The sequence below is a fragment of the Capsicum annuum genome, chromosome 5 (assembly GCF_002878395.1).
Source record: "Capsicum annuum cultivar UCD-10X-F1 chromosome 5, UCD10Xv1.1, whole genome shotgun sequence".
NCBI lineage: Eukaryota > Viridiplantae > Streptophyta > Magnoliopsida > Solanales > Solanaceae > Capsicum > Capsicum annuum.
The window spans coordinates 209,276,494-209,348,582 of NC_061115.1; the positions used below are offsets into that span (position 1 = coordinate 209,276,494).

At 33.4% G+C, this 72,089-nt stretch overlaps 1 protein-coding gene across 1 annotated transcript; it reads left to right on the top strand.

The window, feature by feature from the left end:
- The first annotated feature begins 38,423 nt into the window (after positions 1-38,423).
- Positions 38,424-45,806, top strand: LOC107872091 (protein KINESIN LIGHT CHAIN-RELATED 2-like). Its single transcript, XM_047412253.1, has 4 exons — positions 38,424-38,648; positions 44,748-45,242; positions 45,327-45,460; positions 45,584-45,806. Exons 1-4 carry the CDS (start codon positions 38,424-38,426, stop codon positions 45,804-45,806), a joined length of 1,077 nt encoding a protein of 358 aa, XP_047268209.1.
- Positions 45,807-72,089: the final 26,283 nt, after the last annotated feature.

Here is a 72,089-nt window from a genome sequence, read left to right on the forward strand (position 1 = left end):
CTAAAAATATGGATTCTGTGTCGGGTTCGTCAGAAATTACCTGAGTTGGTCAATTCATGAGACTGAACCCACCTATGTTCACTGGAACGAAGGTTGAGGAGGACCCCTAAGGGTTCATTAATGAGTTGGAGAAGATTTTCAGAGTTATGCATCTGAATGAGGTTGAAGGGGTTGAGTTAACAGCCTATCAGTTGAAGGATGTGGCTAATTAGTGGTATAATAAATGAGAGTATTTGAAGGGTAATGATACTAAGCCTTCGGTGTGGGGTGATTTTGTGAAAGCCTTTTTGGATCGATTCTTTCCTCAAAAATTGAAGGAATTGAAGACAAAAGAATTTATGGACTTGAAACAAGGGAAAATGAGTGTCAAGGAGTACACATTAAAGTTCAATCAATTATCCTGCTATGCCCCAAAATTGGTAGGTAACATGAGAGCTCGTATGATGAAGTTTGCATCTGATCTTTCGGATGATCTGGTGTTGGAATGCAAGAAGGCAATGTTGAATAGAGATATGGATTTCTCCAGTTTATCCGTTCATATAAAACAAGTTGAAGAGCAAAAGAAGAGGTTGACAGAGGCAAGGGAGAAAGACAGGCAGGCCAAGAGGTCCAGATCTATAGACCAGAATAATAGTCAGCACCAAGGTGGTAATAATTGGGGTAACAGGTGGTCAAAGAAGAAGTTTTGGAGTCATGCTCAGTTTCCAGCCAACGCCCCAGTGCCCGGCCCCCCAGTTGATCAGCAGTCCTTTAACCCTCAGTCTAACAGTGGTTGGAAAATACAGGGTACCCAGTCCCATGGCAATGTGGCTCAGTCATATCAGCTTTTTTCGCAATATGGGAACAACAGTAAACATCACCCAGGGAGGTGTCAACTGGGTAGGTTGGTGTGTTATACTTGTGGTCAGTCAGTCCATTTTCAAAAAGATTTTCCTTCCGCCAAAGGTAACTTAGGTGGTGCCAGGTCCTTAGCCAATTCTTCAGTGCCGCCGCCACCTTCCAAGGGTACTACTTCAGCTACCGGGGGTGATCATAATTAGTTGTATGCTTTTTCTAATCGCCAGGAGGCAGAGGCTTCACCAGATGTAGTCACGGGTACGTTATAAATTTTCTCCTGTGATGTGTATGTGTTACTTGATCTCGGGTCTACCTTGTCTTATGTGACCCCATATGTGGCAGTCCATTTTGGTTTGAGCCTGAAGTTATTCCAGAACCTTTATCTTTCTCCACCCCTGTTGGTGACTCGATTACGGCTAAGAGGGAATATAAAAATTATGATATTATTTTGGGAATGGATTGGCTCCACTCATGCTACGCCACCCTAGACCCTGAAAAGTTACTTTCTCTTTTCCGAATGAACCAGTGATAGAGTGGGAGGGGTATTTTTTAGCACCTAAGAGGAAATTCATATCTTATCTCAGAGCCCATAAGCTTATTTCTAAGGTTTGTTTGTATCATCTGATTTGGGTAAAAGATTTTAATACTGAAAGTCCTTCTCTCCAGTCTGTCCCCGTAGTTAATGAATTTCCTGAAGTCTTTCCCGATGATCTCCCAGGGATACCACCTGATAGAGAGATAGATTTTGGCATTGACTTATTGTCGGACACTCATCTTATTTCTATCCCGTCATACAGAATGGCTCATGCAGAATTGAAAGAATTGAAAGATCCGTTAAAAGATCTTGTTGACAAGGGCTTTATCCATCCTAGTGTTTCTCCGTAGGGTGCACCTATACTATTCATGCGTAAGAAAATAGGCTCCCTCCGTATGTATATAGACTACCGTCAGCTGAATAAGTTCACTGTTAAAAATAAATACCCTCTTCCCAAAATTAATGATTTGTTTGACCAACTCCAAGGTGCAAAATATTTCTCTAAAATAGACCTTCATTTGGGTTATCATCAGTTGAAGGTTAGGGAGGCTGACATTCCCAAAACAACTTTTCGAACCCGATATGGCCATTATGAATTCTTAGTCATGTCCTTCAGATTAACTAACGCCCCTGCAATTTTCATGGACCTTATGAATAGGGTGTTCCATCAGTTTTTAGACCTGTTCGTCATAGTTTTCATCGACGACATCTTAGTTTACTCTAAGAATGAGGAAGATAATGCCAGTCACCTCCAAAACGTCCTTCAAACCCTCAAAGATCATAAGTTGTATGCAAAATTTTCCAAGTATAAATTCTGGCTTAGAGTTATTGCTTTTTTTGGTCACATTATTTCTAGAGAAGGAATTATGGTTGATCCCTAAAAGGTTGAGGCAGTGAGAAAATGGCCCAAACCCATGACTCCAACTGATATCTGAAGCTTCTTGGGTTTGGCAGGGTACTACAGAAGGTTCGTAGAAAGTTTTTCCTCCATAGCTGCTACACTTACCAAGTTGACACAAAAAAAGGTGAAGTTTGTGTAGTCTGACTCACATGAAAGTAGTTTTGAGAAACTAAAAAATAAGTTGACTACCACGCCTGCTTTAACTCTTCCCAAAGGTACACAGGATTTCGTTATTTACTATGATGTGTCCAGGGTGGGACTTAGGTGTGTACTTATACAGCAGGGTAAGGTGGTAGCTTATGCATCTAGGCAGTTAAAGGTGCACGAGCGAAATTACCCCACCCATTACTTAGAGTTGGCAGCAGTGGTGTTCGTACTTAAGATATGGCGCCATTATTTGTATGGTGTACATGTTGATATATTTACTGACCACAAAAGTATACAGTATGTTTTCTCGTAGAAAGAACTAAATCTCAAACAAAGCTGATGGTTAGAATTATTGAAAGACTATGATATGAGCCTACACTATCATCCGAGCAAGGCAAACATAGTGGATGACGCCTATAATAGGTTGTCAAAGGGCAGTCTTTCTCATGTTGAGAAAGGAAAAAGGAAAATGGTGAAAGATATTCACCGGCTTACAAATCTAGGAGTTCAACTTCTAAATTTCGAAGATGGGGGAGTAATTGTTCATGAGATAGCTAAATCTTCCCTATATTCTGAAGTGAAGGAAAAGCAAGCCGAAGACCCCATCTTGTTGCAAATTAAGAAAGATGTGGGTCAACATAAGGTGATGGCTTTTGAAATTAGAGGTGATGGAATTTTAAGATATCAGGGTAGGCTATGTGTACCGAATGTGGATGGTTTAAGAGAGATAATTCTTGACCAGGCTCACACTTTGAGGTATGTTGTTCACCCAGGCTCTACAAAATATGTCATGATCTTAAGACAATTCATTGGTGGAATAATATGAAACATGATGTTGCTAATTTTGTTTCTAAGTGTTTGAATTGTCAACAAGTCAAAGTGGAACATTTGAGACTAGGTGATACTTCCCAAAAGATAGCCTTGCCTATGTGTAAATAGGAGATGATTAATATGGATTTTATCATAGGGCTTCCGAGGTCCCGAAATCAATTTGTCTATTTGGGAAATTGTAGATCGGATGACCAAGTCAGCTCACTTTCTACCTGTAAGGACTAATTATTTGGGGGGTGATTATGCCAAGCTGTACATTGAGAAAATAATTTGCTTTTATGGGGCACCAGTATCCATTCTATCAGATCGAGGTACGCAATTCTCTTCACAGTTTGGTCAGTCTTTTCAGAGGGGTTTAGGTACCCAAGTGAACCTGAGTACTGCCTTCCACCCTCAGGCTGATGGGCAAGCTGAGCACACCATTCAGACCCTTGAGGATATATTGAGGGTCTGTCTAATTGACTTCAAAGGTAGTTGGGTGGATCCATTTTCCATTGATAGAGTTTACCTATAACAATTGCTACCATTCCAGTATTCAGATGGTTCCTTTTGAAGCACTTTATGGGAGGAAATGTAGATCACCAATTAGGTCGTATGAAGTGGGTGAAACCCGATTGTTTGGGCCTGATCTTGTTCATCAGGTAATGAAGAAGGTGAAGATCATTAGAAAGTGACTTAAAACAGCTCAGATTCATCAGAAATCCTATGTCGATGTTAGAAGAAGAGAGTTGGAATTTGAGATTGGCGATTGGGTATTTCTTAAAGTCTCCCCTGTTAAGGGGGTCATGCATTTCATAAGGAAAGAGAAGCTTAGCCCCCGTTACATAGGATCGTATCAGATTGTGAAGAGGATTGGTGGGGTTGCCTGTGAGTTAGGTTTGCACACAAGCCTGGCTTTTGTTCATCCAGTATTCCATGTGTCCATGTTGAAGAAATGCATTGGAGATCATTCCCTAGTGTTGCCTGTAGAGGAGATCAATTTGAAAGAATCCTTGTCATATGAAAAGGAACCCATTTCCATTTTGGATCTCCAAGTTCAAAAGTTGAGAAGCAAGGAAATAGTTTCGGTTAAGGTGATGTGGAGGAATCAAAAAGCCGAGGAAGCTACTTTGGAGTCAGAAGATGATATGCGTGAGAGGTACCCGACTCTTTTTGAAGTCATGGATGATGATTTAGAAGGTACAAATCCTATGCTACTCTTTTTCTTCCATTTAGTTCCTGAAATGGTGTTTGTTGTGTCCTAAGTCACCATTCGGGGATGAATGATCCCAAGAGAGGGATAATGTACCAACTCACATTTCGGGCTAGAATATAAACCGTCATTCCTATGCATAATAGTTCCAAAAGCCAATAAATCCTATGCAAATTTAGTGTGTTAGTAAATATGTAGTGTGAAAATCTAGTTGGGCATGAATTGAGTCCCTTAACTCAAAGGCAAGTTGAAAGCCTTCCTATCGATTGAGTTTTAGTGAGCGTCTAAACTTGGGTCAACTTCCATAGACCATAACTTTTTGAATATATCGAATTAGGGGGTCTACTATATATCAAATGAAATATCTTCGAGTCTTATTTCCAACTCTACCAGTCTCTCCTTAATCCGATATGGGAGTAGAAAGTTATACTCATTTTAATTCGAAGTATCTATCTGCCAAAATGTGATGACGAGGCTGACGACCTATCAACTAGGTGATGGCCCATCAGCCCTGGTCATCCGCCTAGGGCATAAAGTGGTAAAATCCATCCCAAAAGTGACGACCTAGGTGACGGCCTATCACCTGAGTGACAGACCATCAACCTTAGTCATCAACTGATGAAGTTCTGCGACTTTTTTGGTTTCTTTAGGGGTATTTTGATCTTTTCCTCACTTTAAAAACCTTTCCCAAGAATTTAATTACTCTCTAAATGTTATTAATCAATCATTATCAATTATACAACATCAAAATTATCTCTTCACTCTCAAATACAATATCAAACTAGGGTTTCCTCCAATAACAAGAAATCAAGAAAAATCAATTCATAAGTCCAAGATTTCAAGGGACAAATCAAGATTCGAGTTCTACTCTTTAAAATAAGTAATCTAAGGTACGTAGGGTTTTTCTAAACGACATGGGCATGATGAAATTGTTTCAATAACATTTAAACATTGAGAAATAATGAATTTACAAAAGGATATTGAAATTTCAACTACAACTATGCATTTTGAATCTTTCTTGATAATAAAGTTTTGATCTTTAGGCCTCCCCCCCTTAAACTCGATTATTGTTCATATATATATATATGTGTGTGTGTGTATGTGTGTGTGTGTATGCATATGGTTTGACGTTTGAAACTTGAATTGAGAGCATGAATATTTATAATCTCTCTCTTGTTATAAATCCCCTTGTGTTCAGATGTTATGAATTGTTCAATTTCATATTGAGAAATATGTACAAACGTGTTTACTATCATTAAGACTTGGTTTTGATTATGAATTGAAAAGAGAGGGTTTTACATTTTGATAAATGTTGAAGACATATAATGAAGGAATTACATGGTTTGTTACAAAATACTTGACCTCCGCATGTTTGTTGAAAAGAGAGAATCTCTTCATAGTTTGAAACTTATTTTGAAATAAGAACTCTCTTACATTGTTAAATATTTTTTGTGGTCAACTGAATCGATTGGATCGAAGAAACTAATCCATATTGTTATATGGCTTAGACATACGATTTGCAAGTCTTGTTATGACAATACCAAAACAGATAATGCCATGATAATAGAACAGAACAAAATACAGAATTTCCTTTAGATTTTTAGATTTTGTAGTTTAGAATGATGCATGTTTAGAAAGAATTAAACGTGGCTTCAAGAGAGTTAGGTGGTTACTTGAAGAAGGCATGAGCCATAAAACTCATTACTCAAAACCGTGTTTTACCGATACGGGTTATGATGTCCCCAAAGAGGGATTATATGCTTGTTTAGTGCCCTGTGGCATATTAGAATTAAAAACTCCAACTCTTGCAGCAAACTTGGGTTGGGGGCTTGGCCACCGAGTCAAGGGCGGATTCCATATAGCCCGTGGGATTGTAGAATTATAGGGTGTACCACCTAGCTTAGAAGTAAAACAAAGAAAGGAAATGCATCTACAGAATTGTTTTAAGATCTTTGAAATTGCCCATGTATTTTAAAGTATTTCATGCGTAACATTTTATGAAATGGTCTCACTTGTTTTATATGTATAAGTACATTATTTTGGATTGCTCTGCGTACCAGTACATCTATATTGACCCCCTATATTTTAGGATCTAAGGGTCAGTTCAGGGGTCCTGCTAAGCCGTAGATTTGTCAGACAGAGGTGTGCAGTTGGTGAGCCTCCCTTAATTTAGAAGGCCTATTTTTAGAACATTGTTATTTCATTTTGGTCTTTGGGTCCAACTGAGGGCCTTGTCCCAGATCTCAGATAGGTGTTATTTTTCAGTTAGTAGAGATTTCGCAAACTGATGTTGGATGTTGTTAGAGGGTTATGTATTTCATTTTGAACCATTCAGTTGAATTATCCTATTGACCATGATTCCGTATTATGATTTTTTAGAATTTCTTATTATTGTATGAACATTGTGCATGATCACCAGATAGACAGGGGCGCCCGGATCTTCATAGTTCGGGATGCCCATTGTGGCTAGGGCCTCGGTTCAGGTTGTGACAATATCAAAGATTTGGGTTCATTTGAGGTGGGGATAAAAATTGATAAAAGTGACTATCGTTGTGATTAGTGATTTATTTTGGAATAATCGTTAATTTTATCGGACTTGATAATATCATGATAGACCGAAATGGATAGGCTAACGTAGGTTGGGTAGGCAAATTTAGGGATTGTGAATTTTTGTTTTCTTGAATGGTTTGAATGATTTTGTTTATCGCAATGAAAGAAATGTATTCATTTAGTCGGGGAATGCCCCAAGGCCATTTGTATTTATTCACTGAGGAATGCCCCGACGTATTATGTTAGCGGAAGATGATCATGATCAGGGCCCGAGGCATCGGGTAAAGTATAGTTAGGATAGTTTAGGTTTCATTTTAGTATTTTCATGTTTGGTCTATAATAAATTGTACTGGACATTACATTTTTTGAATTTTTGGTTATTTATTCTTCTCGTTGCGTGTTTTGTGTGGTTTATACTTTCATAGTGTCTACTAGACGATATACTCCATGAAGCAACGGTGATTGAATCACGGGACCGAGAGATGCCTAACACCTTCCCCTCGGTCAATAGAATTCCTTAATCGGAATCTCTGTTAGCAAACCAATTTTTTAAAAGAGTCAAAATAGCTTTGAAAAAGATTTTCAAAGGTTACTTGGCACACCGAGTTTATGTCAAGTGGCGACTCTGAATTTGAATGTAAAAATAATCTTTTTCGAAATAAATTTTTATTTTTTTCACTTAGTTATAAAAACCCTTTCATCTTAAAATCAATTTGTTTGGTTAAAGAAAGGGGGTGTGACAGTTCTGGCGACTCTGCTGGAAATTTTTCAAAATTTGAGCTTATTTTGTAGTTTCATCTGCTTAGTTTGAAATTATAAGTGTATAGACATTTTATTTGTGTTATTATTGTATAATTGTTGGATGTGTTCCTGCAACGTGTATACAATTTTCTCTTATGTGCTACTGCTTTATACCTGGCATCATATGCATTATCCCAAGTCAATTCTTCTGCAACAAGTCCCAGCGTACACGTCGTGTATACAAACTCTAGTTGAGTCACCCTTATTTTAAGAGGGGAGGCCGTCGGACGTATGGAGTGGGTGGAAAGATCTCACAGCCACTATCGACCATACGCTCCCTCAAACAGCCTTGTTAGTGGACCCCAGCCTAGGTCAGCCTTTAGGTCATGCTTATCTACATCATATTGAGACCTAGCGGGACCCACTTGGTCCTTTATAGGAGACACCTTAAAGCATCCCTATGTGATAAATGTTGCATCTTTGAGGGTGACATGGTCATTTGACGGATTGATTTGGGGAAAGCATGTGCTAGAATTAAACAAAGTGTGCAGGCAAGGAAATGTTGAAAAAAAATAAAGAAAAGAAAAAAGAGTTTCGTAGTTTTAGAGTTCTTTATGACTTGTTTTTCACAATCCAAAAATCAAAAAGATTTTTTTTACCTTTTGCCCTCATTTTCTCAAAAAAAAAAAACATCAAAAGATTTCCCTTTGTCTCCTTTAGCAAGCATTTATAATTTGAAATTTCAAAAAGATTTTTTTTAATAGGAGTTTTTTATAAAAAAAAATAATAATTAAAAAGATGGTAGAAGTTTTGTACATTTCATATAACGAAAATACCAAAAAGATTTTTCCTTCATAGTTGTTGGTGTCATTTTTGTGTGACGTGTCAAATTGAAAACTCAAAAAATATTTTATTGATGTTTTTCATCATCTGTCTTTGGTCGTGTCTCTCAACTTAGGGTTCAGTTTGTTATTTAATCCTTAATTGTCCAATCTGGACGAACTACGTACACCTGATTCTCCTCTCTCGGATGTGAGATACGTAGGTAACCCTTCTAAGGATCGGAGATCTTATTTAAAATATCCAAAAAAAAATTCTTCATTCTTCATTTAGAGTAGGAATTTCATATACATCTTTAAAAGAAAACTACAAAAAAAAAAAAAAATCATTAACAACTTGATGTTTCAAGTTCGTGTGAAATTCAAAATTGAAAACCCAAAAATATTTTCTTTGGTAATCAATGGTTTCATTTTATATAGAGATTTTAAAGCTGAAAATTTCAAAAAGATTTTTGTCAATTTTTTTGACAATTTGTTATTTTCTTTCTTCTTAAAATTTCAAGAAAAAGAAAAGAAAAAGAGTTTGATCGGTTGTGCCAAAACTTCATGAACTACACACACCTGATTCTCCTCTCTCGGGAGTGAGATACGTAGGTGCCCTTCTTGGGTTCGATTATTTTTTCAAAATAAAAAAAAAAGAAAAAGATTTTCAGAAAGTGTTGAATTCTAACGCATTTGTTATCTTTAATTCAGTTAGTTTAAGGTGGTTGGTTTGTGGCATTTTGGCTGGTACTACATATTGCACCAAGTCGAAGAGAAAGTTATGGCCAGCAAGCATACCGAGGTTGTTGTCACTAATCAGATAGAGAGTTTGAGGAATGAGAATTTAGGATCTAATGAAGAGATTCGGAAATTAAGGCCACAAATGATAGAAATGCATCAAGCTTGGGCTAACAAGTTGCTTCCTCCTCCAGTTTTCACTGATAATTTGGAATATCTGTCTAGCTTGCCCCCCGTGTCATATGCATAATTTCCCATTGTTGTTGACATGACACAACATGCATCAGGATCTACTCCTGTGCAACACTATCCAAACACTACCAATATTCATTTCCTCACTCCTCAACACAAAACTACCACATGCTCGGCTCCACCTACTGTTCATGTTTTTGAAACACCAACCCCACCTGAAGCTCCTAATTTTGATGTTCATCCATCAGTTGTGCCTCGCTACTCTATGAGAGAGCTTGTATTGAATATTTCTGGTGATCAACATTATGCTCCCGAGCCTACATTTAAGTCGACTGGTCCTTATGGCTATACTCAACCTCCTGAATTTCGTCCTAACACTGAGAAGCCTATTGTGACAGAAGAACAGGAGGGATGACACAAAAATTGAAGAGTTTAGAACAAGCCATGAGAAACTTGCAGGGGTTTGGGGGTTATAAAAGTGTATCATATAATGATTTGTGCATGTTCCCAGATGTTAATCTCCCTCTAGGTTTTAAAATATCGAAGTTTAAGAAGTACAACCACCATGGTGACCCAGTGGCACATTTGAGGTTATTATAACCATCTAAGGGGCGCCGAAGGGAAGGAAGAATTACTCATGGCTTATTTCGGTGAGAGTCTTTCGAGTCTAGCTTCGAAATGGTTTGTTGATCAAGACATCGACATGTGGAATAGTTGGGATGACCTAGCTACTGAATTCGTGCAACAATATCAATACAATGTGGAGTTGATTCCTGGTGAGAAATCCCTAACTAATATGAAGAAGAAGAAGAAGAAGAAGAAGACCAAAAGTTTCATGGAGTATGCGATTAGATGGCGTAAATAAGCCGCTAGGGTGAAAATGCCAATAAAAGAAAGAAAGATAGTGGAGGTGTTTATTCAGGCCCAGGATAAAACATATTATCAACACTTGTTATCTGCATTAGGCAAGCCATTTATTGAGGTCCTCAAAATAGGGGAGATGGTAGAAGATGGAGTTAAGATTGGTCGCATTATGAGTTTTGCAACATTAAAAGCAACTACTCAAGCAACTCAAAAGGATTCGAAAAATGCTGGAGGGAAGAAGAATGAGGAAGATGTAGCTGCAATTATAGTTGGACAATGGGCACGATCAAGAAGACCATGTCGTCATTACCCTCAAGCTCAAACCCAAGTTCATGCCCAAGCTATACAGAATCACTCCCAAAATCCATTATACTCCATTCCCCCACCTCCATATCTAGTGTATAATGCAGAACCATATGTTTAACCCCCATCTTACCCACAATGGCACGCACTAACACCTCAGAGTCATCTTCCAACTCCACAAACATACCAAAGCCCTTCTAGGCTTAATTTTCAATCCAAGCAAAATAATGAAATGAGAAAGAAGTCGAGGGATAGCTTCACACCAATTGAAGAGTCGTATGCTAGTTTATTTCAAAGATTGGTACAGTAGGGCATGATCACTCCTCTCCTTAGGTATATTCTTGACCCGCATTCAATAAGTTTTGATCCTAATATACGATGTGCATATCATTCTGATGTTCAGGATCATAGTATTGAAGATTGTCGTGCTTTGAAAAGAGAAATAAAAAAGATGATTCAAGATAAATCGATTATGGTGCAGAACATTGACGGTGTTGGAAGCTCTAGTCATGCTGATATGCAAACCAGTGGCTAAGATGTTAGGCTCAGCAATTGAGAAGTCACTCATCTACCTACTAGGAAGAGGTCTGGTAGTTTGTTTTTTTTTTTCTGTTATCTGAATTATTTCAAGGTTGTAGTTCGGGATCTATCTTGTTTTGTCCCTTTGTCATTTATGTTCAAATATTGTGTCATCCTTTGTTTACCCCATTTGAGCTTGTGTCCTATTTTCTTTCATACCCCTCTTTTGGAATCAAGATAGAAGCAAAGCTTAAAAGAAAAGTGTCGAGCAAAAGAATAGAATAAAAAAAGTTTCAAAAAAAGAGAGTAAAATGTGTCAAAAAGAAAGAAAAGAGAAGAGTGTTAAGAAAAAATAGAGTCAAAAAAGGTCCCAAAGAAAAGAAGAGTCAATAAAAGAGAAAAATAAATAAAAAGAAATCAGAATCAAGCAAAAGAATAAGTTGCCGGAACTATGGGTAACCTGATTCTCATCTCTCGGGAGTGAGATACGTAGGCTGCCCTACCCTGGGCATGGTCCAACTAAATAAATAATTTAGAATTACCCAGTCAAAAAAAACTGTGGCATGAGTTAATCCTCATTGTTTGAGTCTCTTCCAAAAGTTGTAATTCCTACCTCACTTCAAATGTTGTTTGGGCCTTATGTCATCCCTTCTTTCTAACCTATCCAAAATATAAGTTACAACCAAAGAAGGACCTTCAGATTAATATTTGAGAATGATAAGGTTGAGCATGCAATGCATACGATAATGCATTTTAGGAACTACTTGTCTTCCTTGATATAAGAAATCAGGAGAGAAATAAAAATGAGGGAGTCTTATCAGTGAAAACCCTCATAGACACCATAAGGCAATGTTCAGCTTAAAGAAAGAAAATGCAAAAGGTTTGTTGGTAAAAACCCTTCAAGGCATCACTAGCCAAATGAGGTCTCTGAATGCAATTGACCCAAGAAAATAACTCAGTTTCAGGGTCATTAACTCAACAACAATTGGTGAAAGTTGGATGGAGAGATCAGGCATCTTAATCCAAAATGCATGTCATAATCATTAGAGTTGACGGTCACTTTCAGATAAATTTTTCTTTTCTTTTCTCTATTTCAATGGGGACATTCATTGCTACACAGGTTTGATGATCAAAACTGTGGTAAAAAACTATCATCCTATATCCCTCGACCATACTTTCTTGCCCAGGTATTTCAGTTTTCAATTATTAGGTGATGAACTTCCTAAATTGAACACTCACTCCTAGAAGTTGCACTTTCTAGTTGAGTCCTTCCACTTAACCCTTAGGAGACACGTTTCCTTATTAGGGTAGTTCAAGTTTTGTCTTGCTAGGTGATATACTTCCTAACTTAAGCCTTTATTCCTAGGATATGCACTTTCTAGTCGAGTCCTTCCATGCAACTCGTAGGATATGCACCTCCTTATCTGAGTAATTCAGGTTTCATTTATTAGGTGATGCACTTCCTAAATTGAACCTTCGCTCCTAGAAGTCGCATTTTCTAGTTGATTCATTCCACTTAACCCTTAGGAGACACACTTCCTTTGTGGGTATTCAAGTTTCTCTTGTTAGGTAGTTCACTTCCTAACTTAAACCTTTACTCCTAGAAAATATACTTTTAGTTGATTAGTTAACCCCTAGGAGATGCATTTCCTTGGGTGATTCTAGTAACATTTGTAAGGAGACACATTTCTTTGTCTGGGTAATTTAAGTGGCATTTGCAAAGAGACGCATTTCCTTGTTTGGGTAATTCAAGTGGCATTTGTAAGGAGACGCATTTTCTTATTTGGGTAATTCAAGTGACATTTGTAAGGAGACGCATTTCCTTGTCTGGGTAATTTAAGTAGCATTTGTAAGAAGACATATTTCCTTATCTGGGTAATTCAAGTGATATTTGTAAAGAGACGCACTTCCTTGATTGAGTAATTCGAATTTTACTTGTTAGGTGATGCACTTCCCAACTTAAGTCTTGACTCCTATAAGATTTACCTTCTAGTCGAGTCATTCCCCTTGACTTATAGAAGATGTACTTTCTAGTCGATTCATTCTGTTTGACTCCTAGAAAATGCACTTTCTAGTTCAGTCATTGCACTTAACCCTTAGGATACGCACTTCTTTGTCAGTTTTCATTTGTCAGGTAGCACACTTCCTAACTTAAACCTTTATCTCTAGAAGATGCACTTTCTAGTCAGAATTCCTCACTTTAATTCTTAGGAGACGCACTTCCTAGTCTTGGTCATTTAATTTTACTCTTAAGAGATGCATTTCTTGGTCAGAGTCTTGATTCATCATTGCAACATGCAAGTATTTATGATTTGATTTGACATTTACAAAAGTCCTCTGATGATAAACTGGGGTAAAAATTTAATTCCTGTTGTTTGGAACTTTACTTTTCTGGCAAATGGAATCTCTTTTTACAATAATCTTTGTTTGGAATAATTTTCTTTCTGGTTTTGATGTCATTTCAGGAGCCCTCCTGGAGAACAAAGTGAAGAAATGGAAAGTCAAGCAATAAGGTGAAGATGTTGAGAGTCAAGTAACAAGGTGAAGAAATTGAAAGTCAAGCTACAAGTTGAAGATTGCAAGTCAGGAGCTCGCCTGAAGAATAGGGTGATGAAATAGCAAGTCAAAAGTCAAGGGAAGCTGCATAATAAGACTTTTGTAATTTTATTTATGTTTTTAACTTGTAATTTTTATTTTTGATGTAATAATAGAGTTGCGGACTGAAACCTCGACGGGACCTCACTCGACTCTCCAACTTGGTTCTTCTTCTTCCTTTTGTTTCTTTCTTTGAATAATGGTCGGATCAAAATTCTATCTCGTTATCTACTTTTTTTGTACGAAAACACTTTGTGTTTACATGAAAAGAGGGGTAATATCACGTAATTGATGTAAACACGTAATTTTGTCCCTTTCCAATATCAATTTTTACTCATTTACCTTACCTTATCGCGTACCCCCACCTCATTCCATAATTCTTTCACAAAACACAAAAACAACAAAATTCCTAACAACTATGACACCTCACCCTAACAAATTAACCACCCACCCAATATTAACAACTTAAAATATCTAAAAACTTATTAAAAATATGATTGATTATCTAAATTTTATTTGTATCACATAAATTGAGACAAAAAACTAATATATATTGAGCCCGTGCTCGATATCTAGTATAATAATAAACGGTTGGAAAATGAAGATAATAAATGTATAGTAATTTTACTTTGAGCTACTTAAATAAAAAGAATGATAATTACACTGTAAATTACAGAACAGAAGTGAGATGTGATTTAGTTAATAAATTATGATATAATATATAAAATGCTACAATAATGAGAATGAAATATTGGGATCCACATATTGAAGCTTGAATCCGTCATAGTTCTCAATCATTAACATCATCATCATCATCATCATCATCATCATCATTATTTGTTTCTCTTATCTAGCTAAAATTTTAGCACTCTCTAAGGGGTCATCAATTTAGCAGTATAACAATAAAATAAAATTACCACCCACCTTCACTAGTTAGTAAACGAAAAATATTTATAACGAAAGTGTCTGATCAAATTTATTATAAGCGGATCAAACTAGCTCGAAAATATGTTTTAAATTATATACGCATGTGATAAACATTTTCAACAAAATGCTTATAAGCTTAGTACTAGTTTTTATAAGTATTCAAAAATAGTAAAAGTCGTTGTTGGTCACTCTAACTTATGAATTTTCACTTTATAATTATGAAAAAATTAGTCTTCCTCAAAGAAAAAAAAAACTCGTAATTATTTCTTCACTCTATTTTCATCATTCATCTTAATTATTTATGTAAAAGTGTCCTTTTCTAAAATGATGGTAAGAATCATAAAAAATTTTCATTCCCATGCATTAGCTAGTTTTCAATATTGTATTGAGAATTGAAAATAAATAATGTATTGATAGAATTTTAAATATAGGATAAAAAGGGCAAAATGTCTAAAAATTAACTAGTTTATAGTGTGAACATAACTTTTTTCTATTATGGCCAAATTTGGGCCAAATTTTTGTGGCCAAAAAGATTTTTCCTTTATATAATTCATATGGGTCTTAATTGGTAAAATAAATTGTGTTAAGTAAATATAAAAAATAAAAAAGAGGAGAATTATATGGCTCTTGTATGAAAAACATGAACGGTAAAAATACAATTTTTTTCTTTATAATTTCATAAAAATCCACGCAAAATCTTGATCATTATTTGAGATAAAAATTACACCAAATTTATGTATAGATCCTATTTTTATTAATAGATATTTCATTCGTTTAAATTTATGATTTCTTTTTAAAATTTTAAAAAAGACATATTTTTGTATTTAGTACAATAATATTTCTCATGAAATATCACAAATGAGATTTGAGAAAGGTAGACTGTATGCAGACTTTATCAGAGGGGGTGCTTCATCTTTTTTATTTTATTAATAATTTAATTATAAAATAATATATAATATTTACTCCCAATTAATAATTTATAACAATATAAATTTTCAGGTTATAAAATACTATATTTTATCTCAATTCAAAATTATTTATTTATTTAAATATATACCGAATCAAAACTTTCACATAAACTAAAATATATAAAATATGTGTAAAATTGACACATAGACAATATGCTTGTTTATTCAATTTTATAATTAAAATGCAATGAAACTCTATCTATCAATATTTGTAAGGATCTTCTTGGTTATAAAATACTAAAATGTGAGTATCTTTTTTTTTTTCAGAATAATCTTTTTCATTTATGTTTAAAATTCAATGTTTGACTTTAAGAACAGTTTTAAGTTTGTTTTCCAATAGAATTTACACTTTTATGCATAAAAATGTTAAATAATTATTTTTCTACTAATCTAAAATATTGAAATATTATTTTATATATTTATGTAAAAGTTTTGACTCGGTACATATTTAAAAAAATAAAGAATTTTGAATTGAGATAAAATATAGTATTTTATAACCCGAAAATTTGTGTTGTTATAAATTATTAATTGGGAGTAAAAATTATATATTATTTTATAATTAAATTATTAATAAAATAAAAAAAATGAAGCACCCCCTCTGATAAAGTTTGCATATACTCTACCTTTCTCAAATCTCATTTTGTGATATTTCATGAGAAATGTTATTGTTCTAAATACAAAAATATGTCTTTTTTGAATTTTAAAAAGAAATCATAAATTCAAATGAATGAAATATCTATTAATAAAAATAGGATCAATACATAAATTTGGTGTAATTTTTATCTCAAATTATGATCAAAAGTTTACGTGAACTTTTATGAAATCATAAAGAAAAAAAAGTATATTTTTACCGTACATATTTTTGCATACAAGAGCCATATAATTCTCCTTTTCTTAATATTTTATATTTATTTAACACAATTTATTTTACCAATTAAGACCCATATGAATTATATAAATATATTTTCTCTCTCTTATTCATTGCTTTCATTACAATATTAAAAAGATAGGAGCCCATCATTGTAAAATTTTCCTCATAAGTTGTAGTTGAACCAAGTCCTGAAACTACTGCTTCTGGCTCATGGCTCTTGGTCAATACGAACCTTGATGGTAATGGTCAAGCCCTTTTTTGGAAGGTCAATTATCTAGAAAATATAATTTTCTAACAGAATTTCACCCATTCACCAAAACAAAATTGTACCAGAAGTAATGCATAACATTTAGAAAGAAAAAAGGTCAAATGACTCATATGAAATACAAAGTTAGTTTTTACCTAACTAATTGCTTTGGATTTAAACTTTCCTATTGGGTTTTTATGAGATATACTTTCATTTTTATGCTTGTTTAAGTAAAATCTTGTTTTTATTCGTAGCAATTATCTTTAAAATATAATTTTGTAACATGATCTTTATCCATTCACCAAAAAACTATGCTAGAGGTAATGTATTAATTTAGAAAGAAAAAAGGGCAAAAAATGAAGCATTGTCCACTATGACATATATTGTTATTTAGTTATGTATACATGTTTTTTCTTATAATAATGGTATCCAAATTAATTTGTGCGCATTTAAATCATTTTATTAGTATAATTTACTTTCCATCAATATATAATTCAATATTGTATTCAATAAAACTTAGTTAAGTAAGAAGAATTCACCAAAATTTCTATCATTTTTATGTATATACTAGTGAAATAGATCGCTCTTCGTGCGATTTTTCATAAAATCAATAACTTTAGGTTGATTGGAAATAAAATAGATGAAAATTTTCATGTACGTTCATATGCTAAATATTTTTTTTATAATCCATTAAATCATTAGATATAAAACTTATATGAATATTATTGTTTATTGACATATATTTAAAAGAGACAATAGAAAGAGAAATATGGGTGCATGTATGACTAAAAATTATCATAATGTGTTCATTAAAATTGTCCTAAATAATTTAAGGTAAGCATTCATGATTATCATTTATACTTAATCATGTATAAATATACTTATAATACTCTACAATTTATACAATCCTTAACTTCAGTAATTGTAGTACAAAATAAAGTTAGATATCAAACAACAAAAATAAAAATAACATATTCAATGTAATTCTATAAATCTTCTATATATTTGTATTCAATGCAATCATATATAGAATTTATATAAATACACATGGAAAAATGAAATAAAACAAGCATAAAAGAATAAAAGAAATTAGTAGAATAAAGAAGCAAGAAATAATGTCTTTAACGCTAATTATGGCTCCTCTTGTTAGGTTTGATTCCTTTTAAATTTTATTGCCTTTTTCATTTTATGTTTTTTACTATTGTACTCCTACCCTGTTGATCTTTCTTCTTCCCTTATGTTTACGGAATAATAAGAATCACAAAATAAATTTTCCTTTATTCTTCTCGTAATTAGATATGAATTTCGAAAATAGATTGATTACTTCTCCAAATAATTCTTCTTGCCTTTTGACATTTTCAACACTTTTCCTATAAATTTCATCACTATTCCTATTGTAATACCTTCTTCAAAAACCTTCTATCTTGAGAGAAATGTTTGTCGTCCCACAATATATTTTTTCATCTACTATCTGGTATTCATATATTGAAGCCCCTCCAATTTGGATTCGCGTTGAATAGGGCCAATTTGAATTCGCGTTGAAGAGGGCCAATTTGTTATTCATATCTGGTATTCATATATTGGAGCCCCTCCAATTTAGATTCGTGTTGATAAAATTGATCATTTTGAAAAATATTTTATTCGACCTTTTTTACTTGTTCAATATATTAATAACACATATTGTTATTTAATTAAAATAAAGAAAATTTAATTTTTGTCAGTTTGACCATTATCACTATCTAACTAACCACATTCCAAACTTATGATTGGAGTAATAGCTTCAAATTAAAATTTCCAAAAGATAAATGATAAAAGCAATGTGGAACTGCAATGTGACTGAACTAGGAGGGAATGATGGCCACAACAAGATGAAAAAAAAAAAAAAGATATTCTTGCAAAGCATCTAATGAATTAAATTAGTATTGAATAAAATTATTAAATATCAACTGTTACTATTGTAGATGGATTTGCCTAACTTGAAGAAGTCAAAGACACATTTGAGATACACAATTAATTTTACTAAACTAATCACTTTGAGTCCATAGAATATCTTTTTTATCCTTTTTATCCTCTTTCTTTCTCTCTCTCTATATATATACTAGTTTAGGTGTATGGTCTTTGCACATATATATAATTAATTAATAATAAATAAATATCAAAAGAACAAATTATTGTGTGTACATTATATTATTAAGTTAAAAATTTTAAAAATCAATACTAATTTTAAGACAAAAAATGTGAAGAACATGATAATTCATCATACATTTTCTAATGTCTCTTTTAATTATTATAGATGTCACACCCCTTTTTCGCTCGAGGCTTCGAGTCGAAGAGTTTTTCCAATTAAAGTGACAGTTTCAAATAGGGATTAATTTATTATAGAGTCGCCACTTGGAATTAAGTTATGGTGTTCCAAGTCACCTTTTTGAATCCCTAATCAAAAGGAAATGACTCTTTATTATGGTCTGCGAAAACAGAAGATTGGGTAAGAAATTCTGTTGACCGAGGAAAAGGTGTGAGGCACCCCTCGAATCCCGTGGTTCTAGCACGGTCGCTTTATTTATTTATACTTAACTAAAATTATTTTATAAATTGTGTTAAGGCCTAAAATTGCTCATTTTAATATCTAAAATTATTTAAAACTCTTGTATTAAATGAATTGGTGAAAATTGATTTTAGAAAAATATTTGTCAAGGTGCATTATTGTATCCTTGAATATGTCTCAAAAAGATGCGTACGCCGCATTCTTAATCGAAACAAAAAAAACTTTAAAACGTACCTATAACTTGCCTAACATTAAAAAAAATATATATTAATTTATCTATTCAAATTGCTATTTAACCTTAATAATATATTAAAATAATATTCAATTAAAATATTTTATTAATTTAATAAACAGTTGTCAGGCTTATTAATAACAACGGATAAAAATAAAAATAATAATAATAAAAGAATAAAAATATCCTAAAATTAATCATATTATATTAATCTTTTATCCTTATTATAATTCCCAAATATAATCTTTTAAATTACTAGAAAGCCCAAATTACAAATTATATGACAACTCAACACAAAATTCTTGACGTATAATTTAAAAGTAGATCCACAAAGAAAAATATATTTCTAAATAAAAATACAAACATGAACACGGTTTAAAGTCATTTTTTCTTTAAAAAGATTAAGGCTAGAATATAATGAATCCCACTAAACTTTCAATTTGTCATGAATGACATAACACGTGAGTCATAACAATTCCTTTATATATCTTTCATTTTTTAATTTATTTAGATTTATATTAAATTATTTTTAATATAAGGTTAGTGCCAGTTTGGGTCGGTAGGGTAGGGCATTACTTGGTGGATGTATTATTCTTGTTATGATACCTTGTTGCATGTTGTGTTACGATTGCTTACTATTCTTTGTTCACTATTCCCTATACGCGGTGTATTTATTGCCTTGCCATCTTGTTCCATGCCTTTTGTACGGATTTCATTACTATTTCTTATCTTGAGCGGGGGTCTATCGGAAACAGCCTTGCTACTTCTCCGAAGGTAGTGGTATGGACTACGTACATCATACCCTCCGACCTCACGATATGGGAATACACTGGGTTTGTTGTTGTTGTATATTAAATCATTTTTAAATTAATTTATTTAAGCACTATATAGGATGATAATTCTTATAAATTAATCATGATTACAGATATAAAGTAAATGAGTTTTAGTTTTATCTTTGAGAGAAAGAAAACAACAAAACAGTGACTGGCTTTTCTAACAGCTATTATCATCGATGTGAGGGGAGGGACTAGAGGTTTGTCTTCCGACGACTAATCTCGGCGGAGCAGCGGTGATGGGGATGAGTGGGGAAGGGAACGGTGCGGTGGAGGAGGGGTTTCGCCGGTCAGATTTGGCCGTTTTTCCGGCATAGGGGCGGCTGCCATGGGTTTTCGCCAGAAATTGAAGAAAATCCGGCCAGATCAGGCCGTGTTGGTGGTTGCCGGCGGTGATTTTGCCATTAATATCGTCAACAATGATTATGTTATTTTTCCGGCGAAATTTCATCGGGAAATCAAAACAATAAACAATTGTTTTCCATTTATTTCTTACTGTTTTCAATCTCGCTTCATTTTTATTCTACTGATTTTTAATTAATTTCTAAGTTGTGTACGGATCTGTAAGTACAGTGTATGATTGAACTGTGATTATTTTAATCAGCATGACGTGATTGTGACTATGAAAATTTCTCAGTATACAGATATATTGATATTCAGTATCTTAATTGCATATCATATAGTATAACATCAATTTACACAATTATTCAACTACACATACTACATAATGTAAAAAAATTACTTGAATATTTTCATTCATATTTTTCTACAATAAACTTACAACATAAATGAAATAAGATTAAAATAAAATCTAAATATTAACTTTAATTGAATACAAAAGCAAGATGTTATCACCGGATCCTTGAACGGAAATACGAAACTCGAATCATAATCTTTTCTCTTATTTGCTTTTTTTTCTCTTTTTACTCTTACTGATATTCACTCTGTTTTCTCTAAAACAAAAAATTACTGTCAAAGTGTCTGATAGTGAATGTACGTTCTCCTTTCCTTTCCTGATGTTGAAGAGTCTTTTATAGACGAGATTCTTGGGGAGAACAGTTGGAAATCAGATAAGGGAGGGAGGTTGGGTAGTTTAGGATAAGAAGGAAGTTTTCAAATTAAATTTTTTTTTTTAGGATAATGATCTTCCTTTTATTTTAATAAATAAATAAATTATATATAAAATAAATAATAATAATAATAATAAAATATTAACTAATTAATTTTTATTTTAAAACTTAAGATAATATAATAGAAGTATAACTAACTTAAAAATAAAATATAATTAACAAAAAAAAAATTACTAACTTATTTATTAAAATTTAAATTAAAAAAAATATATTATTTTATTTTTTTGAATTTTTTCATATTATTTAAAAGTAACAAATAATAATATCCCCAAATATAAATTTATTTATTTGTTTATTTTCCTCTAAAATTTATAAGAAAAATAAAATAAGAGTTTAATAAATATCGAATAAATATAAATAAGTAATACCGAAAAAATAGGTTAAAATCCGGGGAGGGTCAAAAATCACGTGTCTACAATAGACATGTGAAATATATTAAAATACACTTTAATCTTGTAGTTTTAAATATACTGTATGAAAATTTAGAAATAGAGTATTTTAAAAAAATATATTGAAATGAACTAAAAAAAGGTAAGATAAACAATTGGATTAGTGTATTTTTTCGTATGCTAAAGAAATAAAATATTTGTGTGCTAGAGTATGTATGTAGAAGATATTTCTTTGTGTAATTTCTTTTACACTGACCACTAATTGAGCCAACAAATACTCCTTTTTAGTGTTTTTTTATGTTTCATGCCTTATAGAGTTTTAAAACAGTACTATTCCTTTAGGTACACATTTGTAGTGCTTTCTAGCTAATTAAGATTTAATAACCTTTTTTAGTTGCTTTCAAAGTTCTAAATATTTTTTCAAAAGAATCCAATTAAAAAATAAGATTAAATCACAATTAGTACAAAATTTTCAACAAAATTTAGATGAAAATACATGAAAAAAATTCATGATATTCAAAATTAAGGAACAATATGGAACAAACTAAATAATCATTATTATGCCTTATTTCAGTGCTCAATTAACTTGAAGTATCTAACTACAAAAAAAGCAAATAAAATCTATTATAAAAATTACAATTAACATCCTAATGATCTATATTTAAATTTTCAGATTCCTCTATGAAGGTTCGAATCAATTATTATACTGTATTTGTATTGTTGGATGGAATTAGCTATTTAGGAGAAGAAATCAATTAAGAAAAAAACACTATAAAAAGTTAAGTTACAAGCCAAATAATTAATAAATAAAAATCAAATCTCCTAAAAATCTAATCCCATGAATAATCCTCAAAACATAGTACAGATAGTTTTTTAACCATAAATCATAGATAAAAAAAAATCTTTAATTAATAAGATAACTAATTATTATGCATTCAGAATGATGTATCAATTTTTCTTAACGATGCGACGATCCAAACAATTTATCCAAATCCATAAATAAGTCAATTTCATTACTAATTATCATGAATTTTGAATGACCAATCAATTTCTCATGACAAAATGCAACGATCTAAATAATCTGTTCAAAATTATAAATAATTCAATTTCAAATTATTAATTGTATATGAAATACTATAAACAAAACTCAGAAAGAAATTTCTCAATTTATAATTATTTATCCAAAAATACATCATTTATTTTTGTAAACTTCAAAACCAGTCTAAAATTTTAGAAAACATGCATACCTCTGAGCAAATTCACTACAAGAATCTGTAATTTTGATAAAGAATATGAATAATATATTTATGGTGGAAAACATAAGAGAAAGTAATAAGACAAACATTAAGATCTATTATAAAAGAAAAATTCGTAAAGAAAGAAAACCTAGAAATACAAAAGTGATAAAGTTTATGAATGAGATTGTGCAATAATATTTTTTATATTTATAGGAGATCCTAAACCAAAAAGGAATTAAAAAAATAAATATTGTCTAAACCAAAAAGGAATTAAAAAAATAAATATTATAGATTCCAACACCTAAAAAAAAGACTAAAACATGAAAACTTTTTAAAGAAAAAGACAAATAGACAGAAAAAGACAAATAGACTCTAATTTAAGAAAACATTACGTAAATAAAAATATAAAATTTTGTAAAGTATAGTTATAGAGCATTTTAGCACGGTAACGTGATTTGGATAAATATGGTAATTTAAGAAAAAAATAATAATTTTGAAATTTATGCTCTTAAAATATATTATAGTATTTATATGATTATCAGAGTTTTTACTACTAATAAAAAGAGAATCTGAATCTCTATTTTGGATCACCTGTTTTTTTTAAAATTTAATAATCAAATTTTAGTATATTTATAAATTGGTTATTTCTTTTCATATATTTCAAAAATCCTTAATTTCTATCCCATATATTTTAGGAGTGTTTAATTTTTATTCATATATTTTTAGGAGTCCTTAATTTGATTAAATAATAATTTTTTTTAAAGGTGAAAAGATAACTTTGTCTATTGCAGAGACTTTTAATGAATGATAAAAAGTTCAAATCACTTTTCTAAGTACCTTCACACTTTTAATATTATATATATATATATATATATATATAGAGAGAGAGAGAGAGAGAGAGATATAGAATCTACTTCCATATTTATGTCATGTGTAATAATTCTCCTCTTGATTATCTTTAAAATGTAATTTTATAAAATGATCTCCATACATTCACCCAAATACAGTGTCAGAGGCATATTACTATATTGTATAAGCCAACAAGCAGAGGACTATCACTGCATCGGGTTATTGTACTAAAAGAAATATTAATTGTATTACTATATTGTATAAGCCAACAAGCAAAGGACTATCACTTCATTGGGTTGTTGTACTAAAAGAAATATTAATTGTACTGCCAATTTACTACAACCACGTGTATGTACTTTTTTTTTTTTGAATATACGTATTTTCTTGTGTGGGGGACAGCTGTATCCACTTTTAATTTCATTCTTTAGTCCACGCACCTCCTTTTTTCTTCAAATTTACCATGTTTTTTTACTCTCTTTTTTTCTGCACAAATTTTCATTTACACCCATAAGTAATCTGATTTGTTTATCCGATTCTAATGAAAAATCTTTAAGTCGAAGCTCATTTTCAAAGTAGGATTACCTAATCTTAAAATCATGGCATAAGTCCAATTTTTATTTGCATTTGTGTGTGAGTTGTGATTTAATTTTGCAGAGAATGGTCCAAGAAGACGGAGACTTCCACCCGAGTTTGCAGATGATGAAGAGGGTAATCCATTATTTGGTTGCGAATGACATGTTGCTCATTGCTATCTTAATCTTTGGAGGTTGATGTCACTAAAATTTGAGTCTTATTTGTAGAGGAACTGTTTGAGGCGCTAAATCTGCCGTTGAAAAGTGATCTAAATGTGAAACAGGGTAAGTATGAATCATTTTATGAGCTTAATAGCTAAAAAAAAAAAAATCTCCCTATTACTAACTTCTCTCTACAAAATTGGTACTTTCTAACTCCAATTTGGCCTTACTTTGGTGTTGCTCGAAGAGATCTTAGTATTTTTTTTGTCTTTGGGTTGGTTAGTTTTTTTATTTTATCATTAATTTTTTCTCAATACTTTGTAGATCTTTTATATTTGGATGTTTAGAATGGATAATGGTATGGATAGTTGTAATTTATTTAAAAATAATCACCTAAAATGCGGGGATAGTTTATATAATTTGATTTTCATGTGAAAATTGAGAAGAAACTTCATTGACACATGTTGGATAGTAAAATTTTTGAAGACGAAAAATAAATAATTCGAGACAAGAAAAATATTGCAACAATGAATTTATTGATTTCCATATGTGAGTGTTACAGTCTCTATGAATCCTCTGATTCACCTTTTCAAATATAAATTCAAGGGCTTAAAGCTTGAGGGACTTGAGCTTGACTTGTGCTTGAATTCAAGGGTTTTTGAGCTTGTTCTTGAATATTGCGATCTTGATCTTGAATCTTGATGAACTTGATTTGAATGCTTGAGCTTTGTAGAGAAATTGTGGCGTTTGATCTACGAGCTTTCTCTTGCTTCTTGTTAGAGTTCTGGGGTCCCCTTTTCTGAATTATGAGACCCCTATTTATAGTTGTGGAAAAGGAAGAGTCATGATGAAGCTGGACTTCCTTTGACCAATCAAATTCAAGTGATGTGGCGCCTTTTATGGGCTTTGATTTTATTGGGCCTGCTGTATTATTTTGACATGTGGCATGGACCTATTGGCTCCTTCACTTGACTTGGCATGCCACATCATTTGACACGTGGCATTTATTTGGGCCTGTAGAATATAACAATATCTTGGCCTTAGCAAAGTGAGCTCATCATTTGTAGCTCAAATCAATGTGTTAGCCCAATTAAAAAATAGACTTTAATTAAATCCATATATGTTTGGACTTAAATAATTAATCCAATTATATTAATTTGCAATATTTACTTGGGACTAATATATTTTGAATTTAGTATAACTCGAATTTTGTACGGATTTAAATCTTCAAAATTGCATCGCCCACAAATGCCCCCTACTTCAAGACTTGTTGAGACATTTAATATTTTGGAGACTAGCCTTGAAGTATGATTATTTAAACATGTTTTTTTCGTGCTTCAACGATTTTCATACATATGATACCCCATTCAAAAAAAATTAAAGTCGAACCATATTGATATTGCCTCTCAAAACTCTTATTTTTTTTCCACGAATCTCTATACTTAAGACCCGTTGGTGAGGCATGATATCCAATTTCAAACAGATTTTAGAAGACTTTTTCATTGCGTTACTTAATCAGGAATAAAACTCTTTCGATTTGAAATTAGATTGGAGAAATAAAGAACCTCCAATTTGAATTTGTATGAGAGAACGAAACAACCTCCAAATTGAATTTTGTATGAGAGAAGAAAATCAACCTCCAATTTGAATTTGTATGGGAAAAGGAAATAACCTTCAATTTGATTTTGTATGGGAGAAGGAAATAATCTCCAATTTGAATTTGTATGGGAGAAGGAAACAATCTCCAATTTGAATTTGGAGATAGAAGTTATTCCAATCTGAACTTATATTGGAGAAGGAAACATCCATCCTACAACTCTATAAAAGGAGGTAGTTTTCCCACTTTCTCAATATCAATTTTGGGGTTTCCAAGGCATCAACAATATTGAGGTAATTTCTTTCCCTCCTACTTTTCACTTATTTTCGTCATTTTTTTCAGCACCGCATGTTTGTGGTAAAAAAATTATATCTAATTGTAGGAATATTAAAATCATAAACCGTTTGATAATTCAAAAAACTAGACTTCTATAACTATAACATATCAAAAATTCAGATTTAAATTCTTTCAATATAATTATAGATAATATTTTGAAGTTAGCCCTGAATTTTATCATGCTGAAAATTTCAGATCTGCGCGTCTTTACTAAAACTTTTATATCTTGAAGTAGGAAGGATGAAATCATAAGCCGCTTAATTCTTGTGAAACTAGACACAAAGATTTATAACATATCCAAAATTCATAATTTAATAAAATCGATATATTTTCAGGTGTTATCCCAAAATCAACATTGAGTTTTGATGCATCAACAATTTCAGATTTATACGACATCACCAAAAAAATTATATCTCAAAGTGAGAGTATCAAAATTATGATTCTCCTAATACTATAGATTCCAAAAACATGCACGTATAACATATCCAAAATTTAGATTTTAACACTTTTTGGATTGTTCTAGATGATTTTTTGAAGTCAATCTTATATGCTGTCCGACAAAGAATTTCAGATTTGCATAGTCTCACCAAATAATTTATCTTTCTTGATGTGGGACCATCACCACCAAAGGGCGTTTTAATTGCCTCAAACTATATTTTGAGGGCTTTATTCTCATCAAGGCATCTTGTCTCAATCTAAGTTGGTGATATATAATTTTCAAAATCGCAACGCGCTGACAGGTAACATCCTTTCTATTTGTGTTTTTACTTTCTTTCTTGTTTTTTCTTTTTTGTAGGGTTGAAAAAAATATGCAACAATCGGCTTAAGGTGTGAGAGTTTAACTTCGCCTCCGTACACCTTAAGACCGACCAATTTGTCTTCAATATGGTGACTATGCAACAATCAAATTAGGGTGCGAGAGTTTAACTTCGCCTTCGTACACTCTAAGACCGACCAATTTGATTTCAAGATGCTGACTTTGCAATAATCGACTTAGGGTGCGAGAGTTTAACTTTGCCTCCATACACTCTAAGACCGACCAATTTGACTTTAAGATGCTGACTTTGCAATAATCGGCTCCGTACACTGTAAGACCGATCAATTTGACTTCAAGATGCTGACTTTGCAACAATCGGCTTAGGGTGCGAAAGTTTAACTTCACCTCCGTACACTATAAGACTGACCAATTTGACTTTAAGATGCTGACTTTGTAACAATCGACTTAGGGTGCGAGAGTTTAACTTTGCCTCCGTACACTCTAAGACCGACCAATTTGACTTCAAGATACTGACTTTGCAACAATTGGCTTAGGGTGCGAGAGTTTAACTTCGCCTCCGTACACTCTAAGACCGACCAATTTGACTTCAAGATGCGGACTTTACAACAATCGGGTTAGGGTGCGAGAGTTTAACTTCTCCTTTGTACACTCTAAGACCGACCAATTTAACTTCAAAACAGTCCCTTTACATAACAAATCCATCAGAATGCCAGCTTAAGGTGAAAAGGGACAAACCTTGTCCACTTTAAGGCATGAAAATTTTTATATCCTTTTAAGGATAAACACGTAAAAGGCCAACTTAAGGTGCAAAGGGACAAATTTTGTCCACCTTTAAGGCATGAAAATTTTGAGATCCTTTTAAGGATAAACCCGCAAGAGGCCAGTTTAAGGTGCAAAGGGACAAATTTTGTCCACCTTAAGGCATGGAACTTTTGAGATCCTTTCTAGGATAAACCCGCGAGAGGCCAGCTTAATGTGCAAAGGGATCAATTTTATCCACCTTAAGGCATAAAAATTTCGATATCCTTTTAAGGATAAAACCGTGAGAGGCCAACTTAAGGTGCAAAGGGACAAATCTTATCCACCTTAAGGCATGAAAATTTCAATATCCTTTAAGATAAACCCGTAAGAGGTCAGCTTAAGGTGCAAAGGGATAAATCTTGTCCATCTTAAGGCATGAAAATTTCAATATCCTTTAAGGATAAACTCGTTAGAGGCCCACACCACTGGCATGAAAAAAGAATTACTTTTCATAACCCGAAAGGATGTGTATGCACATTTTTTGTACACAAATTTTTTAAGAATGTTTCGATTAATGAACATTTCATTTGTGTTGGGGGTTGATCCAACTTGTGGGATTACACCGGGTATGTTGTTGTTGTTGTAATTATTATTCTACATGATATTTAGACAAAAGTTTATTGATGTGACTATAAAACAAGTTAAGTAAATAATTAAGAAGGCATGTTAGGCATACTACAAAGAAGGTAAAAGCAACATCCGGTGTTTACGCCAAATCAATTAACACAAGATATGTGTCTTGCATTCAATCCTGGTTCGTGTATAGGAAAAATATCAATAGATTTGCTAGCTTCAACGAGTTGAGACATAGAAGTGAAATTTGTACAAATATGTACAATTAACTTTATATTAATTTTATCACAAAATTTAATGAAGAGATATGTCACGACCCAAACCGGGCCCCTGGCCGTGACGAGCATTCCCGAACCCAAAGGCTCGGAACGTCCTCTGTCTATCTGGTAATCATGCACATAATTCATATGATCAAAGTAATACGAATTAGACACAATAATACGGAAACATGGAGCGAACAAATCTTGTCCACCTTAAGGCATGTAAATTTTGAGATCCTTCTAGTTGTAGGCTTGGAGAAATTTGGCATTCCAAACCCCATTGAAGGAACTCTTTTTTTTTTCGACGGGTTGCCCCTATTGAGTCACAAATATTTAGAGTAAGTCCAAAGTTCAATTAGGATAGTTTCATACTTGGTATCCATATGGTAGATACTGCAGGAACATTTTTTTTTTACATTCATGCAACTAAACTCAGAATGAAATTTCAAGCCCCTACGTACCTCAGTAAAGAGGATTAAGTCATAACGTAGTTCTGGTGAGTGTTTTTTTTTCTATTTTTTTGTGTCCTAACTTTTTTTGAGGTCGCCTCTTTCGAGGTTTTCAACCTAGCGGACTTTTTTTTAGACGTACTCAGTTTATACTCTTGCGGGCCAGGAGTAGACATACAGTTTATACTCATGCCTTAAGGAGTGTACATGCAGTTTTGTACATGCAGTTTATACTCGTGCCTTAAGGAGTGTACATGCAGTTTATACTACATTTTTCAAGAACTTGGCGTTGATAGGGCCAACCCTCACGCCATCTGCATCAATAAGCTTGTAAGCACCATTTGAATATGCCTTTTGTACGACATAAGGTCCATCCCACTTTGGGGTGAATTTGCCTCCATACTTGCGAGAAGTGATAATGGGTCTTCTTACTGCCAGGACTTGATGTCCAACTTTGAAGCACCTCAAGCGAAATCTTTTGTTGAAGGAATAAGATAGACGGGCTTGGTAACATTCAAGATTTTGTTGAGCGTCTAGTCTCTTATTATCAAGAGCTTCTAAATCCGTAAGACGCAACTTAGCATTTTCTTCATCAGCGAGCCCTTCTTGAATAGTCAGTCTCAAAGAAGGTATTTGACGCTCAAGTGGCAGGACGACTTCAACTCCAAAGCAAGAAAATATGGGGTTACTTGCGTTAGTGTGTGGTAAGTTGTTCTATATGACCATAGAGTTTCTTCCATTCGTTCATGCCAGTCTTATTTGGATTTGGAGATGACTTTCTTCAACAAGTTGCATAAAGTCTTATTGAAGGCTTCAGCTAGACCATTGGCGGCAGCATGGTACATAGAAGACTTACGCTGCTTGAAGCCAAACAGATCACAAATCTTATTCATCAGTTTGTTATCAAACGGCTTGCCATTGTCAGTTATTATATATTGAGGGATTCCAAAGCGATCGACGATATTCACTCGGATGAAGTTTGCAACATTTTCTTTCTTTACATCCTTAAGAGCAACAACTTCGGCCCACTTTGAGAAGTAATCTGTTGCGGCCAAGATGTATAAGTGTCATCTAGAAGATTTTAGTAGTGGACCAACAACATCCATTCCCCAAGCATTGAACGATCAATATGCTATAGTTGGGTGTAGTACTTCAGGAGGTTGATGAATGAAATTCGCATGGAATTAACAAGCTTTGCATCTTCTAGAATAGTCCAAGCAATCTTTCAGTATCATTGGCCAATAGTATCCCATCCTTTTAATGTGAAAATGAAGCTTCGGTCCAGATTGATGTGATCTACACACTCTCGAGTGTGTTTCTTGCAAAGCTTGAATTGCTTCTTCCTCTCCTAGACATCGTAAGAGTACTCGTTTAAATGATTTTCTGTACAGTGTGTCCTTATAGTAAAGGAAGTGAGGTGAACGATGACAAATGTTTGTCCTTCTCCTTAGGTCCTCTAAAAGTATCCCATAACATAAGTAATCAATGATAAGTTGTCGCTAATATTCTTTTACAGCTTCAGATACAACAACAAGGTATTCAAATTTATTTTCTTCATCTTCAGTTGTTGGCGGTACTACCCATTCTTGGCGGATAGTGACATGCATCTGATTTGAAAGAGTCAGGGTTGAGGCTAAAGCAGCTAGGGCATCAGCTTGCTTATTTTCTTTCCTTGTCACATGTTGGAGGGTTACTTCTCCAAGCCATCCTATCAACTTCTGTGCATAATCATGATATGGATGTAGCTCAGGCTTTCTGACTTCATAGCTTTCTAAAAGTTGCTTGATCACCAATTGGGAGTCACCAAAGACTTGTAATTGCAGTTGTTTCATGTCAACCGCCATCTCAAGTCCAAGTATTAAAGCTTGCTGTTCAGCAACATTATTAGAGCAATGATTTGTTAGGGTAAAAGAGTATGGGATGACCTCTTCTTGTGGAGTGATGAACACCACACCGACACCAGCTCCATCTCAATGTGCGGCACCATCAAAGTACATATTCCATGGGGGTATTGCTTCAATAACCATTGCATCTTCATCAGGAAGTTCATCACTCAGTTCCCAATCATCAGGTATCGGGTGGTCTGCCAAGAATTCAGCCTATGTTTGTCCCTTTACAGACTTTTGGGGAATGTACATAATCTCAAATTGCTGAAATTAAAGGTACCATCTTGCAAGTCGATCACTAAGGATTGGTTTCGATATTACAAACTTGATGGGATTTGTCCTAGACACAAGACGAACAACATAAGCTTGAAAGTAGTGTTTCATCTTTTGAATGGAGAAGGCCAATGCCAAACATAATTTTTCAATTGGAGAATACTTTAGCTTATTCGGCGTCATCATTCTGCTCAAATAGTAAAGAGAGTTTTCTTTGCCTTTACTATTTTCTTGAGCTAATAGTGCTCCAACTGACCTCTCTTGTGCCGTGATGTAAAGTATCAATGGTTTCCCAGGTATGGGTGCTGCAAGAATTGGTGGCTTTATTAAGTATGATTTGATACTCTCAAAGGCATTACTACAAGCTTGGTCCCATTCGAAGGGAGTGTCCTTCTTCCTGAGACGACTAAATGGTTGACATTTTTTGGCCAGGTTTGAGATGAACCTCCTTAAATATGCTAGCCTTCCTGGAAGGCTTTTTAACTCATGAATATTTAGAGGTTTGGGCATCTTCAAAATTGCATCGACCTTGGCTTGATCAATCTCAATTCCTCGATGTCGCATAATGAAGCCAAGAAACTTTCCATAAGTAACTCCAAAGGCACACTTCAATGGATTTATCCTAAGTTGATATCTTAGAAGTAGCTCGAATACCATTCTTAGGTCCTTTAAGTGGTCGTCTCTCTTTCTTGACTTCACCACTAGATTATCCACGTAGCATTCAATATTTTTATGGAGCAGGCCATCAAAGATGTTCTGCGTAGCCCTTTGATAAGTGGAACCAACATTCTTTAAACCAAAAGGCTTCGCTTTGTAGCAATAAATACCTTTGGGCATACGAAATACAGTGAGTTCTTTATCCTTTGGCGCCATACGGATTTGATTATAGCCGGATGAACCAACCATGAAGGACATTGCCTCATAACCAGTGGTAGCATTGATCATCAACTCTGGTATGGGGATTGGAAAATTATCCTTAGGACAGATGTTGTTGAGATCCCGAAAGTCGACACAAACTCAAATTTGGCCATTCTTCTTTCATACTGGAACAATACTTGAAATGCATGTGGGATAGTTGAATTTACAAATAAAGCCAGCTTCAATGAGTTTTTTAATTTCATTTTTAATCAAAGGAACCAACTCTGGCCTAAATCGTCTTTGGGCTTACTTAACAGGACGGACACCATTCTTGACCGTCAACTGATGGACCGCTACTTTGGATCTAAGCCAGACATTTACTTATAGCTCCAGGTGAAGACATCCATATATTCTGTGAGTATGTCTATATAAGTGATTTCCTCCTCCATTTCTAAAAATGTACTCAGGTAAGTTGGTCTTGGATCTTCATCGGTTCAAAGATTAACTTCCTTCAAGGGATCTATTGTGGCCTTTACTCCTTCTTCAAGTTGCGATGGAGCATGTCCAGCATCTTTCTCCTCTTGAGGATCATCGTCATTGATGAATACATGATAACACCAAAAGGCATCTTCTATCTCTTCATCAACCTTCATTTGAGACGAGATATCTTTCTTATTCTGGGTCGTAACATGATATGAGGAGCCAACACTCTCTTTATATTCTTTGCGTTGCTTGGTATAAACTATAGTATGAGCCTTTTCTTTTAGCACCTCATTGCATGAAACTACCAGTTTCATCTGTCGCTTCATTCTAGATAGAATCAAACTTTGGAAATCCTTCTATATTTTAAGTAAAGAGTGTATCATCGTGCTTTCACGACTCCTCTTACACTTGTTGCTTTTCTTCTTATTTAGAGGTCCCAACCTTTCAAACATAAAATTTCTTGTATCTGATCCTCCTAGTCGGACAATACAGAGGGTATTTTATTAGCTGCAGTGGATTCTTTTTCCACGGTGATGTAATTACTAACTGCTTTTCTTATGGAGATGCGAATTGGAGGTGGCTGCATGTATCCTAGGCCTTCACATGAATGTTTGGTTGTACCCTCCGATGGAAGTTTTCCCAACCTTGATGGTTCATTAGGATTATATCCAGCCTTTACAAACAGCTTGTATGCATTTGGGTCAAAGCCTTCTTTCGTACTCTTCATAGGAAGCGTCATATCTTATGGCAGATTTTGAGCTACAGACTCTTCAAGAAGTCTTGAGGATGAATTTATTACATCAATCTTCCTAATAGGTAAAGTTAGCCCCTTTATCACATTATCTTGGGAATTCGATGGGTGATCTTTCTCTTTCTTTACCTTCGATATGTAGCGAAGAACAGGAGTTGCCTTCTTTTTTTGTAGGAGCAACACTTACTTTATTTAAAGTGGAGAGAGGCTTCTTGGTGAAGACTTTTTCGACAGTCACAGCGAACTTATTAGATGCAAGATCATCACACTTGGTATCGGTGACATCTTTAACCCTATTTTCATCTACAACATGATTCTTTAAGTTGAATTTTGCATCAACAAAATATGACTCAGCTTCAGTGAAAGGCTTGTCATCGGCAATTATCTTTTTTTCTATTTCATCTTTGAGGTACTTCAAGAATTGATAGTAAGAGGATGAGATAATTTTATTCCCGATGCACCCAAGGCCTACCAAGCAATATTTTGGCATCAATCACATGCATCAATGGGTTTGATTGAAAATCATCAATACGAATCCCCAACTTAATAAAACCCATGCCTTCTCTCCCCCTTGGTTGAAGCCTTAGATCATTATAGGACTTTCTTTCAGTTCGCTAGTAGCAATGCCAAGTTCCTTCATTGTGCGATAGGTAGGATGTTGACTCCAGATCCCTCATCTATCGAGATTCTATTAATCTTCTTTCCTAGAATTTGACCCACCATATATAAGGGACGGTTATGTAGGGCCTCACCAAGCAGAAGATTGTTATTTGTGAATGTGATTTTTGTATCACACATATGTACCTCATCGCCAAGAGTTTCAACAAGCTTTTCAAAAGATGAAGGAACTTTCATGGGTAGATTCTCACACTTTGCCCTCTCTTTGGAGATATTAAAACAAGACACCTCAAGGTTGACTTGGGCAGTCTTTACACTAAACCAACTCGGTAAAAATTCCTCTAAAGTCACTGGAGGCCAAAGTTTTGGGGGGTAAAGCTTAGTGACGGTCGTTCTTTTTTGAAGTTCAACTAACTTTTGTTTCTTTGGTTTCTTCACCATTCTCCTTTTGGTTGGCTGCTCGACCGACTCCTTTCACAGACTTGTCCTCCTGCATCTGCACCTGGTCACTAGAGTCCAACCTTCATCATCCCCTTCGTCAACTGAAGACCTGCCAGGCTCTAATATTTTCTCATTATGCTCTTCGACACATATTTGGACTAGATCGAGTGTGCCAAATGTGATAGAAATTTGATGAGAACTGGCCATCTCATCGTCGAAGAAGATCTTTTTCTCTTTTACCAGTTGCATGACTTTATCTTTAAAGACAAAGTACTTTTCCAGAGGGTGACTTATGAGCCTATGATATTTGCAATAATTAGGGTCATTGGTCTTCTCAGCTTCATTGGGACGCTTCATATCTGGGATTTCATTGAGCTTATGCTCAAGGAGTTCATCAAACATCTCGGTAACATCAGAATCAAAGAAGGGATATTCCTTTTCTCGCATCTCCTTTAAAGTTTTTTTATTTGTACATGCTTCAGAAGTCATCTTCACACTTTGCTTATTGCTCACCTTTGTGGTGACCTTCACAGGAGATGCATCAATATTCATGGACTCCTTGTTGTCATTTTTGGGGACAAACTTGCCCCATCTTTTGGGTTCCTGCTTATCCTTTCCCCTTCGAGGGTCATGGATAGGTGTTAATTCCTTTCCAGCAAAAGACATGATCAACTCCATATCGTGAGCCCGGGTAGCTAGCTCTTTAAAGGATTTAGGCTTAATGCCTTGCAAGATATAGAGAAGTTTCCAGTGCATTCCTTGGATGCACATCTCTATTGTAGAAGTTTCGCTGAGCCTATATTTATAGTTTAGCTAGCATTTCTCCATCGATTGATGAAGTTAATGACTGATTCATCCTTTTTTTGCCGAGTATTCATGAGCTCTACCATGCTCACTATACATCTTGTGCTATAAAAGCAATTTAGGAACTCGTTATCCAATTGCTCCCAGCTATCGATGGAATTAGGCTCAAGGTCCGTATACCAATCAAAGGCATTTTCCTTTAGGGAACGAACAAACTGTTTAACAAGATAGTAACCATAAGTTCCGTCATTATTACATGTCTCAACAAAGTGTGCGACATATTGCTTTGGGTTTTCTTTTCCCTTAAATTGTTGAAATTTGGAGGGTTGATAGCCTATAGACATTTTGAGGCTATGAATCCTTATCGTGTAAGGCTTGGCATAATAAGCAAGGGAAGACTTAGTGACAATATCATACTTGTCTTTGAGGTTCCCTTCAATGGATTCCCTCAATTGCCCAATCAGGATCATTCCCTCAGAAGAAACTTGCATCTCTTTAATCGGTGGTGTTTGTTTCATAGGATTTTCTTCCTTATGAACCTCTGGAGATTTTTCAGGTGCATGGATAGACTCTCCTTCTATCATACCTTCCACCCTATCCACTATCTTATCAATTCGAACATCTTGATTCTGAATATATTTGGTTAGGCCATCAATTGTCTTTGCCAGATTCGCAAGCTGCTCCTCCATAGACGAGGCATCAGTTACCATCGCTTGCATAATCATTGGAGATGTTAGAGAGTAGCATGGATTATCGCATAAGTTGATCTTTGAATTTTTCACTTATGCGGTGTAGTCGGAGATAATGAGTTGCTTGAACAACCATCGCTCTTCGCGCCAGAGTTTTTGGAGCCGGAATGCTCAAGTAGAGCTAGAGTCTTCTTAAGAGATTCTGCCACATTGCTTCCTCTTTTCAAAGCACTTGCATTGGACTTCTTTTTTTTTGGGGTTGAAGATCAAAAAATTGGATTTGGTGCAGACGACACTGAATGTGTTTGTTGTCCTAGTAAGCCTGCCTTGCTTCTTGTGACAGCTCCTAAGCTTCCGAAAGTAACACCCAGGATGTTTTCTACTTCAGCAGAGAACTTTGAGTCAGTAGTCTTGAAAGCAGTTGATTGAGAGTTGACCTTCTTGGAAGTCATTTCAGTATTGTTGAACTTTGCAGTTGGAAAATTTCAGATGAGAGGTAGAGATTGTCCCACTGGGCGTGTCAAAATTTATTGGACAGTAAAATTTTTGAAACTGAAAAATAAATAATTCGAGACAAGAAAAATATTGCAACAATCAATTTATTGATTTCAATATGTGAGTGTTACAATCTCTATGAATCCTCTGATTCACCTTTTCAAATATAAATTTAAGGGCTTAAAGCTTAATCTTGAATTTGAACTTGATTTGATGGATTTGATCTTGACTTGTGCTTGAATTCAAAGGCTTTTGAGCTTGTTCTTGAATATTGCGGTCTTCATCTTGAATCGTGATGAACTTGATTTGAATGCTTGAACTTTGTACAGAAATTGCATCGTTTGATCCACAAGCTTTCTCTTGCTTCTTGTTAGAGTTCTGGGGTCCCCTTTTCTGAATTATGAGACCCCTATTTATAATTGTGGAAAAGGAAGAGTCATGATAAAGATGGACTTCCTTTGACCAATCAAATTCAAGTGACGTGGCGCCTTTTATGGGCTTTGATTTTATTGGGCATGCTGCATTATTTTGACATGTGGCATGGTCCTATTGGCTCCTTCACTTGACTTGGCATGCCACATCATTTGACATGTAGCATTTATTTAGGCCTGTAGAATATGACAATATCTTGGGCTTAGCAAAGTGGGCTCATCATTTGTAGCCCAAATTAATAGGCTAGCCCAATAAAAAAATAGACTTTAATTAAATCTATATATGTTTGGACTTAAATAATTAATCCAATTATACTAATCCGCAATATTTATTTGGAACTAATATATTTTGAATATAATATAACCCAGATTTTGTACGGATTTAAATCTTTAAAATTGCATCACCCACAACACGTTCTATAATACGAATTGTGGGGATAAGGAGTTGATAATTTAGTTTCCATCAGAAAAATGAGAAAGAATTTTGCTGACGCATTGTATAAATACGAATAGTGAGAATAAGGAGTTGATAGTAGTTCCTGCTACTCGCCTCCTCCGACGGTGATTTCTTCCCCTTTTCACCACTAAAGGTGACTCCACATTATCTACTCCATTTTCAATTCTACTCCATTTTGATCATATGACATACTTTTGGCCATTTTTTGTTCGCCATTTTTCATATGTAAATCAATGGTTTCAAACTTTTATTACATTTTATCTACTGATTACTACTGAATTTGAATAATGTAGCATATTTATTTCTCTATTATCTGTTTGGGGTTAATTTTATGCTTAGAGATGATTGAATTGGAGATCCTGATGTAGTTATGTTTAACAATGTGGTATTTTAAGCTATGAAATCATTTGAGAGTTCTTCAAAGGGAAAGAGAAGTTCAGAGTTTGTTATGTGTTTGCACGTTGTTGAGCGTTAAATTGCCGATTAGGAAAGTACAATGAGTAATTCCTCACTTGGAGTGATCGATTGAAATTCCTGACTTGGATATGGGACAAAATCATGCACTCGCAAAATTTGCAGGGTGTATGAAATTAGGTGATACATATGCAATGGTCAGGCAGTTAGAGAATTCGATACTGTGCTATACTAATGGCCTGGAAATTCAAAGGAAAATTCTTGAAAAGAAAGACATGAGCTTTGGCGACACATGCAGGTATGTCGCTGAAGCCCATGTTCAAGTACTTCAATTTGATGAGGTTGAGAAGCTTTATCGAATGGCTCTTGACATTCAAAGAGAAAAATTTATCAGCCTCTCCTGAAGAAGCTGCTAACAGGAGACTCTTGGGTATTATTTACAATTTGAAGGGAGACAATAAGGCTTCTTTTGAGCATTATGTTTTGGCAGACATTGCCATGGAAGCCAGTGGCCAAGAAGCTGAAGTAACTGTTGGGTTCAACATGTATGAAAAAGGTGTGAATGGAAAATAGGGGGACACAACCTTTGAGGAAAAGACATACTATTTTGGAAAATGAGTGACTATTCATATAGTGTGTTTGTTTAGAAATAGACACAATGCTTCGAATGAACAGACATGACTCTTCCAAAGGATACACCTTTTCAGATGAACCATTACCACCTTTGGAAAGGGGCACTTGATGGCTATATAAACCTGCATTTATCCACGGGTTTATGAATGAAAAATTTTCTGAAATAAAAACTCTTCTTGTCTTCAAAACATTCTTTGTGATCAATCAAATGGTTGAGTGAGTTCGACAAATCTAATTATTTGAGGTACCACTATAGTTGGATTGAAAGCCATTTTATCCTGGGAGGAATATTCCAAAACCTCGGGAACAGTGAGGGGAATTATTCCTTAAAGACACTCCGTGAAGTCGGGGGACTTGGCTTTATATTTTTGTTTTATCTTAATTTCTGAAAAAATAAAATACACTTCTTAGAAAGATCACTTTGATCTTGTGTTGAGGGTGCTTTTGTACTTCATAGTGTTCTTGTTTTAAACTTGAACTAGTGTTGAAGTTGTTGTGCCTAAATACAGATTCTTGTACCCGAAAACACCATAAAATAACAATCTTAAAGAATAAATTTCTGCAGAATCTGTATTGCTTGTTTTTGGAGATTAAAGTTTTAAGCTTTCTACTCCGTTTGAACTTAACTAGTTATTCGAAGGCATAAAATCTTCATCACAAGTTAAATATGTTGACGATTGGAAGTCATAAAAACTTCATCGTTAACTAGAAATAAGAAGAATATTTTAAAGTTGCCTAACTTTATAAATAGTATTCTGAAAATACTAAATTTTATTGTCTTGTGGTGACAGAAAAAATGACTAACGAAAGTCAAATGCAAGATGCGTCTACGACTGTGGGGGAAACTAGCATTGCTTCAACAAGTCGAGCAAATACTCTGCAACCAATGGCACCTGTGGAGAAGCCCAAAAAATTTATGGGTATTGACTTTAAGGGATGGCAGCAAAAGATGTTCTTTTACCTCACCACTCTATGCCTTCAAAGGTTCACTACTGAGGATGCTCCTGAGGTGCCTGAGGGAACCTCGGATAAAGAGCATTTCATGATTGTAGAAGCTTGGAAACACTCGAACTTCCTTTGCAGGAATTATATATTGAGTGATCTCCAAGACGACCTCTACAATGTTTACAGTGGAACTAAGACATCGAAGGAATTGTAGGGGGGGGGGGGTACTAGAATGAAAATACAAGACAGAGAATGTGGGAATTAAGAAATTCTTTGTTGCAAGGTTCTTGGACTTTAAAATGATAGATAGCAAATCGATTGTCTCTCAAGTGCAGGAATTGCAAGTAATCATTCACGGTCTCCTAGCAGAAGGTATATCTTTGAAAAATACCTTAGTTGAACAAATTAAAAATGTTCTTAGTACTCACATAAACTGTTTTTTAGGTTTGATTATGAATGAAGCATTTCAATTAACAACGATCATTGAGAAGCTACCACCTATGTGGAAAGACTTCAAAAACTACTTGAAGCACAAACGCAAGGAGATGACTGTCGAAGATCTTATTTTTCGACTGCGTATTGAAGAGGATAATAAGGCTACCAAGAGAAGGTCAAAAGGGAATTCTACAATTAATGGAGCACATATTGTAGAAGATGACCAAAACAATTCTAAGAAAAGGAAAAAAGTTGAACAAGAAAGCAATCAACCCAAGAAGAAATTCAAGGAAAAGTGCTTCAACTGTGGTAAGATTGGCCATAAGTCCACGGATTTTTGTGCCCCTAAGAAAGGCAAGAAAAAGGACCAAGAAAATATGATTGAGTGCAACAAAGAATGTGATGATCTGTGTGCTATGTTTTCAGAATGCAACGTGGTGGGGAATCCTCGCGAGTGGTGGATGGATTCTAGTGCCACCTGTCATATTTGTGCCAAAAAAGAGTTGTTTTCGTCATTTGCTCCGGCTCAAGTAGAAGAAATGATCTACATGGCTAACTTCGCTACGGCTAAGGTAGAAGGAACAGGAAAAGTGGGCTTGAAAATGACTTCAGGAAAGGTTTTTAACAATGTCTTGTACATTCTGGAATTACGTAGGAACTTGATTTCTGTTTCACTTCTAGACAAGAACGGATTTAAATGTGTAACCGATTTTGAAAAAATTGTTATTAGCAAAGAAGAATTGTATGTAGGAAAAGGCTATCTCACTGAGGGCCTTTATAAGATGAATGTAATGAATGTTAAAATCAATAAAAATTCAAATTCTTCTTACTTGCTTGAGTCTTATAATTTATGGCATGAATGTTTAGGCCATGTTAATTACAAAACGTTACGAAAATTGATTAACTTAGAAGTTTTGTCAACTTTGAGTGCAATAAATCAAAGTGTCAAACGTGTGTGGAATCAAAGTATGCAAAACATCCTTATAAGTCTGTTGAAAGGAATTCCAATTCTTTAAACTTAGTACACACTGACATTTGTGATATGAAGTCAACACCATCACGTGGTGGGAAAAAGTATTTCATAACTTTTATTGATGATTAAACTAGATATTGTTATGTCTACTTGCTAAATAGTAAGGATGAAGCAATATATGCATTTAGGCAATACAAAACTGAAGTAGAAAATCAGTTAGAGAAAAAGATAAAAATGATAAGAAGTGATAGAGGTAGAGAATATGAATCTCCCTTCACCGAAATATGTGTAGAGAATAGAATCATCCATCAAACTACGGCCCCGTATTCACCTCAATCTAAAGGAATTGCGTAAAGGAAAAACCGAACGTTGAAGGAAATGTTGAATGCCTTACTTATAAGTTTCGGTTTACTCCAAAACTTGTGGGGAAGGCTATCCTTACAACCAATCGTATACTCAATAGATTTCCCCATAGTAAGACACAATCAAGTCCTTATGAAAAATGGAAAGAAAGAAACCTCAACTTGAAATATTTCAAAGTGTAGGGGTGTCTAGCAAAAGTCCATGTTCCTATGCCTAAAAGGGTTAAGATAGGACCTAAGACGGTGGACCGTGTGTTCATAGGATATGCTAAAAGTAGTAAAGCATGTCGTTTTTTGGTTCATAAATCCAAACATCTGGATATAAATGAAAATATGGTAATTGAATCAGATAATACTGAATTCCTTGAAAACATTTACCCATATAAAACTAGACATGAACAGTCTAGTGGAGGATCTAAACGACCTCGAGATGAACCAAGTGAGAATGTACATAATGAAGAGAATCCAAGACGTAGTACACGTCAAAGAAATTCTACTATGTTTGGATCAGATTTTGTAACATTTCTCTTAGAAAATGAGCCTCAAACATTTAAAGAAGTGATGTCGTTGTCAGACTCATCCTTTTGGAAAGAGGTAGCCAATAGTGAGATTGATTCAATCTTAATCAACCATATGTGGGAATTGGTTGATTTTCCTCCAGGAAATAAACCTTTAGGTTCTAAATGGCTCTTCAAAAAGAAAATGAAAGCGGATGGTACTATTGATAAATACAAGGCAAGACTTGTAGTAAAAGACTTCAAGCAAAAAAAAGGCCTTGATTACTTTGAGACATACTCGCCAGTAACAAGGATAACATCGATTTGAATGTTAATTGCCTTGGTGGTAGTATATGGTCTTGAAATCCATCAAATGAATGTGAAAACCGCATTCCTAAATGGAGAATTGGAGGAAGAAATTTACATGGAACAACCTGAGGGCATTGTGGTTCCAGGAAAGGAGAATAAGGTGTGTAGACTTATTAAGTCATTGTATGGACTAAATCAAGCACCTAAACAATGGCATGCGAAGTTTAACCAAACCATATTGGCAAACGGGTTCAAGATAAATGAATGTGATAAATGTGTTTACATTAAAGACATTCCAAATCACCAAGTCATTGTTTATTTATATGTGGATGATATGTTGATCATCAGTAGAAACATTTCTGACATAAATACAATGAAATGAATGCTCGAGAGTAAGTTTGATATGAAAGACCTTGGAGTTGCGGATGTGATCTTAGGTATAAGAATTCATAGAACTACACAAGGGTTGGCATTGACATAGTCTCATTATATCGAAAATGTACTTGACAAATTCAGGTATATGGAATTCGGTATTGCCAAGACTCCATTAGATGTGAGCTTTGCACTTCGAAAGAATAAAGGTGAAAGTGACTCACAATTGGAGTACGCAAGAGTATTGGAATGTTTAATGTATATAATGAATTGTACACGACCATACATAGCATGCACTATTAGTAAGTTGATTCGATACACAAGTAATCCCAACAAAACTCATTGGTTGACAATGAAAGGAGTTTTGGGGTATCTAAAATACACTCAAGACTATGCCTTGTATTATAATAACTATCTCGTGGTACTTGAAGGATATAGTGATGCAAATTGGATCACCGGATCGAACGAAGTAAAATCCACGAGTGGATATGTATTTACTATAGGTGGAGATGCAGTCTCTTTGAAATCTTCCAAACAGACATGTATTGCTCACTCTACAATGGAATCTGAATTTATCTAATTAGATAAAGCCGGTGAAGAAGCAGAATGGATCCAAAATTTCTTGGAAGATATTCCTTATTGGCCCAAACCAGTGGCACCAGTATGTATACGCTGTGATAGCCAAGCGGCAATAGGTAGGGCAGGGAGCATGATGTACAACGATAAATATCGTCACATACGGCGGAGATATAATACCATTAGGAAACTTCTCTCTAGTGGAATTATCACTGTAACTATGTAAAATCAAAGGATAATGTGTCTGATCCACTTACAAAAGGCCTATCTAGAGAATGAGTAGAAAGGAAATCCAAGGGAATGAGTTTAAGGCCTAGGACAAGTCAGCATGGCGGTAACTCTACCTAGCAGACTGGAGATCCCAAGAGCTAGGTTCAAGAAGATCAAACAAAGTTGTGTCTGATAGGTTTAACATTGTCAAAATACCAACCCATTCTCATGATGTAGACAATGTTTAGTAAACAAGGATAAGACTTAAGGTAAGAAGTCTTTTAATGATTATCTAAATTTGGCAGATTTGACCAAATAGTTTAACATATGGGATTGAAAGTTTAGAAATCACCTATTTGAGGGCAAAGTGGAAGCCGCTTCAAGGAGAATGTTAGTAAAGGTCTATTCTCTAAGCTCTCATAAATCCGGGACGTGTTCATGGCAGAAACAAACAAAACTGTGAGAAACATAAATGGTAAAAGGATGGTTGTGTGACATGTGTTGTCTAGGTGTACATTAAAGCTCGATGGTTCAAAGATATTAAATCTACCGATTGACCGAGTGCACCCGATGTATGTTTACTACGGAAAGTTCAAAGGGAAATCCACTTATCAAGATGCAATCAGTCTTTGCTTGATGATCACATACTAGTCCATAAAATTTTATGAAAAAATAGTCATTCCCCATTCATGTGGGGATTGTTGGGTTCCATATGTATGAAAAAGGTGCAAATGGAAAATGGAGGGACACAACCTTTGAGGAAAAGACATATTGTTTTGAAAAAGGAGTAACTATTCAGATAGTTGTGTCTGTTCAAAAAAAGACATAATGTTTCGAAAGAACAGACATGACTCTTCCAAAGGATACACCTTTTCAGATGAACCATTTCCAGCTTTGGTAAGGGATGCTTGATGGCTATATAAACCTGCATTTATCCACAGGTTTATGAATGAAAAATTTTCTGAAATAAAAACTCTTCTTGTTTTCAAAACATTCTTTGTGATCAATCAAATCATTGAGTGAGTTCGACGAATCCAATTATTTGAGGTACCACTATAGTTAGATTGAAAGTCATTTTATCCTGGGAGGAAGATTCCAAAACCTCGGGTATAGTGCGGGGAATTATTCCTTAAGGACACTCCGTGAAGTCGGGAGACTTGGCTTTATATTTCTGTTTCATTTTAATTTCTGAAAAAATAAAATACACTTCTTAGAAAGATCACTTTGATGTTGTGTTGAGGGTGTTTTTGTACTTCATAGTGTTCTTGTTTTAAACTTGAACTAGTGTTGAAGCTGTTGTGTCTAAATACAGATTCCTGTACCCGAAAAACACCATAAAATTACAGTAACAGCCACTAACTGCAACATTGGCGACACGTATTTATCTATGGCACGATATGATGAGCCTATATGTGCTTACCAAAAAGCACTTACTATGTTCAAGTCTACCAAAGGAAAGAACCATCGGTCAGTTGCATCAGTCTATAAACGTTTGGCTGATTTGTACAACAAGATAGGGAAATTCAGGGAATCAAAATCTTACTGTGAAAATGCACTTCAGATTTATATTAAAACCGTCCCTGGAAGCCATCCAAAAGAGATTGTAAGTGGCCTTGTCGATGTATCTGTGTTCTATGAATCCATAAACGAGCCTGATCAGGCTCTCGAGTTGCTTCGGAAGGCCATAAAAGTGTATCGAAATACACCAGGACAACAGAGAACTATTGCAGGAATCGAAGCCCAGATTGGGATCTTGCACTATATTCTGGGGGAGTACGTGGAGTCTTACTATTCCCTAAAAAATGCAGTATCAAAATTCAGGAAAATTAGAGAGAAAAAGTCTGTAATTTTTTATATTGCTTTAAGCCAAATGGGACATGCCTGTGTATAGCTATATGCAAAAAACGAGGCTGCCGACTTATTTGAAGAAGCAAGAACAATTTTTGAGACTGAATGCGGACCTTACCATGCAGATACATTAGGGATCTATAGCAATCTTGCTGGAACTTATGATGCAATGGGCAGGTAATTACTGTCTTTTATATGAATCTACCATATAGTTTTCTTCATTGTCATATTACTATTACGTTTAGTTTCTATTTTTTGATTCTTCATTATAACAATGTAGTCATCATTAATTGTTTGCAGGACGGATGATTCAATTGAATTATTAGAATTCATTGTTGGAATGAAAGAGGAGAAACTAAGAACAACAAATCCTGATGGGGATGATGAGAAGAGGAGATTAACTGAGTTATTAACAGAATCAGAGAGAGTGAAGAGCAGGAAAACAAGATCCCTGGAAACTTTTCTTGGTAACATGTCTCATGTTTTCCTCAAGGATCAAGAGATCAATATACTAGAAAGATGAAATAACAAGGTCATTGTAATGATGGACTGCCAGCTTTGGTTGACAAGGTCAGTTCCGAATTCCATTTCTTGGAGCGACACCTGCCATATCAGGAGGTTGGAGTAGGTGAATTTTGTATCTCTCAATTTAAAATATCATTTGAGTTTAAAGCTTCTAACGTTCTGAAAAAGGCTTAGCATGGTATTGCCTTTCTCTGGTGATGGCCTCATAGAGATGGTGAACTCCCCTATTGACAGTAACCTTTATATTTCTAGCATCTTTCATAAGTATTTTATTGAGAAGAGGGAACGAACGGAAGCTGCCGTTGCAACTGCTGGTGTTGTTAAAATAAGAGCCTGCTAACTAGAGCAGTTGAAATTTGTTACCAATTTGTTGAAATTTTTCATGCATCCTTTTCAACGTTACACGAGGAGCACTAAAAGATGCACTTATGTTGTAATTTTTGTGTCCTAGACTAACATATAGATGTAAACTTGCTACATTGCCTTAAAATTACATTATTATACAGTGGTGAATTAAATTTTATATCTGCATTGATTCGAAACTATGTTCTGGCCTTTGGCAATTATGTTTGACTCTTTCTTTTTCAAAATATGTGTTGCGCCCAAAATTATTAGGGAAAAGGACACTTTATATAGCACTTTTTTAAAACAAATAACCCAAGTTTGAAAACTTTTCAAAAAGTGATCAGTCAAATATACGATTTCCTCTTTATAGCCATTTCCTAATTTGGGTCATTTTGACCTACATGTCCATATATAGTCCATATACAATACTGATACATTATTCAACTTGAGCAATTCGGCCCGTTTATATATATATATATATATATATATATATATTGCTATAAATTTTTTAACTGATCAAATATTCTGCTTTTTTTTATTGTTTAAAAATACTCCCTCTGTTTAAAAAAGAATGATCTACTTTCCTTTTTAGTCTGTTTCAAAAGATTGGTCTCTTTCCTTTTTTGGCAATACTTTAATTTCAACTTTCCGCATGACATGTTTAGGACCATAAGATTAAAGGGTATTTTGGTACATTTGACATAACTTTAATTTAAAGTCACAAGATTCAAAAGTATTCTTTATTTTCTTAAACGTTGTGTCAAGTCAAAGTAGGTCATTCTTTTTTAAACGGAGGAAGTAATAAATAAATTATATAAAAATGATATAATTATTAAATAGAATATGTATCTATATAAGATATATGTATAGAAATTATATAGTTCTATCAAATATGTATATGTATAAAATATATATAAAACATATATACAAAGTGTGTGAAAATTATATAATTGTATAAAACATGTAAAAAAAATGCACAGTTATTGTATAAATTGTGTATCAAAACTGTATAATTTTCTTATAGAATATTTATATATATAAGATTTGTATAGAAACTGTATAGAAGGTGTGTAGAAATGGAATAGAACAAGCCAGAAAATTGAAATGACTAGAAAGTGAAATTTAAATTTCATGACCATTTTCATGAAAATAGTTTAATTTGAAGTGTTGTTTCTGTTTTTTTCCCAAATTATTATCCTGCTGAAATTAACTGTCTTCTCGTCCTATTGGTTTGTAAACTAATATGTTGGGCCCGTGCTTAGCACCGACCTTTCCCATTTAGTTACATTTAGAAAGAAAAAGAGGAAAGAAAAAAAGAAAGAAGCATGGTCCTATATGAACACAGGGGCGGACCCACATATATAGGTGAGAGTGTATGTGCACCCGTTAACATCGAAATTTTTTTTGTGAATATATATATATATATACCTTGAGAAATTGGGATATAATTAATAGAGCACCCATCTTGGTGCACTGGTTGAAGCCAGCGCTCTTGCCCATGTGACCAAGGAACGAACTTGGGTTCGCTGTACTAGGATGGGGTTTGAAGCCGTAATCACTTCGTGTGTGTTTCACACACCTTAACCATTAAGCTACCACAATTAATTGTTCAAAAAAGTTAAAAGTCAACATATTAGTTAATAAAGCTACTCATATTTGTTTTCAGTACTATTCATGCCATAGCGACAAATCAAATATGATAATATCCCTTAATCGACGTTGAAAATTTTGCTAACTTCTACGTTAAGATAATATTAATGTACCACAATATTATCAAAAGTAAAAAAGGGCCAAAAAACTTCGAGGTCCATTGTGTTTAAGCACAAAATACAAATAAAGCGTGAGATTTAATGAAAAAAACATAAAGAAAAAAATATAAATATATGTCTAGTCCAAGACTAATAATTTAAGCATGAATGACAAATATATGAACAAAGAAATTGACTTTTTTTTTTTATAAAGTGAATATCAATTGTTTAGTATTCGTCTCTTCAGAAAAGTTTCATTGACAAGGGAAAATATGTCTAAGAAATTAAAACCTAAAGTGCACATTAAGCAAGGCGAGTGCTCAATACATTTTGAGTCTTGCTTTCGGGTTTATGTGAGCCTTTAACAATACTGGTGCATCCACAAACTTTAAATTATGAATATGTCTCTGTAATGAAAATATATTTCTCTTTAGTTATGCCTTTTCTTGTAATAATGGTATTCAAATCAATTTATATGCATTTAAATTATTGATATAAGTTACTTTCCGTCAATATATGCTTAGTATTTCTATTCAACAATATTGATATTGGTTGGTGTACCTTATCGATCAAATATGAGATTATTTTTCTTTTTATATTATTTTAGCAATATTTAATTTTTGAGTTGGCTGTTGGAATTAAGTTAGGACCAAACTTCCTTTTTAATCATAGCATAAATGTGTCAAAAGAACTTTGGGTTAAATTTAAAATCGGAAGTGAACTCAATGAGAAAGATTTATCTAAGCTATTATATTAAAGAATTTAAGGATTTCATTCCTCGTCGATGTGGGATATTATCTTACTGATTAATAAAACATTAGTCTGATAATTTAGAAAAATATTTCATCCAGTCCTTTTTACTTGTTCATGTATATTAATAATAAAATAGGTTATTTACTTATCTATTTTAACAGATTAAGAAATAATTTTTATTTTTCAATTTGACTTTTATTATTAAATAACCACTTCCCAAACATAGAACTGAAATAGTATTTGTCAAATTAAAATTTTTAAACTATAATTAATAAAAGTAATTTGACAAAATAATATTTAATTAACACTTTACTAAGGAATTGCATAATGAACTACAAGGGAAAGATGACCACAAAGAGAAAAAGCAATGATAATAAGATATTCTTACAAAGCATCTAAGGGATTAGATTGGTATTACATGGATAATTCAAAGAAAACACCAAAATTAGTAAATATTATAATGGATTCTATAAAAAGAAAAAGTAATATTAAGGAAGATCTGATACTATATATTATATTATCCCATATGATATAAACTTATATATTGATTTCAAGAGTGCACATAATACTGGTCTATCTTCTTTTTCTATCCTATTGTTATTTAACTATCTTCTAAGTCCTAACTCGAATCCCATACAAAATTTGCTAAATTTTCCATGAATTTATAAGGTCTAAATTCAACGAATCTCAAATAATTCATCTATGATCTTACAAAATTCTTTTTTTAAACCACTAGTGCATTGAATTCAAACTCATTTTTAAAGTTGCTAGATACTCCTGATTTAGCTCAACTTGAGTTTTAGGATTTTACGGTTGAAATTTCAATAAGGATAAAAAATATTAGGTGATTTTTCTCATCTATACTAGTTTAATGTACAGATTTACCTGATATCTGTTGTTGGTGGGAGGTAGTATGCATCTCGTGGATTTAGTTAGAAGACGAACTAGCTTGGGTGAACCCCCTGGGCAGAAAATTATATATATACTAGATGTGGAAGGCCAGTGTAATACATGTTATTTTTTTATCTCAATTTATGTGATACAAATAAAATAATTAATTATATTTTTAATATGTTTTTTAATTTTTTTAAGTTGTTAGCTATTGTAATCAATAATACTTTTTTTCCATTGTACTTTACTATTTTAAGCTGTTTGCAATTGTAATTGTATTGATAGTCAATTTATATTTTAAAAGTAATATAAATTTTTAATTATTGTGATTTATATTTTTTTTCTATTTTAATTTAAGTGATACTAATATAATTTCGAGAGTCAACCAAATATTACGATTGAAGTAACAAAACTGACACGTCTTGAATGACTCATAATAACTAATTAAAAGTGATAAAGAAAAATAGCTATAAAAATTCTTGTGAAAAAAGTTTAAGTGAGCGTCATATAAGATGTCAAATTAATTTAAAACATCAATAGTTAATTTACCATTTTATGTTTATTTTACTTTTTTTAGAATAAATATTATTAATTTTAAAATACTTGGATGACTCGTAATAATAATTATGAGTTATATAGTAAAATTGCAGTTGAAGCAGCTGAAACAATCATGTCACAAATGTCTAATTTATTTTATAAATATTTATAATTTTTTATTAAATATTATTATTTTTTTAATACGTAAATGTCATATAATAATTAATTAGGGGTGAAATAGTAAAATCACGGAGCAAGCACGCAGCTGGAAGCAGGCATGTCGACCGTCAGCTGCTTGCTTGTAGCTGCCTGCTTTCAGCCTCTCACGCTTATATATATATATATATATAATTTGAAATTATTTTTTATGCATATATAGTACTCCCTCCGTTTCATATTAGTTGACCATCTTACTAAAAATATATTTTTTATTTTAGTTGTCCAAGTTTTAAAATCAAGAGAAGTTTATTGTATTTTTTCAATATTACTTCTGTCATTAAATGACTATGTAAAGTGTTTATAATCAAATTTATATTTTCAATACATAATTAATAGAGTTATTTTAGAAAAATAAACCTATATTAAATGTTTTCTTAAGAGGAGTGTCAAGGTCAATAAGAGCCAACTAAAACGAAATGGAGGGAGTAGATGTCAATCCCCTTTGGCTAGTTTGTGTGTTTACTTCTTTATATTTTAAACCATTTTATTGAAAATATTGACTCCATCACTAAATTTAGTCAAGATACGTAAAAGTTGGATCGGCCACTAAAGTTATAAAAAAAAAAAAGATAAGATATTAAATAATACAATTTGGATATCCCGTCTTTCACATTCTTATCATTAGCTTAAAAGAATTTTTAGAAGTCAATTATTCCATATAGAGCAATCCTTTGGGAATTTGAAAAAGTCTAATCATCCAAAAAAATTGGAGGAAAAAGTAAATCCTCAAAATCTTCATATCTTCTGTATATATAACTAGATCTTCATATCTTCTGATTCTAATTTGTACACTTTATATCATAATCATACAGTTATTTATTTACTTTATCTTTTTGGTTGAAGTCATCTATAGGAACAGGAAAAGGGTGATTTAACTTTTAATTCATCTTTGAGCCACAAGTAAAAGAAAGATTGAACCAAACAAAACAAAATTTGTCTCTTGCATGTGGATGTACATGATTACAACTCAATTTTCATGTGCCCACATTGAAATATCAACTAATTTGTATTCATATTGTGTAAGACTCATCTAAGATCCGTCTAAAAGAGAAATACTTTCTATCTGAATTTAATTCATAAAAAAAAAATATCCAATCATAGATCTTTAGTTGAAATAGAGAATTTTATTCATTTCATCATAGTTTTGGCCGATAAGTTTTCAAGTTAATTAAACTAGTTTATAAGTATTTTTTCAGTTATTTATGAGTTAGACAAAATTTACTTTCATATGTGTAAGACTCATCTAAGGAATCACTTCCTATCAGGATTTAATTCATAAAAAGGAGATCGAATCAGAGACCTTTGATTGAAATAGAGAATTTTATTCATTCCATCACAGTCTTTGCTGATAAGTTTTTGAGTTGGTCAAACTGGTTTATAAGTATTTTTTGAGTTATTTATGAGTTAGATGAATATTAAAAGTATGTTAAGTGTTTATACGCTAAAATCAATCAAAAATAATAAGTTGATTAAGTTGTTGTATAATTTTAATTTGATCAAACATTTCGTACTATTGTGCCCTAATTTTGCTTAATCTACGAAATGACTTCTCAAAACAACACCCTTATTCCTTTCCATTTCATTGGTGATTCATTCTTTTTAACTCTTATATATAAATGAAGAGTTTTGGTACTGTTATTTTATCTTTTAGTGCCTACTTATTATTATTATTATTATTATTATTATTATTATTATTATTATTATTATTACTACTATTATTTCTATTTCTATTTCTATTACTAATACTATTACTACTACTACTACTAATTATTATTATTATTATTATTATTATTATTATTACTTTTTTTTTACTATTACTATTACTACTATTATTTTTTTTCCTACTAATATATAAGTAAAAGTTTGGTAATACTCCTAATTTGTTTTTTAGTAGTACAAAATCTTTACTTTATCAGTAGTAGAATATTACTATTACTACTATTATTTCTATTTCTATTCTATTTATTATTATTATATTATTTTTTACTTACTATATATAAGTGAAGGTTGGAGTGACTATTAAGGATATTTTGGTAATTTTAGTTACCCCAACCTTCACTTCTATATAGTAGTAAATAAAATGGTTACACATGCATATGATTTTTTTTATATTTATTATTTTTGTCCTCATTTTTATGGTGCAATAAAATAGGTTACATATGCATATTGCTTTTTTCTTATATTTATTAGTTTTATCCTCATGTATTATTTTAATAATACTTTTATTTGAACCTTTGTAATTGATTTATACATGGTAGTATTTTTTTTAATAAATATATTTTTGTTCCTTATTAAATGATTACCAAGGATTTTTCAATATATATAAGTGAAGGTTGGGGTGACTATCAAGGGTATTTCGATAATTTTAGTCACCCCAACCTTCATTTATATATAGTAGTAAATAAAATGGTTCCATATGCATATGATTTTTTTATATATATTTATTAATTTTGACCTCATTTTTATGGTGCAATAAAATGGTTATACATGCATATTGTTTTTTTCTTATATTTATTAGTTTTTTCTTCATGTATTATTTTAATAATATTTTTATTTAGACCTTTGTAATTGAATTATACATGGTAGTATTTTTTATAAATATCTTTTTGCTCCTTATTAAATGACTACCAAGGGTCTTTCAATATATATAAGTGAAGGTTGGAGTGACTACCAAGGGTATTTCGGTAATTTTAGTCATCCAACCTTCACTTATATGTAGTAGTAAATAAAATGGTTACATATGCATATGATTTTTTTTTATATATTTATTAATTTTGTCCTCATTTTTATGGTGCAATAAAATGGTTACACATAACAACAACAACAACAAACCCAGTGTATTCCCACCTAGTGGGAAAATGGTTACACATGCATATTATTTTTTTTTTTATATTTATTAGTTTTGTCTTCATGTATTATTTTAATAATATTTTTATTTAGACCTTTGTAATTGAATTATACATGGTAGTGTTTTTTTTATAAATATCTTTTTGGTTCCTTATTAAATGACTATCAAGGATATTTCGATAATTTTAGGAGGCAATAAAATGGTTATACATGCATATTATTTTTTCCTTATATTTATTAGTTTTATCCTCATTTTTATTGTGCAATAATATGGTTACACATGCATATTACTTTTTTCTTATATTTATTAGTTTTGTCCTTATTTATTAGTTTAATAATATTTTTATTTAGACCTTTGTAATTGAATTATACATGATACTAATTTTTTTTATAAATATTTTTTTTGTTCCTTATTAAATGACTATTAAGGATATTTCGGTAATTTCAGGGTGCAATAAAATGATTACATATGCATATTGCTTTTTCCTTATATTTGTTAGTTTTGTCCTCATTTTTATAGTACAATAAAATGGTTATACATGCATATTATTTTTTTTCTTATATTTATTAATTTTGTCCTCATGTATTATTTTAACAATATTTTTATTTAGACCTTTATAATTGAATTATACATGGTAGTAATTTTTTATAAATATCTTCTTGTTCCTTATTAAATGACTATCAAGGGTATTTCGATAATTTTATGATGCAATAAATATTTCGGAATCGATGTATGTCTCCACATCTTATATATTTGAAACTTTTAATGAGACGTGCATCATGTATTTTTTCAGGAATGTCCAAACGAAAGACGTGTCGCCAACTGTAGTTGCAACAATTTAGCTAGATTTTTATCCACTTATATAATCACTTTTGTATTAGTTGAATCAATCTAGCAAGCTCAATTTTGTTCCATACTAAATGTATATATTATGTTAATATCAGTTCATTGTATTACATTTCTTTTCTTTTACTCTTATACTAAACAATTAGAACAAGTAGGAATTAATCTTCCCCAAAGTTAGATCTCTTTTGCACATTAGTGTTGTCAAAATGCCCGTGCCTTGCATGGTCACAGGTATCTAGTTCATGTATAAGCAATTTTAAATTTATATTTTTATAAATAGTTTCAGAGACATTTAAATCGTCTTTAGCAAAATATAAACGTTTATCAACACATTATTATCAAACATATTGCTAATATTTTTTCTTTTTCTTTTTCTTTTTATAATTTTCAGGCTGATACAATTTTAGTTATGGGCTTTGACAACACTTATCCAAAAGTATTAAGAGCCTGCTCTAGTTTGCATTTACTCAAAATTTCAGAAATAGCTAACATTTAGACAATAAATGAGATATTATAGCTAAAATTTTTCTAACTACAGAAAATACCTATAGTGTAATAGCTAAATATACAAATTAAAGATTGTATATATAAATAAAATTCACTTTAGAAATTTGTATATGAGCTCCGAAATTAGAGATTTATATATGAAGTTCGAGATTTATACATGAGTCTTGAATAAATAAATATAAAAATATAAAAAATTTAGTTATTTAATCTAAACCTTTGCTTACCTGTAATTTTATTAAGCATTAGTTATGCCTCCTAATAATGACTAGATATTTTCTGCTCCATGTTTATTCCTTGCAGTTATCCAACAAAGGTCATTTTCACTTAGATCCCTATTTTGTTTCGATCTTTAATTTATGATCTTTACAATAAATAATCTTTTTGTGATGCATAATTTAAAATTTTATCTCATAATTATATCCAAGCATGAGTTCAGTTTCTAAAAAACTTGTACGTTACGAAGCATAAGTTCAATGCTAAATTAAAGAGCAAAAATTAAAAATCAATTTATTTAAAGGACAAAACGTGTAATTTATGAACAAGGAAGCGTAGGATATTAATGGGTTTTCATTCATAATTTAAGTAAACTTATTATTTGAAAATAAGGATTTCTTTAAATAATATTAATCAATTTTCTATGTAAAAAAAAGGAAAGAAAGAGCATTAGAGAGTTCTATTTGAAAATTGAAAAAAGTGAACAAATAAAGAAAAAAACACAACATGCGGGAAATTTGACTAGTTTCTACGTATACAATTTGTCATGTTTCATTTTTCCATAGTTAATTTGACTAATTTTTAAAGTGTCACGGCCCAGAAAAGAGTCATGAACGGCACTAAGGAGGTTAGGACTCCAAAGCAAGCCTCATCGAAATTCTACAGAAAATCGGATAAAGTTTTCCCTGTTTTTAGGCCTAACAAGAAAATTCCCTGTCTCAAATCCACAACACAATAACCCAACATCACACAAACACATCAACCCCAACACAATACACCAAAATCATCAACAATTCATCAACACCACCAAATAATAATATGAAATCCATCTCTAAAACATTAGAGGAATTTAAATACTCCACAAGTTCAAAATAATGAAAGAATACTAAAAACTCTAAAGACATGATTATGGAGCAACTCTAAGAGTTTTCAAGAAGATGAACATAATAAATAAATAAACTGTAGCTCATGCAAACAAATGCGGGGCTCACCAGGAATATGCTACCTCGAGATCTTAGCTAACAAAATCTTCATCGTCACCTGCGTTCTCTGTAAATAGTAGAGAGGAGTGAGACACTAGCTTAATGAGTAATAACACTTAACCACAACCATTTTAATGGGGACAAGTCATAAAACATCATGCAATATATGCTCTTTTAGAAAACAGTAACAAAAAACAGTATTATTCATTTCATGTAAGCAAAATGAATCAATAGTTCTATAATAAACTTAATAAGCATCATATCATATCAATTATTACATATTTGGGAGGTTTCCAAGAATGAATCATGTAATCAGTGTGACATTCTACTTCAAAAATAGCCAGTAACAGTGGACCCCTTATAAAGGAGTCAAATATCATATCAGTAAGTCCCTACTCGAGGGAGATCAACAACAGTATGCTAGTTCTACTTTCCCACTAGCGAGGGCTGTAACAGTAACCAGTAAATACAAGGTGCACCAGGTCTAACGATCCCTCAGTTAGCTACGGGATTCAAATCAAGGTCTACTCCCATTTATACTTGTAAACAATAGATATTCAAATGAAAGCATTTTTCATAATAGAATATAGCTTTAAATTTCATATCAAATCATATTACATGTAAACTTGAATAAAACACATGTCAAAAATACTTATTTCTCATGTAAGTGAAGAACTTCCATAACATCGGTGATCATATCTCAAGCAACGTTAAATATGTCTTATAGACATCTCAAAATACTCAATTCCTGTATCGTATCGAGTAAAAGACTTGTCCTACATGCAATTTCAAAGCATTCAGTAATTCTTGTTTCACCAAAATCATATATAAAATATGCAAATTAAGAAACACAAATCATGGAAGGTTACTACTCATGGTACACTTGCCGAAAAACCAAACTTGTCACCTCGAACGATTCGTATCACTTTCTTGGATCAAATCTATAATCACATCATATCAATCTTGTGTTAATTTCTTCATTTAGGCCAAAGCGTAACTACTTTAACTACCCAACAATAGGAATTTCATGATTGGCTCTCAACTTGACAACTTATACTAAATTTGCTTCAACACATAAGAACATACTTATAGTTGATTTTTCTCAACATCTTAAACCCCAATAACCCTATTGTCTATAAAATACTCTTTGGTTAAGTCAAAACTATAAAAGTTACAATCCAATCGCTTTATATTCTTACTTCGTTCATGAGAATTTAAAAATTTCTCTATCCCTTTAACCCTTGATTCTTGAATTCTCAACCCCAAATTTATAGTTCCGAATTATACGAGTCTAGTATATAGACCAAGTTAAGAAACTTACCTTCTTTTTATACTTCTCTTTTAACTATTGTCACTCTAGTTGATTCTGCTTTGTGCTCTCCAGAAAGTGCAAGAGAAAAAAATTATATCCTTACTGCTTTCTTCATATAGAGAGTTGTAGTTGGAGGTTTTCTTTGTTTTCCCCCTTTTCTGTCTTACATGTGAAGCTGATGGCCCTTTTTTCCATCTTATTCCCTTATTTACTATTATTAGAAAAAATTACAGAAAGTATCACAACTAAGACTATAATTACAATAAATAACAAAACTTTCTCAAAATTACAGTTTATAGCAAAAGTAATAATTTTTTGTCCAAAAATTTCAAACACGCGTGTTTCACAAACTCTCTCCTATATTCACTTCATTACTTTATCTCTCTCCTATTTTCACTCAATTATTTACGTCTCTCTAATCTTACCATTTTTTTAAAATTGTGCTTATTTTTTGAATTTCATTTCAATTTTTTACTTGTTTATCGCACTTTTTTTTTACATTGTTGATAAATATCATGCTCCATTAAATAAGGTAACTATCAAATTACAATTATTACATGCTATCTCTTCCACATATTCTATGAATTTTGTATTTTTATATTTTTTTGGTTCAACGTTGTTCTTGCGATTTTTCTTTGGGATTTTGTTAATTTTTTGTTGTAAGATTGAGGAGGATTAACACAAGATGAAGATCTTAAAGTTATTTCTACACCTATTCAGTCGAAAAAAGTAGTGAGCATAGAAGAGGTGAGATCGAAGCATCGTAATAATTCGAAAAAAATTGCGAAAATTATGAAACAAAAAGGATTGAGAAAAGCTTCATCTCCAAATCCCCAAAAAATGCAAAGATCTGAGAAAAAGAGAAAGTCAAAAGAAATGGGAGAATCAAGTAAAATTTCAAGCCCTGTTGGTCAAAATTCTTCTAAATACGATTTCAAAGAGATAAAATTGAATAGATATTTGTATTTGTAATTTTATTAGCTTATGGATCATGTGTAGTATATATGTATTTTTTATATACATATGGTTATTGTTGATATATTTTTTTTAGAGGGTAACATATATATATATTTTTAGTATTTTTTAATGTTTATGATATGTATTATGTATTTTTTAGTTTAACTATATGTATATATACATAGTTGTAGTTGTTACTGTTTAAGATATGCATTTGTAATTTCTTGTTTGATATGAGTCACCTTTGTATCTCGCAAATACATAAGAAGATTATAGTATAGTTATGTTTGTTACTGTTTAATATGAATATGATATGTATTTCATAAATACATATCAGAGTCACATTAGTATTTTTTGTATGGTAATATACATATAGATCAGACATATATTCTGTAAATACATATGCAGAGTTATATGTATTTTTGGTAATGTAATATATATAATTGTCATACAGATTTGGATATGTATCATGTATTATTTGATTAAATATATGTATATGTATATAATTATCCTTTTTGTTATAGGTTTTTTGTGTCCAATATGCTTATATATACATATGAGTGAGATGTAAATACATAAGAAATATATATATATGTATGTTTTGTACTGTAAATACATATCCAAATCTGTATGACTATATATTTTGTATATTTTTTGAATATGTATATGTGATATACATATTTATCTTTTAAAAATAAAAGTTAGAGATAGAAGAGTAAAAAAACGAAAAAAACAAAAATAGAAAAAAACAAAATAAAAAAAAATCAAAAATAAGAAGTGAAAAAAGAAAAAAAAAAGAAAAAAAGAGAAATAGAAGTGTAAAATAAAATAAAAACAAAAAAAATAGAAAAAAGAAGAAGAAAATGAAAATAGGAAAAGAAAAATATAAGAAAGGGAACAAACAAAAATGAAAAAAATAAAGAAAAAAAGAAAAAGGAAAAAAAGAAGAGAAATAGAAGAATGAAAATAAAATGGAAAGACAAAAAAGAAAAAGAAATATAATATAAAAAAAATAAAAAGATAAAAGAAGAAGATGAAAAAAAAACTATCAAGAAAAAAAAGTTGGAGATACAAGAGAGTGAAAGAGAGAAAAAACAGTAATGATGCTTTATTTCAAAATTTTGAAAATTGTGAAGATAATAATCTTTAGACTTGAGTTTAATTTGAAAAGGAAACTACTAGTTAAAGAAAAATATGAGAAAGGAAAAAGAAAGAAAATGAAAAAGAAAAAATGAAAAAGGAAAACAAGAAGAGAAATAGAAGAGAAAAAGTAAAGTGGAAAGAAAAAATGAAAAAGAAAAAAAAATTAAAATAAAAAATAAAAAATAAAAAATAAGATGAAAAAAAAAAACTAACAACAAAAGTCAGAGACGTAAGAGAGTGAAATAGAAAAAAAATAGTAATGATGCTTTATTTTAAAATTTTAAAATTTAATAATAATCTTTGAGTTTGATTTGAAAAAGAAATCTACTAGTTAAGTAAGAGTAATTTATGAAAAAAAAAATCTACTGCTTTAAATAAGAAGAATAATTTATGGAAAAAGAATTTGTTGCTTTAAATACCTAGGTAATTATTCCTTCTTTAACTCAACTAATTTGAATAAAAGAAGGAATGTAAATATCGTTTGTATATGTATTTATATAGCAAACTTTACCTAAAATATAAAATACAACTTGATATTATTCATAATTATGAAAATAGTTGCTATAAAACTTCTAATTATGAGCTTAAGTTTGCTACTTACGAAATTTTCTCTATTTATTATTCTTTTTTTAAGACTTGTAGATGGGCTAAGCGCACTTTTTTTTTTCTTATTCCTTTGGTTTGGGCAGATGGGCGACCCACTACTCTCTTTTCTTTTCTTTTTACAACTAGAATTAAAGTAATATGAGATATCACATTCTCCCCATCTTAAGAAATTTGGTCCCCGAATTTCAGATAAGAGCATACCTGCAAACTAAAACAAATGAGGATACTTGAGTCTTATATCCTTTTCTGACTCCGATGTAGCTTCCTCAATGGCATGGTTCTTCTATAAGACTTTTACTGACATGAACTCCTTCGACCGTAACCTCCTTACTTGTTGATCAATGATAGCTACTGGTTCTTCCTCATAGGTTAAGTTCTCATCCAAGTGCAAGGTCGGTGCTTCGAGCACACAATACGAATCTGATATACACTTCCTTAGCATGGAGACATAAAACATTGGATGGATGAAAGACATCTCAAGAGGAAGTGCCAAACGTATGCCACACCTCCTACTCTATCAAGTATCTCATAAGTCCTATATATCTCGGGCTCAATTTACCTCTTTTCCCGAATCACTTCACACCTTTCATAGGTGAGACTCATAGAAAAAACTTATCCCCATCTGTGAACACCAAATCTCTTATCCTCTTGTTTGCATATGACTTTTGTATGCTTTGAGCTATGAGCAACCTTTGTCTAATCAATTGGACCTTGTCCAAAGCTTCCTGTACCAAGTCTAGTCCTAAAACCTTAGCCTCTCCAACTTCAGCCAATAGGAAAGCGACATCGCCTACCATACAAGACTTCATATGGAGCCATATGAATGCTTGACTGAAAACTATTATTGTAAGAGAATTCAGCTAAGGGTAAGTAAGTATCCCAATTTTGAATGCAAGCTCTCAACATATCCTCCAGAATTTATATAGTACGCTCAGACTATCCGTCTATTTGCGGATGAAATGTAGTCCTAAGATCTACTCGAGTACCCAATGCTTCTTGGAAAGATCTCCAAAAGAGTGAAATGAATTGTTATCCCCTGTCAGAAATGGTGGACAATGGAACTCCACGAAATCGGATAATTTTATCCATAAATAACTGAGCATACTTCACTCCACTATATGTAGTCTTTACAGGCAAGAAGTAAGCTGATTTAGTAAGTCGGTCTACAATTACCCATACAGAGTCATAACCTTTAATGGTTTTCGGTAAAACGGTTACAAAATCCATGGTGACTTTTTCCCATTTTCAATTTGGAATCCTGAGCTCTTCCAATAAACCTGTTGGCCATTGATGCTCCGCTTTAACCTGCTGACAAGTCAAACAACTAGAAACAAAGTTAGCAACATCTTTCTTCATACCTTCCCACTAGTATAATTGCTTCAGGTCATGATACATCTTAGTGGATCCAGGGTGAATGGTATATTTGGAGTTGTGAGCTTCTTCAAAAATAACTCATCTTAATCTATCTACATCTAGTACACATAATCGGTTACCCAATCGGAGAATAGCATTACAATCAACACTCATGATCTTATTTTTCCTAGCTAGGACCTCATATTGATATTTTCACCACTGAAAATCTTCATATTGAGTGGCCTTTATTCTCTCTACCAAAGAAAATTTTGCTTGAACACAAGCCAACAATACTCCTGACTTTCCAACACCAACACTGACATCTTTTACTTTAAGTTTCTGCATGTCTTCCATCAAACCAAAAATTTGCTTTTCCAGGATGATACAAGATAGCACAATCATAATCCTTGAGTAGTTCCATCCACCGATGCTGCCGAAGATTTGGATCTCTCTGCTGAAAAATATACATCAAAATTTTATGATCTGTATAAATCTCTTAAGTTTTACCGTATAAGTAATGCCTCCAAATCTTAAGAGCAAATACCACTGAGGCCATCTCCAAATCATGGGTAGGATAATTCACCTCATGTTTTCTACACTATCTTGAAGCATAAGCAATAACATGATCATGTTGCATGAGAACACATCCTAATCAAACCCTCAAAACATCACAGAATACCTTGAATCCTCCAGAACCTGATGGTAAGGCTAATACTAGTGCGCTGGTCAAACATTTTTTGAGTTTCTAAAAGCTATGCTCACACTCTTCCGTCCACTGGAGCTTTACATTTTTCTGTATTAACCTGATCAAAGGAAATGTAATTTTAGAGAAATCCTGCACAGAACGCTATAGACACGTAATTTTGTCCCTTCCGAAACTCAATCTCCCCATTTTTACCTTGTCTTACCACGTATCTCCATCCATGTGATTATATCTCATAAAAATACAAAAATAACAACCCCTAACTAATTTTATTTTTATTCTAACAACCTATCCAATCAAAAATAAACAACCACTACTCCACCTACCCTTACCCTACCCGCCTACCCTACCCATCACACCACTCACGTTTTCTTTACCTTTTTCTTTGCCATAACAATGGATCAACAACAAAAAAAAGAAAGCTTCCAACTATTTTCGGAGGGGGGGGGGGGGTCCATTTTTTGAATAAAAAAAAATAGAGCCATCAGCTCTCTTCTTCTTTCCTTTTTGGGGACCACCTCACAACAGACGGACTCCCTGATATTTCTTCTTCACGAAGGAAAAGGAGCACAGGGGAGAAAATGGGTTGAAACATGAGAAGGGGGATCGGGTTTTCTTTTTTTTTTTTTGGACTCCCAAAGACATCATCACTGAGGGAGAAGAAGATATACACAGAGCAAAAGAAAAGAAAAGGGAGATCTGACTGGATCTTTCCATGGGGAACGACAACAATAATGCGTAATCACAAGCACCCAATTCCCATATATTCTCAATACACATAGCCACATAGTGAGATACGGAGAGAGAGATCGAGAGTGAGAGAAATTGGGTCAGAGAGAGAGATTGATAGGGTTGAGGAGAAGACGAGCGAGGCTCATGAGAGTTCTGCCGACGAGATTTCTGGCGGAATCTCTATCGAAAGATGCCGACCATCATTTTTCATTGGTACGGTGACATCATCACAGAAATCTGGTCAGAGAACGTCAAGGGATCTTTCTATTCGATTTTTGCTCTTGTCAGTTACTTGTCGGAGTTTTGTCTACGCGGACTTTGACTTATCTCGTAAAATCTTGATTTTGGTATTCATTCATGCCCGTGAATTTCTACTTGTATCTTTCTTTTGGGATTAGTTCGTGTTTTGGGTTCGGGTTGGTGAAAAGTACAAAAAAAAGGGGCTTTCATTCGAGCTGGTGGGTTGTGGCTGAAGTTCAATTCGAGGTTTCCGGCATGGACTTCATCTCGTTTAATCGAATAATAATTGATTGAAAGCAACATTGAGGTCCAATTCTATCTTATCTCCCTTTAAATTATACGTGAATATGAATGATTTGTTGCTTGGCATGTTCGAATCTCGGTTTGTGTTGGTTGATTTTGGATTTGTATGTGAAAACTCGAATTGGCAGTCGAAGTATTGAAATTGGTAATTTACATATTGACTTGGGGGTGGGAATTTAAAAATTAATTTGGTGAATGTCAATTATTTTTTGTTAATTGTTGAACACTATAGTGTTATGTGTTAGGCGATTAAATAAGTAAGCAGACGATAGGTCGGGGTAGGCAAATTTTAGGAACGGTATTTGATTGAATGTGGGAATATGCATGTGAATAGTCTTTTACTTTATCGCACAAGATTTGAAGATGTATTCATTCGCCGGGGAATGCCCCGAGGTCATATTGTACTTATTCACCGGGGAATACGCCAACGTATTATGTACTCGGAGGATGTCCGTGACGAAGGCCCAAGGCGTTGGGTAAATCCTTGGAGCATAGTTTAGGATTAGTGTAGGTTTACTTTTCTGTCTTTTTTTTTATTTTGGGTTGTAATAATTGGACTGGACGCTATAATTTTGGATTTGTTTTGTTTGTTTGTTTGATTGATTGTTTTGTGTGTTTTTGTGTGGTTTATATATTTATAATGTCAAATTAGCCGATATGCTCCACCAAGTGACCGTGGTCAAACCACGGGATCGAGGGGTTCCTAACACCTTCCCTTCGGTCAACAGAATTCCTTAGCCGGAATCTCTGTTCGCAAATTAGTTTTCAAAGAGTCAAATCGTTTTGAAAAGGATTTTTCAAAGGTGACTTGGCACACCCGATTATGTCAAGTGGTGACTCTGAATAAAAAATATAAATAATCCTTTTTCAAAATAAATTTTCAATCCTTTGTCACTTTAATAATAAAAACCCTTTCAAACTTAAAAATGAATCTTTTTGGATGTTAAAAAAGAGGTGCGACAGCTCTGGCGACTCTGCTGGGGACTTTTCAGAATTCGAGCTAATTTTTTAGAGTTGTATCGGCTTTGTTTGACATTATGGGTGTATATACATTATTTGTGTTGTTTTGTATTATTGTTTATCATTGTTAAGTGTTTCGTGCTCTTTGTGTACAGTATTGATCCTATGTGTTACCGCTTTTATATCTGGCATCATGTGTCTACCCCCAGGCTTTCTTTCTGCAATAAGTTCGTAGTACACGTTTTATACACGACCTCTAGTTGAGTCACCCTTATTTTAGGGGGGGGAGCCGTCGGTGTTATGGAGTAGGTGGAAAACAAAGCAGCCACTATCGAACATACGCTCCCTCGAACAGCTTTGTTAGTGAACCCCCAACGTAGGTCAGCCTTTAGGTCATGCTTATGTGCATCATATTGAAGACCTAGCAGGGCCCACTTGGCCCTTTGTAGGAGACTCACCTCTAAGGCATCCCTACGTGCTAAATGTTGCATCTTTGAGGGTAACGAGGTTATTTGACCGATTGGTTTGGGCAAAAACATGAGTTAGAAGCAAAGTGTGTAGGCAAGAAATTGTTGAAAAAAAAAAGAGTGAAGAAAAAAAAAAGATTTGGTAGGTTTTAGGGTTCTTTATGGCTTTTGTTTTTCACAATTCAAAAATTAAAAAAAATAAAATATTTTTTTTACTTTATGCACTCATTTCCCAAAAAATCAAAAATGTTAAAAAATTTTCCTTTTATTTCATTAGTAAGCATTCATAATTCGAAAACTCCAAAAATATTTTTTCCTTTCGATAGGAGCTTTGTACATTCTTATATAGTGAAACAAAAAGATTTTCCTTCGTAATTGTTGGTGTCAGTTTTAGTTGAAGTGTCTAATTAAAAATCCAAAAAAGATTTTATTTGTTTGTCTTTGGTTGTGTCTCTTAAGTTAGGGTCAATCTATTAGTTAATCATTAATTGTCCAATCTGGACGAACTACGCACCCCTGATTCTCCTCTTTCGGGAGTGAGATACATAGACAGCCTATTGTTGGTTCGGGGATCTTATTTGAAAAATCCAAAAATATTTCTTCACTCTCCATTTAGAGTAGGCGTTTCATATACGTCCTTAAAAGAAAACTACTAAAAGATTTTCCTTTAATAGGTTCAAGTTTCATTTTCACATGAAATTCAAAATTCAAAAATCAAAAATCCAAAAAGATTTTTCTTTGGTAATCACAAGTTTCATTTTGTGTAGAGATTTAAACCTAAAAAAAATGCAAAAAGATTTTCGTAAATTGTTTTGACACTTTGTTTCAAGAAAGAAAAAAGAGTTTAATTGGCCATTTTGGCAAAACTTCACGAACTACGTACACCTGATTCTCCCCTTTCGGGGGTGAGATACGTAGGCGCCCTTCTAGGGTTCGGTGATTTTTTCAAGAAAAAATAAAAGAAGAGGTTTTGAAAAATCGTTGAAAGCTAACGCATTTACAATCTCTTGTCCAGTTAGTTTAAGGTGGTTGGTTTGTGGCATTTTGGCTGGTCTCCATATTGCTACAAGTCACAGAGAAAGTTATGGCCAACAAGGATACCGAGTTTGTTATCACTAATCAGATAGGGAGTTTGGGGAATGAGAATGTATGACCTAATGAAGAGATTCGAAAATTGAGGCAGAAAATGCTAGAAATGCATCGAGCTTGGGCTAATGGGTTGCCGCCTCCTCCATTTCCCGCAGATAATCTGGAATATCTTTCTAGTTTGCCTCCAGTGTCACATGCACAATTTCCTATTTTGGTCGACACGCCACAACATGCATCAGGACCTACTCTGGGGCAACAGTATCCAAACACTTCCAATATTCATTTTCTCACTCCTCAATACAAAATTACCACATGCTCGGCTCCGCCTGCTATTCATGCTTTTGCAGCCCCACACCCGTTTGAAGCTCCTGCTTTTAATATCAATCCAATGGTTCTGATTCCTCACTCTACGAGCGACCCTGTATTGAATATTTTTAGTGATCAGCATTACGCTCCCGAGCCCACATTTAAGTCGACTGGTCCTTACGACTGCCCTCAACTGCCTGAATTTCCTCCAAATACTGAGACGCCTGTTATGACAAAAGAACAAGAGGAAATAGCTAGAAAATTGAGAAGTTTGGAATTGACTATGAAAAACTTGTAAGGACTTAGGGGTACAAAAGTGTCTTATATAAAGATCTGTGCATGTTTCCAGGTGTACATCTTCCTTTTGATTTTAAAATGCCGAAGTTTGAGAAGTATAATGGACATGGCGATCTTGTATCACATTTGAGACGCTATTGCAACCAGCTAAGGGGGGCTGGATGGAAGGAAGAACTACTCATGGCTTATTTCAGGGAGAGTCTTTCAGGCCTAGCTTCGGAATGGTTTGTTGATCGAGACATTGACAAGTGGATTAGTTGGGATGACCTAGCTAATGGATTTGTGCAACAATTTCAATACAATGTGGAGTTGATACCTGACGAAAAATCCCTAAACGGTATAAAAAGAAGAGTACTGAAACTTTTAGAGAGTATGCGATTAGATGGCGTGAACAAGCTGCTAGGGCAAACTCGCCAATGAAAGAAAGTAAGATAGTGGAGGCAATTATTCAAGCGCAGGATGAAACATATTATCAACACTTGTAGTTGGACAACAGGCATGGGCAAAAGGACCACACCATCGTTACCCACGGGCTCAAACCCAAGTTTATGCCCAAGCTCCACAGAATCTTTACCAAAATCCATTATATCCCAATTCCCCACCTCTATATCAAGTGTATAATGCACAACCTTATGTTCAACCTTCATCTTACCCACACTGGCGTGCGTCAACTCTGTCGAGCCATCCTCCAACTCCACATACATACCAAAGCCCTTCTAGGCCTGGTTTTCAATTTAAGCCAAATAATGAAATGAGACAGAAGTCGAGGGATAACTTCACACCAATTGGAGAGTCGTATGTAAGTTTATTCTAGATATTGGTACAACAGGGCCTAATCACTTCTCTCCTTGGGTATACTCCTGACCCACATTCAAGAAGTTTTAATCCTAATGTACGATGTACATATCATTCTAATGTTCAGGGTCACAGTATTGAAGATTGTCGTGCTTTGAAAAGATAAATTGAAAAGATGATTCAAGATAAATCAATCATGGTGTAGAACATTGACAGTGAGAAAAGCTCTAGTCATGCTGACATGCAAACCAATGGCTAAGATGTCAGGCTGAGCAATTAAGAAGTTACCCCTCTCCTTACTAGGAAGGGGTCTGGTATCTTGTTTTGTTTTATTTTCTGTTGTCTGAATTATTTCAGGGTTGTAGTTCGGGATCTATCTTGTTTTGTCCTTTTGTTGTTTATGTTCAAACCCTTCTATCTTTTGTTTCAACTAAATAAAGTGTCCCCTTTTTTCTTTTGTGTTCTAAAATATGTGTTGTTTGTTTGTTTTCTTTATACAGTACATTTTATGTTGACTCTATTGATATGATATGCTTGCGGATTTTCAGTAAAATCTTAAAATCCAGTTTAAGCATGAACATTGAATCAGAGGGTTAAAGTTAGAAAAGAGAGCATCTGAGAAAATAGATAGAGGGCTGGGGCATTTGGTGATCAAGTTGAAGACTCTTTGAAAATTAAGGCAATTATTTTAAGAATTGTGAGAAAAACTTGGTCATTAATTGAAAGACATATCTCAATAAGGTCAAGTAGTGAATGTGTGGTCCTACATCAAAAGGAATAGAAAAATTAGCTCCACGAAAGCATGAGGAATGTACAACAAAGATGGAGTTTGCAGAAGAAGTAGCAATGCACAGTCTCAGTTAAAATTAGTGCCATAAAAAAATATCACAAATGATCTTCATCTCTCACTTTCATATTGCATGATATTTAATTGCATTTTTCAAGGATTGATATGACGAAGGCACTGCATTCTGCTATCCAAACATCGTGTCATCCTTTATTTACCCCATTTGAGCTTTAGTCCTATTTTCTTTCATACTCCTCTTTTGGAATCAAGATAGAGTCAGCAAAACTAAAAAAAAAAGGGTGTCAAGCGAAAAACAAATTCAAAAGGTATCAAAAAAGATGAGAAAAAATGTGTCCAAAAAGAAAAAAGAGTGTCAAGCAAAATAGAGTCAGAAAAATCTCAAAAAGAGAGTAAATAAAAGAAAAGAAAAGGAAATCAGAATCAAGACAAAGAACAAGCTGCCAGAACTACGCATGACCTGATTCTTCTCTCTCAGGGGTGAGATACGTAGGCTGCCCTACTAAGGGCTCGTTCCAACCAAATAAATAATTTAGAGTCACCCAGTCAAAAGAAATTGGGGCATGAGTTAATCCTCATTGTTTAAGTCGATTCCAAAAGTTGTAAGTCCTACCCCACTTTAAGTGTCGCTTGGGCCCCATGCCATCCTTTCTTTCTAAACCTATCCAAAAGCCAAGTTGCAACCAAAGAAAGACCTTCAGATTAATCTTTGAGGATGTTAAGGCTAAGCATGCAAGGGATATGATGATGCATTTGGGAACTACTTGTCTACCTCAGCATAAGAAATCAGGAGAGAAATAAAAATGAGAGAGTCTTATTGGTGAAAACCTTCACGGATATCATAAGATGGTGGTAAGTTGAGAGAAATAAAAATGAGAGAGTCTTATTGGTGAAAACTCTCACGGGCACCGTAAGACGACTGTGAGTTAAGGGAAATGAAGATAAGAGAGTCTCATTAGTGGAAAACCCTTACAGACACCACAAGGCAATGGTGAGCTGAGGAAAAGAAAATGAGAGAAGCTTGTTGGCGAAAATCCTTCAAGGCGCCACTAGCCGAATGGGGTCTTAAATGCAATTGACCTAAGGAAGCAACTCAGTTTCAAGGCCAATAACTCAACAACAATGGGTAGCAAGTTTGGATGAAAAGATCAAGCTGCTTAATCCAAGATGCATGGCATAATCATTAGTGTTGACTGTCATTTTTAGATAAAATTTTCATTTCTTTATTTCAAATAGGGATATTCATTGTCTTTACTTTCTTCTCTTTATTTTTATTTTATTTTCTTACGTCAGTTATCCAAATAAAAGTCATTGTCATTTTTCTCTTGTCTTTGAGTCAAGTCCATATCAAAACAAGTGAGAAAAGATTTCAAAACTGGCTACCAGCTTCTTCAATTGCACAAACCAAGACAAAAGGCCAACACATGAAAGAGACATGATTGTGAGCCAAATTAAGACATACTGAAAGTTTTGTCAATAGACAAGTCTGGGAACTTATGGAAATAACAAGGTTCAAAGGGTTTATCTGAGAAGCATGGCAAAACAGAAATACTGTGTTTGTTTCAGAGTCACTCTTAATAATCTGAGTTTGGATCAATGATTTAGCGAGTCAATGACATATGCTAATGGTTGAAAGCAAGATTAAATATAACAGGGGCAAGAGCGATTGCCACAAAAGCCAAAGCCACAAACCATCCACTATGTTTTTAAACTAACAAGTTTTTTTTGTATGAAATAGGAACACATTCTACCTTCGAATCAAGGATTTCAAAGCCTAAATATCAAAGGTTGCAATGCCTCACTTCCGCAAATGCAAGAGGCAATATTGCTACACAAATTTGGTAATCAAAACCACAGTCAAAGTCATATTCCAATATCTCAACGAGACGCACTTCCTTGTTTGTTAATTTAATTGGCATTTGTAAGGAGATGCACTTCCTTGTTTGGGTAATTCTAGCAACATTTGTAAGGGGACGCACTTCCTTGTTTGGACAATTCAAGTAACATTTGTAAGGAGACACACTTTCTTATTTTGGTAATTCAAGCGCTATCATAAGGAGACGCACTTCCAAAGGAGACACACTTCCTTGTTTGGTAATTCGATCGGCATTTGTAAGGAGATGCATTTCCTTATTCGAGTAATTCCAGCAATATTTGTAAGGAGACGCACTTTCTTGTTTGGATAATTCCAGTAACATTTGTATGGGAACACACTTCCTTGTTTGGACAATTCAAGCAACATTTGTAAGGATACACACTTCCTTATTTTGGTAATTCAAGCGCTATCATAAAGAGACACACTTCCAAAGGAGATACACTTTCTTGTTTTGGTAATTCAAGCAACATTGGTAAGGAGATGCACTTCCTTGTTTGGTTAATTCAAGCAACATTTGAGAGGAGATGCACTTCCTTATTTGAGTAATTCAAGAAATATTTGTAAGGAGACGCACTTCCTTGTTTGAGTAATTCAAAAAACATTTGTAAGGAGACGCACTTCCTTGTTTGAGTAATTTAAGAAATATTTGTAAGGAGACACACTTCCTTATTTGAGTAATTCAAGAGACATTTGTTAGGAGACGCACTTCCTTGTTTTGGAAATTCAAGCGGTGTTTGTAAGGAGACGCACTTCCTTGTTTGGTAATTCAAGCGGTATTTGTGAGGAGACACACTTCCTTTTTTGGGCAATTCAAGCAACACTTGTAAGGAGACGCACTTTCTTGTTTGGTAATTCAAGCAACATTTGTAAGGAGACGCACTTCCTTGTTTGGTAATTCAAGCGGTATTTGTAAGGAGACGCACTTCCTTGTTTGGGTAATTCAAGCAACATTTGTAAGGAGATGCACTTCCATATTTGAGTAATTCAAGCGACATTGGTAAGGAAATGCACTTCCTTGATTGGGTAATTTGAACTTTGCTTTTTGGGTAATGCACTTCCTAACTTATGTCTTGATTCTTAGTAGATGTACCTCCTAGTCAAGTCAGTCCCCTTGATTTTTAGAAAATGCACTTTCTAGTCAAATTATTGCACTTAATCCATAAGAGACGCACTTCCTTGCTAGTTTTCATTTGTTAGGTGGCATACTTTTTAACTTAAACTTGTATCTCTAGAAGACACACTTTCTAGTTAGAATCCCTCATTTTATTTCTTAGGAGACGCACTTCCTAGTCATAGTTATTCAATTTTACTCTCAAGAGATTCATTTCTTGGTCAAAGTCTTGATACATCATTGCAACATGCAAGTAGGTATTATGTGACTTTTCCAAAAGTCTTCTGATGATAAACTGGGGCAAAAAATTCAATTTCTATTTTGGAACTTTACTTTTCTGGAAAACAAAATTTCTCTTTATAATAATTTTGTTTGGGATAATTTTCTTTCCAGTTTTGATGTGATTTCAGGAGCCTGCCCGAAGCACAGGGCGAATAAATGAAAAACCAAGCAACAATGTGAAGAAATTAAAAGTTAAACAGATTGAAAAGTAGCAAGTCAGGAGCCCACCTGAAGAATAGGGAGAAGAAATTGAAAGTCAGGCAACAAGTCAAAGAAATTGCAAGTCAGGAGCCCGCCTGAAGAATAGGGTGATGAAACTCAAGTCAAGAGTCCAAAAGAAACTGCGTAAATAGGATTTTGTAATTTCATTTATGTTTTAACTTGTAATTTTTATTTTTGATGTAATGACAGAGCCGCGAACCGGAACCTTGATGGAACCTCACTTGACTCTCCAACTCGGTATAGTCCTTCTCTTTCAAATCTTTTGAAATACCGGTACTCGATTCTTCCATAACTTGGGTAGGTAGGTTGTCCTAAGTCAAGACCCAATTGCTCTTCTTCCTTTTATTTTTTTTCTTTGAATAATGGTCGGGTCAAAATTGTCTCCTTGTCTACTTCTTTGTATGAAAACACTTTGTTTTTACATGCAAAGAGGGGCATGATGTAGACACGTAATTTTATCCCTTCCGAAACTCAATCTCCCCATTTTACCTCGTCTTACCACGTATCTCCATCCATGTGATTATATCCTATAAAAATACAAAAAAAACAACCCCTAACTAATTTTATTTTTATTCTAACAACCTATCCAATCAAAAATAAACAACCACTACCCCACCTACCCTTACCCTACCCGCCTACCCTACTCCTCACACCACTCACATTTTCTTTACCTTTTTCTTTGCCATAACAATGGATCAACAACAAAAAAAGGTATAAGGCCCAAAGATTTTTTCGATTCTTATCAATACATAAGGGAAGCTTCCAACTATTTTCGGGGGGTTCCATTTTTTGAATAAAAAAACAAACAGAGCCATCAGCTCTCTTCTTCTTT

Bases quoted from the DNA above. Each gene is read 5' to 3' on its own strand.
- LOC107872091 (XM_047412253.1), top strand. From the start codon at position 38,424: ATGTCGCTGAAGCCCATGTTCAAGTACTTCAATTTGATGAGGTTGAGA. The intron at 45,243-45,326 runs GTATCAAAATTC...GCCTGTGTATAG, and splicing joins ACTATTCCCTAAAAAATGCA to CTATATGCAAAAAACGAGGC. The intron at 45,461-45,583 runs GTAATTACTGTC...AATTGTTTGCAG, and splicing joins ACTTATGATGCAATGGGCAG to GACGGATGATTCAATTGAAT.